The sequence below is a fragment of the Triticum urartu genome, chromosome 3A, assembly GCF_056163025.1.
Source record: "Triticum urartu cultivar PI428250 chromosome 3A, HENAU_Tu73, whole genome shotgun sequence".
NCBI classification, from domain to species: domain Eukaryota; kingdom Viridiplantae; phylum Streptophyta; class Magnoliopsida; order Poales; family Poaceae; genus Triticum; species Triticum urartu.
This window is the reverse complement of record NC_141875.1, coordinates 541,262,970-541,335,058: the sequence shown is the minus strand read 5'-3', so window position 1 is coordinate 541,335,058 and position 72,089 is coordinate 541,262,970. Positions and strand designations below refer to the sequence as shown.

The following is a 72,089-nucleotide window of genomic DNA, read 5'->3' as shown; positions in this document are numbered from 1 at the left end:
TCAGAGCCGGCTGGTACTGTGGAATGGAAGTGCCTCCAAAAATGTCAAACTTCATATTGGAAGAGCATATGGCAATGCAATTGGAAGTTACTGTGTCAAACCCATACATGACTTGTCAGCGCTGATCCCTTTTCAAAAATGGCATAGCTTGCAATGTTTGAATTTGGGTGTTGTAATCTTTGAATTTGAACCTTGCAATATTTATGGTATTTGTTATATTGAATCGTTTCTGTTCTCTTGTCTCAACGCAAACAGTTCATCCGGGTGAACCGCATGTCATACATCGCACACACCTTGATCTGGCTGACCGTTTCTTTTGTGCTGCCTCATCACAAATAGTTCATCCGAGTGAACTATATGATGTACATCGCACACACCTTGATCTGGCTGGCCGTTTCTTTTGTGTTGCCTAATCACGAACAGTTCATCTGAGTGAACCATATGTTGTACATCGCACACACCTTCATCTGGCTACCTGTGTCTTTTGTTCCTCCTCATTGAGAACGGTTAATTGAACTGAACCGTATGCCCTGAATCGCACACGCAACTAAAATCTGAACCGTGTTTGATGCATCCATCATCACAAACGTTTTGCGCCTGGTTTTTTACACCACCGTTCGCGATTATTGCATCGCACACAGTTTCGTCGAAGGGTCTCTGATCGTAGTGTCGCGTTAGTAGCATCCTGCAGTAGTGATAGGTAGCACATATTGTTTAGGAAATCTGCGAGCTCTGGCGTGACAGGTGGAGATATCTATGAGGGCCGAAGACAATATGAGATAATGGTGACCCATTGAACTTAGTGCATGGTTCTAGTTTAATGACCTTAATTGTGGAGATGACCACATTGTGACAATAGCAAAGCAGGACCATAGTATGGAATATAATCCCATGAGGAGGAGTTCTGTAACCCTAGGGCGATCCACATACTGAACAAGCAAATCAAATACTAAAATCATGATACAAGGTAAATGGTATTACTGTCGCACTGACATGTATACCATAATCCGAATTCTCTCCGTGCCTGATCTCTCCATTGCAGGAAAAACACTTTTACTTTGTGTCGGTGTCAAAACCGGCAGATCTCGGGTAGGGGGTCCCGAACTGTGCGTCTAAGGCAGATGGTAACAGGAGGCAGGGGACACGATGTTTACCCAGGTTCGGGCCCTCTTGATGGAGGTAATACCCTACGTCCTGCTTGATTGTTCTTGATGATATGAGTATTACAAGAGTTGATCTACCACGAGATCGTAGAGGCTAAACCCTAGAAGCTAGCCTATGGTATGATTGTCTGTTGTCCTATGGACTAAACCCTCCGGTTTATATAGACACCGGAGGGGGCTAGGGTTACACAGAGTCGGTTACAAGGGAGGAGATCTACATATCCGTATTGCCAAGCTTGCCTTCCACGCCAAGGGAAGTCCCATCCGGACATGGGACGAAGTCTTCAATCTTGTATCTTCATAGTCCAACAGTCCGGCTAAAGGATATAGTCCGACTATCCGGAGACCCCCTAATCCAGGACTCCCTCAGTAGCCCCTGAACCAGGCTTCAATGACGATGAGTCCGGCGCGCAGTTTTGTCTTCGGCATTGCAAGGCGGGTTCCTCCTCCGAATACTCCATGTAAGATTTTGAACACAAGGATAGTGTTCGGCTCTGCAAAACAAGTTCCACATACCACCGTAGAGAGAATAATATTTCCACAAATCTAATCTGCTGACACGTTTTGACAACATGACATCACGTCATGGCCCGGTCATTATTCGAACCATTTTTTTCAACCAGCACCACACATATCGCGAGGCGGTTTTCTTGACACATCTTGTCAAAGCAGAGATCGTGTCCCCCTTATTACGGGATTCTCATCAATACGGACGTGGGTAACCTAACCGCGCCATCAATTACGGCGCTTGGGGAATAAGCGATTTTACCAGGCAAGTGGGGAGGCGCATCGCCTCTTCCGCCCTAATAAAGGGATTAGGATTCACTCTTTTCACCCACGCCTTCTTCCTCCTTGCTTACCCATTCTCGCACACTCGAGCTCCAGCGCCCAAGTTTGTGTCTTTCTTCTCAAATCACTCCAAGCATGTTCGGAGCTGGAGGCAAGTGGATGGTCTCCTCTGTCACGGAGGAGAACATCACAAAGTTACGGGAAGCCGGATATCTGGCCGCGGATATTGTGCACCGGCTTCCAGATGCAGGGAAGATCATCCCTGCGCCCGAACCCCATGAGAGGGTAGTTTTTCCTACCCACTTCATCCGCGGACTGGGATTTCCTCTCCACCCGTTTGTCCGCGGGCTCATGTTCTACTACGGGCTGGATTTTCATGATCTGGCCCCCAATTTCATCCTCAAAATCTCGGTGTTTATCGTCGTGCGCGAGGCCTTCCTCCGCATTAGGCCCCATTTCGGCCCGTGGCTAAAGACCTTCAATGTCAAACCGAAGGTGGTGGTTGGCCAGCAAGCAGAGTGCGGAGGCGCCCTGGTGGGCAAAATGCCTAACGTCACCTGGCTCGAAGGCTCCTATGTGGAGACCATAAAGGGGTGGCAATCGGGGTGGTTCTACATCACCGAGCCGCGCGACACCAACTGGGTGGCGGCCCCCAAATTTCGATCCGGAATCCCCACGCGGCTCACTTCCTAGAAAGAGAAGGGCATGTCCTAGGGTTCTTCGGTAGAGCTGATCGGACTCCAGACCTGCATCAGGAACATGATGAGCAAGAAAATCAAGCTCGTCAACGTGGTCCGGGTCATGCTCTTCCACCGGATTATCCCGTGTCAACGACGGGCATTCAATTTGTGGGAGTTCGACCCGGCCAAGCACCAGACACTGCGAGCTCTACGACACGACGCACAAGGACATCTGGAGGGTGCTGTTCAAGGGCGCCAAGGTACCTCCTTCCCTCACCGAGGACCATGGACTCAGCGCAAAGCGCCATGCCAATCCGCTAAGTTTTTATATCTCACAGGGTATTTATTTGCCCCAGTTAAATCATGCGTGGGATCTAAGCTTCCATGTCATTAACAGGACTGGATAAAGACAGCGGAGCAGCTCGATTGCCCAGCCCCCCTGCCTGAAGATCCTGTAGATGCTCTCCTAATGGAGATTCTGGCTCCGACACCTTACGAGGTGCCGGGGAAAAAGACCAAGAAGAAGGCCACAGGGGGCCGAAAGGGTCTCCGGCACAAGGTTGTATCGGACTCATCGTCCGATGACTCCGACATGCACTCCTCCCACGAAAACAAGGAGGAGGAGGAGGAGGAGGAAAGTCCCCCCCCCCTAGCTGGGGGAGACAAGAAAAGGAAGGTCGACCCAACCGGGGAGGCCGAAGGGTCCAAGAAGGGAAGGACCCTCCTTCTGGACTGCTCCACGATGGCCGCCTACAGCAGCGACGAATGGTTATCGAGGGATAAGCCCCTGGCAAAGTCGTAAGTATCCGGACACCATAGTAATTCATGGTATGTTTTACTGCACTGTTTCTCATTACGCCGCATATGATTATGCAGTCCGTCCCGAGCTCATCTTGACATAGATTCGTCGGACGGTTCATTGGACTCGTCGGATATGAATAGTGATTCACTTCCGACCGCCTCCACCCCTTTCCCTACGGACAACGTCGAGGTGTTGTCTCGAAAGGCGCCAAGCCGAGGGGAGGTAGTCTTGGGGGCACCTCGAGGCGACCTTCCAGACCCTAGGCGCAAAGGGAGCAAGACTCCCACGGGCTCCAAGTTCGGCCCCCAGCCGAATACTGCCTCGGAACCTTCGGTCGTTCTGGACTCCGGCAGATGATCCCCCGTTAAGGGGGGCAAGCCGCCCGTGCCGGTGTCCTCTATCCATCCAGAGGCACCGGACAACTTGCTGGAAGCGCTTCACGGCACTTCCATCGACGAAGAGCACCGCACTATCATGAGTGCGGTGATCGAGAAAGTTTAGTCCGCCAAAAACGGATTGACCGAAGCTTGCGCCAGCCTCCTAATAGGCGTTGAGGTAAGCAATCAAAATATAAGAAAATATTACCACATAGACAGTAGCCCCTGATGCTCTGTTCGGCGTTCACGAAGAAAGGCCGAATAGAGGATCAAATGATGACTCAAGAGTCTAATTAGAATATATCTATGTGTATGTGCAGGCTTCACTGCTAGCCGCTGCCGCACGTACTGCAGAGGTCTCTGCACTGAAGCAAGACCTGGAGCGGTCTGAGAACGAGCTCGGCCTTACCAAGAGGCAGCTCAAGGAGAGCAAAGGTAAGCAATACCTTGTCTATATATTTAAAAAGAAGTTCAGGTGTAAAGTAATAGGATCATCATGAATTTGCCAGGGGCCACGACTGAGGTGGCGACCCTGAAGAAGGCGTTGTCCGAGGCCAAAGACAAAGCGGCCAAGGAGCGCCTTGAGCGGGAAAAGCAAGAAGCCCTGTAGGATCAAAAGTATGTCTAGAGGGGGGTGATTAGACTACTTGACCAAATAAAAACTTAACCTTTCCCCAATTTTAGTTCTTGGCAGATTTTAGCTATTTTAGGACAAGTCAAGCAATCATCACACAGTTCAAGCAAGCATGCAAAGAGTATATTAGCAGTGGAAAGTAAAGCATGCAACTTGCAAGAATGTAAAGGGAAGGGTTTGGAGAATTCAAACGCAATTGAAGACACGGATGTTTTTCCCGTGGTTCGGATAGGTGGTGCTATCCTACATCCACGTTGATGGAGACTTCAACCCACAAAGGGTAACGGTTGCGCGAGTCCACACAGGGCTCCACCCACAAAGGGTAATGGTTGCGAGAGTCCACACAGGGCTCCACCCACGAAGGGTCGACGAAGAAGCAACCACCCACAAAGGGTCCACGAAGAAGCAACCTTGTCTATCCCACCATGGCCATCGCCCACACAGGACTTGCCTCACTAGCGGTAGATCTTCACGAAGTAGGCGATCTCCTTGCCCTTACAAACTCCTTGGTTCAACTCCACAATCTTGTCAGAGGCTCCCAAGTGACACCTAGCCAATCTAGGAGACACCACTCTCCAAGAAGTAACAAATGGTGTGTAGGTAATGAACTCCTTGCTCTTGTGCTTCAAATGATAGTCTCCCCAACACTCAACTCTCTCTCATAGGATTTGGATTTGGTGGAAAGAAGATTTGAGTGGAAAGCAACTTGGGAAGGCTAGAGATCAAGATTCATATGGTAGGAATGGAATATCTTGGTCTCAACACATGAGTAGGTGGTTATCTCTCAGAACATATGAGTAGGAATTGTGTATGTGTTCTGATGGCTCTCTCTTCGAATGAAGAGGAGGTGGAGGGGTATATATAGCCTCCACACAAAATCCAACCGTTACAAGTTTTCCAATCTCGGTGGGACCGAATCAACAAACTCGGTCGGACCGAAAATGTAAACCTAGTGACCGTTAGAGATTTTCGGTGGGACTGACATGCAACTCGGTAGGACCGATATGGTTAGGGTTTGGGCATAACGTAATCTCAGTGAGACCGATTACACAAACTCGGTGAGACCGAATTTGGTAATTAGCTAACCAGAGAGTTGGTCAGGCAAACTCGGTGGGACCGATTTGCTCTTTCGGTGAGACCGAAAAGTTACAAAGGGGAAACACTGAATTTACATTGCAATCTCGGTGGGACCGATTCGCTCCTTCGGTGAGACCGAAAAGTCACGAAAGGGAAACAGAGAGTTTGCAATCCCATCTCGGTGAGACCGAGATCCCTATCGGTAGAACTGAATTGCTAGGGTTTGGCAGTGGCTAATGACAAGTGAAACTCGGTGGCGCCGGATAGGAAGAATCGGTAGGACCGAGTTTGGCTTAGGGTTTAGGTCATATGTGGATATGAGAAAGTAGTTGAGGGTTTTTGGAGCATATCACTAAGCACATGAAGCAAGAGGCTCATTATGCAACACCTCATCCCTCCTTGATAGTATTGGCTTTTCCTAAAGACTCAATGTGATCTTGGATCACTAAAATATAAAATGAAGAGTCTTGAGCTTTTGAGCTTGAGCCAATCCTTTTTCCTTAGCATTTTGAGGGTTCCACTTTCACATCCATGCCATGCCAATCATTGAGCTTTCCTGAAATAATCATCTCGGAATAGCATTAGCTCAATGAGCTATATGTTGTTATGAATTACCAAAACCACCTAGGGATAGTTGCACTTTCAATCTCCCCCTTTTTGGTAATTGATGACAACATATAGATCAAAGCTTCGACAAATGATAATAAGCATGAAATATGTCGTCGCTTTGAGAAGTATGTGATAAGTAAGAGCTCCCCCTTAAATTTGTGCATATTTAAAATTTGCTTTGGACTGCAAATGCACAAGGAGTTAGAGTCATGGGTTACTCTTCCATGTCACATACATCTTGGTGGAGCGCTTAAAATGATAAGAATGAAATACATGCACTCATCACCAAGAATAGTGAAAGATCACATAAGATAGATAAGATAATAGCATTAAGCAAGCATTAAGTGTAGCTTATGATCAAACACATGATCATCAATGTCTCACAAATAATGACGTAGTATCTCAAGCACTCAAAAGCAAACAAGTTTTTTGAAAAACCACCAAATAAAGCAAGAGAGAAAAGCAACACTCTCTCTCTCGAAGCCTATGATCTATACATTTTTCTCCCCCTTTGGCAAAAAGTTACCAAAAAGTTCCTAGAAAATGCATAGTACTAGATCGACGCTCAGGCTTGATCTTCTGGTGGTGGTGGTGGAGTCCGGATCACTCCAAGGACGAAGGCTTCTGTAGACGCTGAAGTAGACGCTGGAGTTGGAGCTGAAGTAGATGCTGGAGCTGGTGGAACTGAGGCTGTAGCTGGTGCTGAGGTGGTGGCTCTTGTGTCAGCAACTGGCACGGCAGACGACCTCGGACCTCGTGGCACTCTGGCAAAGGCATGACTGGTAGTCCTGCCTCTCCTCTCCTGCATATCATCTTGGAGCTGCTCCACTGCAGTCTGAATCTCCGTTACCTTGACATCCAAGTCATAGAACTTTTGTTCCATGATTCTCTCTAGGCTTGCCTGGTTTTGAGTTAGGGTGGCTAGTCCTTGCTCAATCCGCAGGGTGGATGCAATCAGGTAACCAAGCTGCTCTTGTTTGGTCTTCAAGAAATACTCAGATGCCTCCTCTTGAGTTGGCATCTTGGCAGCTTTCTCCTTCCTTGCCTTCTCCTTCTTTGCGTATGCTTGGGCAGATGATGGCTCGTTCTCAGTCATGACAACTTGATTGTCCTCAAAATCTGGACGGATGGGCAGGTGTTCCTTGTCCAATAAATATATGTCCGTGCCCATCTTGGAGTTAATGAGCTCCTGGATCTGAGGGGCATATCCGCAACTCCTCTTCTGATCTGCTGCAGTCCTTTTGATAGTTTCCACTATGAGGCTCATCACCTTGAACTTCTGAGGCACATCAAATACATGTAGCAAGTTGATAGCATGGCCTCTGATCATCTTGTGATCTCCAGACTTGGGCAATAAGGTGTGCCTCAAGATCCAATTGATAGTTGGCAGCCCTGACAGAAGGTAATGCACAGACCCAAATTTGAAGGTGTCAAGAGCTTCATTGGGAATTTCCTTGTACATATTGGACATAGAGTTATGGTCCATCTTCTTCTTGGCATATATGTCCAAGTCATCATCATGCTCCTCTAGGGCATTAATGATCTGTGCCCACTCAGCAACTGTGGATTGGTACCTTGTACCCTCAGACATCCATGTGATCCTCCCATCTGAATAAAAATGTGTTGTGGAGTAGAACTGCATTATAAGCTCCTCATTCCATTTTGTGAGCTTCTGCCCAACAAAGTCAGCTACTCCACAAGCTATGAAGCTGTCTTGCACTCCAGGATAGTGCTCCTCATTGTCCTTGATGTACTGCCAGTCAACCCATCTCATATCACAGACTATTGGCTTCTTATCAAGCAGCACTGTCTCATAGAAGTCCTGTTGTTCCTTAGTGTGGAACCTGTAGTCAACAGCAGTCCTCCTCCTTGAAGCATACGGGTCTGCTTCTCTCCACTTCCTCAGCCCTGAATCTCTCCTGAGCTTCATGTCCTTAGCCACAGGATGCGCATCGTTGTGGTCTGGGATCTTGGGCTTGAGCTTTCTCAGAACTTGCTCTTCATCCTCTTCTTCAGCAACAGTCTCAGGCACTAGGGCCTTGTTCTTCTCAGCTGCAGGAATGCTCCTTGTATTCCTCTTTGGTTTTGGCTTGGAGGCAGCTTTGGGCTTAGATGCAGTAGCCCCTGATCTTATGGCATCACCCATCAGCTTGGGTGCCTTGGGTGCTGGTGCAACTACCTCTTCTTACTCTTCCTCTTCCATGATGGAAGCCTTTCCTAGCACTCTGGCTACGGTCTTCTTGACCCTTTCCTTTCTTTTCTTTCCCTGAGCAACAACTGGCTCTTTAGGTGCAGGCTTCTCAGTTGAAGCTCTTGCCTTTGACATGGGCTGCCTGCCTGCTGGCCTTTTGATTTTCAGCCCTGGCTTTGTGCCTTGAGCTGGCTCAACTCTCTTTGATGTGGCCTCTTCCTCTGCCACATAATCTTCGTCATCAGAATCAGAAGTTCTCTTCTTCCTCTGTCTGGTGGCAGCTTTTGGCAAGTTGCTAGGGGTGCTCCTGCTGCCCTCATCTGAAGAGCTGGAGGGACTAGTGCCCTCACTCATGTGCACCTGCTGCTCTGACATGTTCTGGCTGTCACTTTGATCAGACATGCTGCAAGCTTTGACTGCTGACCCTGTGAACAATTTATAGATGAGGTAGAAAAGATGAGCATCACAAAATGCAGAGATTTTTGCAAACGAATGATCCAAAAGCTTAGTTTTAGTTTCCCACTGAAATCATCTCGGATCTACCGATTTTCAAACTCGGTGATACCGAAGCAGTTTTGGAACCTAAACTAGTGAACTCGGTAGGACCGAGTCACAGTTCGGTGGCACCGAGACTGCTAGGGTTTCACAGAGTTCCAAAATCGGTCACACCGATAAGTAATTCTCGGTAAGACCGAGTCTCACTTGTGCAATGGCATAAGCCAAATCGGTGGGACCGAGTTTTTCAACTCGGTGGGTCCGAGATGGTTTCGGCGGAAACCTAACCCTAAAATTTTCGAATCAAAGCTAATCTACGGGCGTATTGACTAGATAGGAGTGTTTCAATCGTGGCAAGAATCATGAAGAACACAATGTGCTAGGAATCGGACGGGGAATAGCACTGTGATCGAGTCCATACCCTAGTTCGGCGGAGACTCGCTACGGCGGCAACGGCGGGGCAATTCCCGTTGAGGGCGACGGAGACCAGCGACTGGAGGCGGCTGGCGGCGAGAAGACGATCCGGAGACCACGTTGGCAGAGCAGGCTATCGCGCGGGCGAAGGGGTTCGGAGAAATTTCCAAATGTTTGCCCGTGACTATATATAGCCCGACCCTATCGGTGTGACCGAGTGGAACAACTCGGTGGCACCGAGATTCATAACTGCAGGTAGTTACTGAAACTCGGTGTGACCGAAATGTTCAAATCGGTTGCACCGAGATCAAAAACCTAGATCAACTTAATGATCTCGGTAGGACCGAAAGTGGGGTATCGGTCAGACCAAGAATCATAAAGAGGTTTTGGAAGTTTAAGTCTATGACGAATCGGGGACTCCGAGCGCTCCTCACATAGAGTGGTTCGAATCTGACTTGATCAAATTTTGTGATGCAGCATGAATAGAGTTTGAGACGAGAAAAGCATAGATAGCTAGAGGAGGTACTTAGGCATTCTTGTCCATCCACTTGGCAAAAGAAAATAAAACCAAACAATCAAAACAACAAGTGGATGTCCTCGAATGAGTAAAATATGCAACCAGCATGCTCACACAATAAGATGGCAAATGAAATATGTGGCAAGGCATGCACAACCAATTCTAGCATCTATCAAGCAATTTGCGATGACAAGGTCATCTATATATGAGTATATTGACTTAGGAGTCAAGTGAGAGCACTTGATCATAGGTCATACTCATCGTTTAAGCTCAAGTGGGGTTACCACTTTTACATAAAGCATTGTTGTGTTCACATCTTTAGAGTTGCTTTAGCTCATGTCTTAGAGTAAAGCTCCCCCTAGATGTGATATCCCCCCTAAGAGGGATGAACTAACCTTGGGTTTTGTCGATGATGACTTCATGTAGATGTTGAAGATGTGGATGCTCAATGTTGATGTAGATCACTTGGAGCTATCCATTTGAGTGAATTGCACTTTCAATACCTACATGGGTTAGTCCCACAAGGAACAAACAAGGATATCCATAGACATAGAGTGATGCACACAAAAGATGATGTCCATGAAAACTTTTAGGTTACCTTGTCCCTTGTCTTACCAACAAGAGGGTTTGTGACTCCTTGAACTAGTGCAAGATGTGGAAGTTGATTGCACTTGTTCTTGCCAAAATGATAAGAGTGAAGTATGTTGGCGGAGTCACCCTCAAGAACTCTCTAGTTCTTCTTCTTTTGGATCCACATCATCTTGATGGGAATCCTTGGAGTTGTAGTCATACTTGATGAAGTGGAACTTGAAGTAGTCTTGGGAATCCACTTGACTAAGGTCTTAGGAGCTTCTTCAAATGCGTCAATTTCCTCTTGAAGCTTGTCCTTGCCTTTTTGCTTGTAGTCTTGTGGTGGAAGATCATCTTGAGCTTGTGTCCCCTTGAAAGAAGTATCATACTTCTCTTGTTGAGGAACAAACTTTGTCTTGGGGTATTTATCTTCTTCCCACTCAACTCCATTGGCATTGAACTTTCGTTCAAAACCAACACCTTGATTCTTCCGGTGCATTCCTTGCTTGCGCACAATTTCCTCGAATTGCTTACTCCCGGCAAGGCTTTTGTACACTCCTTTCTCTATAATTCCCTTCAATAAACTATTTTCTTGCTCAAGTGTAACTTGGCTAAGAGAATCATTAGTGGAATCAAGAGAACTACTAGAAGCAACAATATTGGATTTAGCATGATCATCGTTACTGCTAGAGGAAGAATCTTTCTTGTTCTTGTTACTAGACTTGACTTGAGGCATGTAAGTGGATAAGAGTAAACGCTTGGCAACGTAAGAAGAGCTTTTCTTGCGGAGATCATCATTGATTGCTTTTAAGAACTCATGCTCTTGCTCAAGATTGAGCTTTTCAAAGCGTAATTTCTCATGAGCTCTTAAAAGTTCTCGATGATCTTCGAAGATAGTTTCATGAGCTAACTTAAGAGTGTTTAGTTCTTTAGTTAGAGCCTCAATCTTCTCCTTATCATTGTCATTCATTTTATCTTGATTAGCATGTTTAATTGACGTTTCATCATAGTATTCATCACTAGAGTTGTCAACAAGCAAATCATCACCTAACAAGTCATCTTCATCACTATTGAAATCAACATACTCGGGGTGTGTTACCTTAGGACCTTTGGCCATGAAGCATCTTCCAATTCCTTCATTTGGTGAGTCAAATATGTCGTAGGAGTTGGTTGACACAAGTGCTAGACCGGCAACACCTTCATCTTGAGTATCTTCGGAGTCAGAGTGATAACTTCTCTCGGAGTGGCTGTCGGAGTCGGAGCCGGATACCCATTCACCAACATGAGCTTGATGTCTTCGTCTTGTGTAGCTCCTTGATGATTTTTCCTTTCTTTCCAAATCCTTGCTTCTCCGTGAGTATCTTCGTTCATAACGATCATATCTACTCCTCCTCTCTCTTGGTGGTGATTCTTTGCTTCTTCTTTTTGGAGAATCTTCTCTTCTCTTGTAGGGAGCCGTACACTCATTGGAATAGTGTCCGGGTCTTCCACAACTGTAGCAGTTTCGCTCTCGACTAGAAGATCTTTTGTCATTGTAGGACCTTGACTTGAAGCTTCTATCTTTGCTTCTACTCTTGTAGAACTTGTTGAAGTTCTTCACCATTAAGCTCAATTCTTCATTGAAGTCTTGTTTCTCACTTGATGATGTAGGGGCTTCACATGAGGCTTTATAGGCACCACTTGATTTGTTGTGAAGTTCCTCTTTATCCTTAAGTGACATCTCATGAGCAACAATTCTTCCAATCACCTCCATTGGCTTGAGATCTTTGTAATTGGGCATCATTTGGATCAATGTGCACACGGTATCATATTTTCCATCCAAGGCTCTTAGAATCTTCTTGATGATGAATCTGTCGGTCATCTCTTCACTTCCTAAGCCGGCAATCTCATTTGTGATGAGAGCAAGCCTAGAGTACATTTCAGCGACACCTTCACCATCCTTCATCTTGAACTTGTCAAGTTAGCTTTGAAGCACATCCAACTTGGATTGCTTGACGGAGTCGGTACCTTCGTGCATATCAATCAAAGTGTCCCAAATTTCCTTCGCATTCTCAAGACGGATGATTTTGTTGAATTCTTCCGGGCACAATCCGTTGAAGAGAATATCACAAGCTTGAGCATTGTATTGCAACATCTTCAACTCATCCGCGGTAGCTTCACGGTTTGGTTCTCTCCCATCAAAGAAGTCACCTTGCAAACCAACACACACAATAGCCCAAACGGCGGGGTTATGTCCAAGAATATGCATTTTCATTTTATGCTTCCAACTAGCAAAATTAGTACCATCAAAGTAGGGACCTCTACGGTGGTAATTTCCCTCGCTAGACGCCATACTCTCCTAGGTTGTGAAACCAAGGCTATGACCACCAAAGCTATGGAGATCAAAGCAAATGGAGACCAAAGCTCTGATACCACTTGTAGGATCGAAAGTATGTCTAGAGGGGGGTGATTAGACTACTTGACCAAATAAAAACTTAACCTTTTCCCAATTTTAGTTCTTGGCAGATTTTAGCTATTTTAGGACAAGTCAAGCAATCATGACACAGTTCAAGCAAGCATGCAAAGAGTATATTGGTAGCGGAAAGTAAAGCATGCAACTTGCAAGAATGTAAAGGAAAGGTTTGGAGAATTCAAACGCAATTGGAGACACAGATGTTTTTCCCGTGGTTCGGATAGGTGGTGCTATCCTACATCCACGTTGATGGAGACTTCAACCCACAAAGGGTAACAGTTGCGCGAGTCCACACAGGGCTCCACCCACAAAGGGTAACGGTTGCGAGAGTCCACACAGGGCTCCACCCACGAAGGGTCCACGAAGAAGCAACCACCCACAAAGGGTCCACGAAGAAGCAACCTTGTCTATCCCACCATGGCCATCGCCCACACAGGACTTGCCTCACTAGCAGTAGATCTTCACGAAGTAGGCGATCTCCTTGCCCTTACAAACTCCTTGGTTCAACTCCACAATCTTGTCGGAGGCTCCCAAGTGACACCTAGCCAATCTAGGAGACACCACTCTCCAAGAAGTAACAAATGGTGTGTAGGTAATGAACTCCTTGCTCTTGTGCTTCAAATGATAGTCTCCCCAACACTCAACTCTCTCTCATAGGATTTGGATTTGGTGGAAAGAAGATTTGAGTGGAAAGCAACTTGGGAAGGCTAGAGATCAAGATTCATATGGTAGGAATGGAATATCTTGGTCTCAACACATGAGTAGGTGGTTCTCTCTCAGAACATATGAGTAGGAATTGTGTATGTGTTCTGATGGCTCTCCCTTCGAATGGAGAGGAGGTGGAGGGGTATATATAGCCTCCACACAAAATCCAACCGTTACACAGTTTTCCAATCTCAGTGGGACCGAATCAACAAACTCGGTCGGACCGAAAATGTAAACCTAGTGACCGTTAGAGATTTTCGGTGGGACTGACATGCAACTCGGTAGGACCGATATGGTTAGGGTTTGGGCATAACGTAATCTCGGTGAGACCGATTACACAAACTCGGTGAGACCGAATTTGGTAATTAGCTAACCAGAGAGTTGGTCAGGCAAACTCGGTGGGACCGATTTGCTCTTTCGGTGAGACCGAAAAGTTACAAAGGGGAAACACTGAATTTACATTGCAATCTCGGTGGGACCGATTCGCTCCTTCGGTGAGACCGAAAAGTCACGAAAGGGAAACAGAGAGTTTGCAATCCCATCTTGGTGAGACCGAGATCCCTATCGGTAGAACCGAATTGCTAGGGTTTGGCAGTGGCTAATGACAAGTGAAACTCGGTGGCGCCGGATAGGAAGAATCGGTAGGACCGAGTTTGGCTTAGGGTTTAGGTCATATGTGGATATGAGAAAGTAGTTGAGGGTTTTTGGAGCATATCACTAAGCACATGAAGCAAGAGGCTCATTATGCAACACCTCATCCCTCCTTGATAGTATTGGCTTTTCCTAAAGACTCAATGTGATCTTGGATCACTAAAATATAAAATGAAGAGTCTTGAGCTTTTGAGCTTGAGCCAATCCTTTTTCCTTAGCATTTTGAGGGTTCCAATTTCACATCCATGCCATGCCAATCATTGAGCTTTCCTGAAATAATCATCTTGGAATAGCATTAGCTCAATGAGCTATATGTTGTTATGAATTACCAAAACCACCTAGGGATAGTTGCACTTTCAAGCCCGGGTAGGCGAGGTGCAGCAAGAGCTCGAGGCTCTCGCCAAAAAACATGAGTCCTTGGAGCTTAACTCTAAGATGCGAGAGTCCGAGCTTGCGAAGGCGCTCGAAAGCGCACGAAGCGCCAAGGCTGAAGCCCACAAGGCCCTCCAGGAGATGGATGCGGTGAAGAAGATAGCAGCGGGTAAGGCATTCATTATGCAAAGCAAGCATGTGAAGGAAACTTTCCTTTTACTTACCCGAGTTCGGAGCTCTCCAAGAGCGTTCGCAGATCTTCCCCACAGTGTGCTGGATGCCGTGGAGTTTTACCGAGCTGAGGAGGGGAGCTCTACAGAAAAGTTGTTCTGGTCTCAGTATACTGGGACCAAACACCCAATGCCCTTGAGAGACCAGCTGAAGCAATTGGTCGAGCTTCACAAGGCGGCCAAATAGGCCATGAAGGGTCTTATAGTCCGGATATGGCCTGGCGAGCCCCTGCCCGGCAGCTACTCCGGTCTGGTGAGGCGGCTTGTGGATGCCTGCCCATGGCTTGAAGTCATAAAGCAGTCCATCTGCATCAAGGGTGCGCGTCGGGCTTTTTCCCGGGCGAAGGTGCACTGGGCGAAGCTGGACGCCGTGAAGCTAGTGAAGGAGGGGCCGCTGGAGGGCAAGGAGCATCGCTGCCCAGAAATGTATTATGAAAGTGCCCTGAAGGGTTCCCGCCTTGTGGCGGATGAATGTGCCAGAGATGTAATTTTTGAATGAACATGCTCATGTGATCCTGTAATGTGAAACAAGTTCATTTGCGCTATGAAACGCTTTTTTAATTTAAAATATTACCTTCTGTGCGGCCATTTATAAAATCTGAGAGTTGGCCAGTCGTCGGCTTCTGCCCCCATGTAATTAGTACTGGGTGTTCGGGATAAACCTGAGCACTCTTTGTCCCAATTTTGGGTCCTTCGAGGGAGGTGTTCAGCACAACGAACCAGGCAATCGGACTATAAGGCTTTATCACTCTCACTTAGCCATAGAAGTCTACAATTTTAAATTTTGGCGAAGCCCCTAGTATTCGGAAGGCCGAATTAGGGGTGCTATACACGCCTATGTCGGGCAAGGCCGACTCCTCGCCCGAAGCGGAAAAAGTCTTTTAAGGACTTGAGACCTCTCGAACAGCGACCAGCTCCCGCCCTATCATGACAGTCAGTTTTCGGCTTTCTCTACTGAGGTGCTCGTCCGGAAGAACCAGGACACAATCGCAGTAGTTCTCCCAGCGCTACCTTAGCCGATATAGCGGAACGTAAGGTACCAAAGCATGGGAGCCAGGCAAACCAACTATTGACCCAAGACATGATTCAGAGCTGATGCATATAATGCTATAAGTTCGGGGTGCCGCACTGTCGAAAGTGTTCGGACTTCTCACACCATATTATGGGGTAAACGGAAGCCCCTGGCGTACTGACCGTACCATAATGTACGGGTGCAAGTTGTCGTAAATGAACATATAAGAAAAAAGGATGAATAATGCAATAATAGACTAATGCTATGCATTGTTATTTTAAATAATACGTCGAAGCGTACTGATACAAGTAGTGCAATAAACAGAAAATAGGACTATTTGACATGTCCTATCCAAGGGCAAGTTGCGTACGAATAGTAGAAAGCGGGTATATCGATTATTATTAGAGACCACCTGTGGGTTTCCGTGTACATCTTAGCTTCTTGCCTCCTTGGATGTTCCTTCCCGTAATGTGTCTGACAATTGTACTGCCGGAAAGGGCTTCCAAGGAGTTAGGTCCTGAAAGAGAAAAAATGATAAAGGTATACAGCCCCTGCTACCTCTTTTAGCATTGTTTTGGTTTTCCCCGAAGAGGAAGGGATGATGCAGCAAAGTAGCGTAAGTATTTCCCTCAGTTTTTGAGAACCAAGGTATCAATACAGTAGGAGGCTACGCGCGAGTCCCTCGCACCTGCACAAGACAAATAAATCCTCGCAACCAACGCAAATAGGGGTTGTCAATCCCTATAGGGCCACTTACGAGAGTGAGATCTGATAGATATGATAAGATAATATTTTTGGTATTTTTATGATAAAGATGCAAAGTAAAATAAAGGCAAAGTAAATAGCAAAGCAAATAACTAAGTAGTAGGAGATTGATATGATAAAGATAGACCCGGGGGCCATAGGTTTCACTAGTGGCTTCTCTCGAGAGCATAAGTATTCTACGGTGGGCGAACAAATTACTGTTGAGCAATTGACAGAATTGAGCATAGTTATGAGAATATCTAGGTATGATCATGTATATAGGCATCACGTTCGAGACAAGTAGACCGACTCATGCCTACATCTACTACTATTAGTCCACTCATCGACCGCTATCCAGCATGCATCTAGAGTATTAAGTAAAAACAGAGTAACGCCTTAAGCAAGATGACATGATGTAGAGGGATAGACTCATGCAATATGAAGAAAACCCCATCTTGTTATCCTCAATGGCAACAATACAATATGTGCCTTGCTTCCCTTACTGTCACCGGGAAAGGACACCGCAAGATTGAACCCAAAGCTAAGCACTTCTCCCATTGCAAGAAAGATCAATCTAGTAGGCCAATCCAAACTGATAATTCGAAGAGACTTGCAAAGATAACCAATCATACATAAAAGAATTCAGAGAAGATTCAAATATTATTCATACATAGACTTGATCATAAACCCACAATTCATCGGTCTCAACAAACACACCGCAAAAAGAAGATTACATCGAATAGATCTCCATAAGAGAGGGGTAGAACATTGTATTGACATCCAAAAAGAGAGAAGAAGCCATCTAGCTAATAACTATGGACCCGTAGGTCTGAGGTAAACTACTCACACTTCATCGGAGAGGCTATGGTGTTGATGTAGAAGCCCTCCGTGATCGATGCCCCCTCCGGCGGAGCTCCGGAACAGGCCCCAAGATGGGATCTCGTGGATACAGAAAGTTGCGGAGGTGGAATTAGGGTTTTGGCTCCGTATCTGATCGTTTGGGGGTACGTGGGTATATGTGGGAGGAAGAAGTACGTCGGTGGAGCAACAGGGGGCCCACGAGGGTGGGGGCGCGCCTGGTAGGGTAGGGCGCGCCCCCCTACCTCGTGGCCTCCTGTTACGTGCCTTGGCGTAGGGTCCAAGTCTCCTGAGTTGTATTCGATGAGAAAATCATGTTCCCGAAGGTTTCATTCCGTTTGGACTCCGTTTGATATTCCTTTTCTTTGAAACCCTAAAACAGGCAAAAAACAGCAATTTTGGGCTGGGCCTCCGGTTAATAGGTTAGTCCCAAAAATAATATAAAAGTGGATAATAAAGCCCAATAATGTCCAAAATAGTAGATAATATAGCATGGAGCAATCAAAAATTATAGATACGTTGGAGACGTATCAGCCCCTAGGGCGGTTAAGCCGCATTGCGGGATGTGCCCTGATCGTGCCCCCGCCTATACCCATGGTATTTTCAGTGCATAATTATGTACGCGCGGCACGGATTTTGTCGCTTGGCTGGGACTGAGACGGGGGGCCGAATTGCTAGGCGAGCTCTGAACGTGCCAGGCGATCCTGTTGCGGTTTACTCCGGACTCGTTTGACGGTGTCCGGGGGCTATATCGCCGAATTGGTGGTTTGCCTTAAAAGGCTACTTTGTGCTTCTGCTGCGAGGGCCGCAGTGTGCTCTTCCGTGCGGAGCGAGCGTTCTGTGTTTTCATTGACTGTTATGACCCCCCCTAGGTCCTGGCATCTTGAGCTTGAGGTATGCGTAATGCGGTACCGCATTGAATTTTGCAAATGCGGTTCGCCCGAGCAATGCGTGATAGCCGCTGCGGAACGGGACGATATCGAAGATTAACTCCTCGCTTCGGATGTTGTCCGGAGATCCGAAGACCACTTCCAGTGTGATTGAGCCCGTGCAATGGGCCTCTACACCTGGGATGACACCCTTAAAGGTGGTTTTGGTAGGTTTGATCCTTGAGGGATCTATACCCATTTTGCGCACTGTATCCTGATAGAGCAGGTTCAGGCTGCTGCCACCGTCCATAAAGACTCGAGTGAGGTGGAATCCGTCGATGATGGGCTCTAGGACCAGTGCGGCAGATCCGCCATGACGGATACTGGTGGGGTGGTCCCTGCGATCAAAGGTGATCGGACAAGCGGACCATGGGTTGAACTTTGGGGCGAAGGGCTCCATCGCATAGATGTCCCTTAGTGCACGCTTCTGTTCCCTCTTGGGAATGTGGGTTGCGTATATCATGTTCACCATCTTCACTTGGGGGGGAACCTGTTCTATACTCCCGTGTTCGGCGGCCGGGGCTCCTCCTCGTCATCACTATGCAGCCCCTTGTCCTTGTTTTCGGCGTTTAACTTGCCGGCCTGCTTGAACACCCAGCATTCTCTGTTGGTGTGATTGGCTGGCTTATCGGGGGTGTCGTGGATTTGACACGAGCGAACCAGTATGCGATCCAAACTGGACGGGCGCGGAGTACTTCTTTTGAATGGCTTTTTCCACTGACCGGATCTAGAGCCTCTGAATCCGGCATTGACTACCGTATCATCGGTGTTATCATCGTTGTTGTGGCGCTTTTGTCTGTTACGACGTGGTCTGCCGTTGGCATCTTTGGTATCCGGAGTACCCGGATTCCTTGATGTGTTGTTGCTGCGAGCCAGCCAGCTATCCTCACCCGCGCAAAAGCGGGTCATGAGCGTCATGAGGGCAGCCATAGACTTCGGCTTCTCCTGGCCGAGGTGCCGGGCAAGCCACTCGCCACGGATGTTATGCTTGAATGCCGCTAAGGCCTCTGCATCCGGACAGTCGACAATTTGGTTTCTTAAAGTTAGGAACCGTGTCCAGAATTGTCTGGCCGATTCCCCTGGCTGGTGAGTTATATGGCTCAAGTCATCAGCATCCGGTGGTCGCACATAAGTGCCCTGGAAGTTGTCGAGGAATGTGTCTTCCAAATCCTCCCAACTGCCGACGGAGTCTGTTGGCAAGCTATTCAGCCAATGCCAAGCTGGTCCTTTGAGTTTTAGTGGGAGGTACTTGATGGCATGTAGATCATCACCGCGAGCCATGTGGATGTGAAGGAGGAAATCCTCAATCCATACAACGGGATCTGTTGTACCATCATACGATTCGATATTTACAGATTTAAAACCCCCCGAGAATTCGTGATCCATAACTTCATCAGTGAAGCCTAGGGGGTGTGCGGCGCCTCTGTGCCGGGCTATATCCTGACGCAGTTCATATGAGTCTTGTCTGCTGTATTCGGCCCGGTCGGATTTACTTTTAGTGTATCCGGCGCGACGGTCATCGTCCTGCGTTGGCGCGCGCCCCCTTGACCCGTATATTGACCTTGCATGTTTTGCCCTGCTGTCCAATACGTCTCGCAGGTCCCGGGTGTTGCCCCGGGCCTTGGTATTTTTGATTGAGTGGCGGCGGGGTGCAGGCTGAACTTCAGGCTGAAACGCCTCTCTGGCTCGGCCACGCGGTCGCCGGTCAGCCGCATTGTACACTGGTGATGGAGGTTTCAATGCTTCCTCCTCGAGGTGAGGTAGCAACCTGCGCTTTGGGTAATTCTTGGAGGGGCGCTCTGTTGGAAATATGCCCTAGAGGCAATAATAAATTGGTTATTATTATATTTCCTTGTTCATGATAATCGTTTATTATCCATGCTAGAATTGTATTGATAGGAAACTCAGATACAAGTGTGGATACATAGACAACACCATGTCCCTAGTAAGCCTCTAGTTGACTAGCTCGTTGATCAATAGATGGTTACGGTTTCCTGACCATGGACATTGGATGTCGTTGATAACGGGATCACATCATTAGGAGAATGATGTGATGGACAAGACCCAATCCTAAGCCTAGCACAAAGATCGTGTAGTTCGTATGCTAAAGCTTTTCTAATGTCAAGTATCATTTCCTTAGACCATGAGATTGTGCAACTCCCGGATACCGTAGGAATGCTTTGGGTGTACCAAACGTCACAACATAACTGGGTGGCTATAAAGGTTCACTATAGGTATCTCCGAAAGTGTCTGTTGGGTTGGCACGAATCGAGACTGCGATTTGTCACTCCGTGTAAACGGAGAGGTATCTCTGGGCCCACTCGGTAGGACATCATCATAATGTGCACAATGTGACCAAGGAGTTGATCACGGGATGATGTGTTATGGAACGAGTAAAGAGATTTGCCAGTAACGAGATTGAACAAGTATCGGGATACCGACGATCGAATCTCGGGCAAGTATCGTACCGCTAGACAAAGGGAATTGTATACGGGATTGATTAAGTCCTTAACATCGTGGTTCATCCGATGAGATCATCATGGAACATGTGGGAGCCAACATGGGTATCCAGATCCCGCTGTTGGTTATTGACCGGAGAGTTGTCTCGGCCATGTCTGCATGACTCCCGAACCCGTAGGGTCTACACACTTAAGGTTCGATGACGCTAGGGTTATAGGGAAAGTATGTATGCGGTTACCGAATGTTGTTCGGAGTCCCGGATGAGATCCCGGACATCACGAGGAGTTTCGGAATGGTCCGGAGGTAAAGATTGATATATAGGAAGTATGGTTTTGGCCATCGGAATTGTTCCGGGCATCACCGGTAGTGTATCGGGACCACCGGAGGGGTCCGGGGGTCCACCAGGTGGGGCCACCAGCCCCGGAGGCCTACATGGGCCAATAATGGGAAGGGACCAGCCCCTAGGTGGGCTGGGGTGCCTCCCACCAAGGCCCAAGGCGCCTCCAAGAGGGGAAGAGGGCAAACCCTAGGGCAGATGGGCCCTAAGGCCCACCCTAGGTGCGCCTCCCCCTCTCCCCCTTGTGGCCGCCACCCTAGATGGGATCTAGGGCTGCCGCACCCCTTGGGGTGGGAACCCTAGGTGGGGGCACAGCCCTCCCTCTCCCCCTATATATAGTGGAGGCAAAGGGGCATCCCAACACGCGATTCAATCTCCCTGTTGGCGCAGCCCTACCCCTCTCCCTCCTCGTCTCTCGTAGTGCTTGGCGAAGCCCTGCTAGAGTCCCGCGCTCCTCCACCACCACCACGTCGTCGTGCTGCTGCTGGATGGAGTCTTCCCCAACCTCTCCTTCTCCCCTTGCTGGATCAAGGCGTAGGAGACGTCACTGGGCTGTACATGTGTTGAACGCGGAGGTGCCGTCCATTCGGCACTAGGATCATCGGTGATTTGGATCACGACGAGTACGACTCCATCAACCCCGTTCACTTGAACGCTTCCTCTTTGCGATCTACAAGGGTATGTAGATGCACTCTCCTTCCCTCGTTGCTAGATTACTCCATAGATTGATCTTGGTGATGCGTAGAAAATTTTGAATTTCTGCTACGTTCCCCAACAGTGGCATCATGAGCTAGGTCTATGCGTAGTTTCTATGCACGAGTAGAACACAAAGCAGTTGTGGGCGTCGATTTTGTCAATTTACTTGCCGTTACTAGTCTTATCTTGATTCGGCGGCATCGTGGGATGAAGCGGCCCGGACCGACCTTACACGTACTCTTACGTGAGACTGGTTCCACCGACTGACATGCACTAGTTGCATAAGGTGGCTAGCGGGTGTCTGTCTCTCCCACTTTAGTTGGATCGGATTCGATGAAAAGGGTCCTTATGAAGGGTAAATAGAAATTGGCATATCACGTTGTGGTTTTCGCGTAGGTAAGAAACGTTCTTGCTAGAAACCTATAGCAGCCACGTAAAAACTTGCAACAACAATTAGAGGGCGTCTAACTTGTTTTTGCAGCATATGCCTTGTGATGTGATATGGCCAAAAGGATGTGATGAATGATATATGTGATGTATGAGATTGATCATGTTCTTGTAATAGGAATCACGACTTGCATGTCGATGAGTATGACAACCGGCAGGAGCCATAGGAGTTGTCTTAATTTATTTATGACCTGCGTGTCAACATAAACGTCATGTAATTACTTTACTTTATTGCTAAAGCGTTAGCCATAGTAGTAGAAGTAATAGATGATGAGACAACTTCAAGAAGACACGATGATGGAGATCATGGTGTCATGCCAGTGACAACGATGATCATGGAGCCCCGAAGATGGAGATCAAAAGGAGCAAAATGATATTGGCCATATCATGTCACTATTTGATTGCATGTGATGTTTATCATGTTTTACATCTTATTTGCTTAGAACGACGGTAGCTTAAATAAGATGATCCCTCGTAATAATTTCAAGAAAGTGTTCCCCCTAACTGTGCACCGTTGCGAAGGTTCGTTGTTTCGAAGCACCACGTGATGATCGGGTGTGATAGATTCTAACGTTCGAATACAACAGGTGTAAGCCAGATTTACACACGCAATACACTTAAGTTAACTTGACGAGCCTAGCATGTACAGACATGGCCTCGGAACGCGGAAGACTGAAAGGTCGAGCATGAGTCGTATAGAAGATACGATCAACATGAAGATGTTCACCGATGTTGACTAGTCCGTCTCACGTGATGATCGGACACGGCCTAGTTGACTCGGATCATGTTTCACTTAGATGACTAGAGGGATGTCTATCTGAGTGGGAGTTCATTAAATAATTTGATTAGATGAACTCAATTATCATGAACATAGTCTAAATTGTCTTTGCAAATATGTTGTAGATAAATAGCTCACGTTGTAGCTCCCTGTTTCAATACGTTCCTAGAGAAAGATTAAGTTGAAAGATATTGTAAGCAATGATGCGGACTAGGTCCGTAGTCCAAGGAGTGTCCTCACTACTACACAGAAGGCTTACGTCTTTGATGCACCGCTCGATGTGCAAACCCCTACAACGTCATCTGTGGATGTTGTGAACACCTGACAGACACATCCTGATGACTACTTGATAGTTTAGTGCACCATACTTTACGGCTTAGAATCGGGATTCCAATGACGTTTTGAACGCCATAGAACATATGAGATGTTCCAAGAGCTGAAATTGGGATTTCAGGCTCATGCCCGTGTTGAGAGGTGTGAGACCTCTGACAAGTTCTTTTGCCAACAAGATGGAGGAGAATAGCTCAGCTAGTGAGCATGTGCTCAGAATGTCTGGGTGCTACAATCACTTAAATCAAGTGGGAGTTAAACTTCCAGATAAGATAGTGATTGACAGAGTTCTCTAGCCACTATCACTAAGCTACTAGATCTTCGTGATGAACTATGACATGCGAGGGATGGAGTTGATCCCGGAGCTGTTCGCGGTGCTTAAGACCGCAAAAGGTAGAAATCAAAGAAGGAGCATCAAGTGTTGATGGTTTAACAAGACCACTGGTTTCAAGAAGGGCAAGGGCTAGAAGGGAAACTTCATGGATGGCAAACCAGTTGCCGCTCCAGTGAAGGAACCCAAGGTTGAACCCAAACTCGAGACTAAGTGCTTCTATTGTAAGGGGAACGGTCACTTGTAGCGGAATTACCCCAAATGCATGGTAGATAAGAAGGCTGGAAACTTCAACAAAGTATATACGTGTTATTAATGTGTACCTCGCTAGTACTCCTGGTAGCACCTGGGTATTGGATACCGGTTCAGTTGCTATTACTGGTGACTTGAAGCAAAAGCTACGGACTAAACGGAGACTGGCTAAGGGCGAGGTGACGATGTGTGTTGGAAGTGTTTCCAAAGTTGATGAGATCACCATCGCACGCTCCATCTGCCTTCGGGATTAGTATTGAACCTAGATAAATGTTATCAGGTGTCTACGTTGAGCATGAATATGATTAGATCATGTTCATTGCAATACGATCATTCATTTAAGTTAGAGAATAATGGTTATTCCGTTTACATGAATGATACCTTTCATGGTCATGCACCCTATGTGAATGGTTCGTTGAATCTCGGTCGTGGTAATACACATGTTCACGCCAAAAGATGTAGAGTTAATAATGATAGTACCACTTTCTCGTGGCACTGCCGCTTAGGTCATATTGGCGTAAGATGCATGAAGAAACTCCATGTCGATGGATGTTTGGATTCACTTGATTTTGAATCGCTTGACACATGCAAGCCATGACTCATGGGCAGGATGACTAAGACCCTGCTTTCAGGTACAATGAAACGGGCAAGTGACTTGTTGGAAATCATACATGCTGATGCATGTGATCCAATGAGAATTGAAGCGTGCGGTGGATATCGCTATTTTCTCATCTTCACTGACGATTTGAGTAGATATAGGTATATTTACTTAATGAAGCACAAGTCTGAAACGTTTGAAAAGTTCAAGCGATTTCAGAGTGAAGTTAAGAATCATCATAACAAGAAGATCAAATTCCTATGATCTGATCAATGAGAATATCTGAGTTATGAGTTTGGCAAACACTTAAGACATTGTGGAATTGTTTCACAGTTGAAGCCACCTGGAACACCACTGGGTTATGGTGTGTCCGGTCGTCGTAATCGAACCTTATGAGATATGGTGCGATCTATGATGTCTCTTATCAATCTACCATTTTCATTTTGAGGTTATGCGTTAGAGACAGCTGCATTCACTTTAGATAGGACACCATCTAAGTCCGTTGAGACGGCGTCGTATGAACATTGGTTTGGCAATAAACCAAAGTTGTCGTTTCTTAATGTTTGGGGCTGCGATGCTTAAGGCTTCAGCCGGAGAAGCTCGAACCCAAAGCGGACAAACACATCTTCATAGGATACCCAAAGGTGACAGTAGGGTATACCTTCTATCTCAGATCCGAGGGCAAATTGTTTGTCGCTAAGAACGGGTCCTTTCTCGAGAAGGAGTTTCTCTCAAAAGAATTGAGTGGGAGGAAGATAGAACTTGATGAGGTTGTCGAACCTTTACTTCAACCAGAGAGTGATGCAACACAGAAAGATGTTTTCTGTGGCGCCTACATCTGTTGAATAGGAAGTTAATGATAGTGATCATGAAGCTTCGGATCAAGTTGCTATCGAACCTCGTAGGTCGACAAGGATATGTACTACTCCTAAGTGGTACGGTAATCCTGTCTTAGATATCATGTTGTTAGACAACAATGAACCTACGAGCTATGGAGAAGCGATGGTGGGCCCGTATTCCTACAAATGGTTAGAAGCCATGAAATCCGAGATAGGATCCATATATCAGAATAAAGTATGGACTTTGGTGGACTTGCCCGATGATCGGCAAGCCATTGAGATAAATGGATCTTTAAGAAGAAGACGTACATGGGCGGTAATGTTACCATCTATGAAGCTCGACTTGTGGGAAAGAGTCTTTTCACAAGTTCAAGGAGTTGACTACGATGAGAATTTCTCACCCGTAGCGATGCTTAAGTCCGTCGGAATCATGATAGCATTAGCTGTATTTTTCGTTTATGAAATCTTGCAGATGGATGTCAAAACAAGTTTTCTTACCAGTTTTCATAAGAAAAGTTGTATGTGATACAATCAAAGTTTTGTCGATCCCAAGGATGCTAAAAGGTATGCTGGCTCCAGCAATCCTTCTATGGACTAGAGCAAGCATCTCGGAATCGGAATATATGTTTTGATGGAGTGACCAAAGCTTTTAGGTTTATACAATGTTTGTTAGAAACTTGTATTTACAAGAAAGTGAGTGGGAGCACTACAACATTTCTGATAAGTATATGTGGATGACATATTGTTGATCCGAAATAATGTAGAATTTCTGGAAAGCATAAACGGTTGTTTGAAGAGTGATTTTCAAAGGAAGACCTAGATAAAACTGCTTACATATTGGGCATCAAGATCTATAGAGATAGATCAAGACGCCTGATGATACTTTCAAAGAACGCACACCTTGACATGTTTTTGAAGGAGTTCAAAATAGATCAGTCAAAGAAGGGGTTCTTACCTGAGTTGTAAGGTGTGAAGTTGAGTAAGACTCAAAGCTTGACCACGGCATAAGAAAGAGAAAGGACGAAGGTCGTCCCCTATGCTTTTGTCATACGCTCTATACGGTATGCCATGCTGAAGTACCGCACCTGATGTGTGCCTTGCCACATGTCTGGCAGGAGGGTACAAAGGTGATCTAGGAGTAGATCACCAGATAGCGGTCAAAATTATCCTTAGAGGAATAAGGAAATGTTTCTCGGTTATGGAGGTGATAAAGAGTTCGACGTAAAGAGTTACGTCGATGCAAGCTTAACACCTATCCGGATAGCTCTGAGTAGAGATACCGGATACGTATAATGGAGCAACAATTTGGAATAGCTCCAAGTGGAACGTGGCAGCAGCATCTACGATATAAAGTTTTGCGAAATACACAGGGATCTGAATATGGCAAGAACCATTGACTACAACCTCTCTCACAAGCATAACATGATCAAACCCAGAACTCTTTGAGTGCTTATCACATAGTGATGTGAACTAGATCATTGAGTCTAGTAGACTCTTGGATGTTGGTCACATGGCGATGTGACCTGTGAGTGTTAATCACATGGTGATGTGAACTAGATTATTGACTCTAGTGCAAGTGGGAGACTGTTGGAAATATGCCCTAGAGGCAATAATAAATTGGTTATTATTATATTTCCTTGTTCATGATAATCGTTTATTATCCATGCTAGAATTGTATTGATAGGAAACTCAGATACATGTGTGGATACATAGACAACACCATGTCCCTAGTAAGCCTCTAGTTGACTAGCTCGTTGATCAATAGATGGTTACGGTTTCCTGACCATGGACATTGGATGTCGTTGATAACGGGATCACATCATTAGGAGAATGATGTGATGGACAAGACCCAATCCTAAGCCTAGCACAAAGATCGTGTAGTTCGTATGCTAAAGCTTTTCTAATGTCAAGTATCATTTCCTTAGACCATGAGATTGTGCAACTCCCGGATACCGTAGGAATGCTTTGGGTGTACCAAACGTCACAACGTAACTGGGTGGCTATAAAGGTTCACTACAGGTATCTCCGAAAGTGTCTGTTGGGTTGGCACGAATCGAGACTGGGATTTGTCACTCCGTGTAAACGGAGAGGTATCTCTAGGCCCACTCGGTAGGACATCATCATAATGTGCACAATGTGACCAAGGAGTTGATCACGGGATGATGTGTTACGGAACGAGTAAAGAGATTTGCCAGTAACGAGATTGAACAAGGTATCGGGATACCGACGATCGAATCTCGGGCAAGTATCGTACCGCTAGACAAAGGGAATTGTATCCGGGGTTGATTAAGTCCTTGACATCGTGGTTCATCCGATGAGATCATCGTGGAACATGTGGGAGCCAACATGGGTATCCAGATCCCGCTGTTGGTTATTGACCGGAGAGTTGTCTCGGCCATGTCTGCATGACTCCCGAACCCGTAGGGTCTACACACTTAAGGTTCGATGACGCTAGGGTTATAGGGAAAGTATGTATGCGGTTACTGAATGTTGTTCGGAGTCCCGGATGAGATCCCGGACGTCATGAGGAGTTCCGGAATGGTCCGGAGGTAAAGATTGATATATAGGAAGTATGGTTTTGGCCACCGGAATTGTTCCGGGCATCACCGGTAGTGTATCGGGACCACCGGAGGGGTCCGGGGGTCCACCAGGTGGGGCCACCAGCCCCGGAGGCCTACATGGGCCAATAATGGGAAGGGACCAGCCCCTAGGTGGGCTGGGGCGCCTCCCACCAAGGCCCAAGGAGCCTCCAAGAGGGGAAGAGGGCAAACCCTAGGGCAGATGGGCCCTAAGGCCCACCCTAGGTGCGCCTCCCCCTCTCCCCCTTGTGGCCGCCACCCTAGATGGGATCTAGGGCTGCCACACCCCTTGGGGTGGGAACCCTAGGTGGGGGCGCAACCCTCCCTCTCCCCCTATATATAGTGGAGGCAAAGGGGCAGCCCAACACGCGATTCAATCTCCCTGTTGGCGCAGCCCTACCCCTCTCCCTCCTCGTCTCTCGTAGTGCTTGGCGAAGCCCTGCTGGAGTCCCGCGCTCCTCCACCACCACCACGTCGTCGTGCTGCTGCTGGATGGAGTCTTCCCCAACCTCTCCTTCTCCCCTTGCTGGATCAAGGCGTAGGAGACGTCACCGGGCTGTACGTGTGTTGAACGCGGAGGTGCCGTCCGTTCGGCACTAGGATCATCGGTGATTTGGATCATGACGAGTACGACTCCATCAACCCCATTCACTTGAACGCTTCCTCTTTGCGATATACAAGGGTATGTAGATGCACTCTCCTTCCCTCGTTGCTAGATTACTCCATAGATTGATCTTGGTGATGCGTAGAAAATTTTGAATTTCTGCTACGTTTCCCAACACGCTCGAGTTCATATTCCTCGGCCGCAAGGACTTCGGTCCATCTATCTGCTAGCAAGTCTTGATCAGCTTGAAGCTGTTGTTGCTTTTTCTTCAGGCTATTTGCTGTGGCCATAAGTCGGCGCTTGAAGTGCTCCTGCTCGACAGGATCCTCAGGCATGATAAATTCTTCGTCGCCGAGGCTCACCTCATCTTCGGAGAGAGGCATGTACTTGTCCTCCTCCGATTTTTCGCCTGCTTCCTGCTCTAGAGGGCTAGCTTGTTCACCCTCCCGCTCTACATCATGCTGGAGGGGATTATGGTTATCTTCGGCACTATCCAGAGTGTTGTTGTCTCTTGTGCCGATATCACTACTTTTGCTGTGGCGGGACTTAGAGCGGCGCTGCTAACGTCGGCGCTTGGGTTGCTTCTTGGAGGGGTCATCCTCCGCTGTCTCGTCGCCATTGCCTTCTTTGGGGGTGTCCACCATGTATATATCATATGATGAGGTGGCAGTCCAGCGCCCTGTGGGCGGTGGTTCCTATTCGTCTCCCGCATCGTCGTCCGTACCGTCGATGTCTTCGGAGTCGAAGTCGAGCATGTCGGTTAAATCGTCGACAGTGGCTATTAAGTGGGTGGTGGGTGGGAAACGAATTTCTTCGTTGTCTGCATCCCATTCTAGCCGGACATAGTTCGGCCAAGGTTCTCCTGACAAGGAGAGAGACCTTAATGAATTTAGTAAATCGCCGAAAGGCGAGTGGTGAAAGATATCCGCGGAGGTGAACTCCATGATCGACGCCCAGTCGGATTCGATAGACACGGATGCAGGCGGCTCGGAGTCCGTAGCCGGAGACGAATCCGGTGGTTCGGCGACACGGCTCTCGTAAGGGGTGAAGTCAGTATCCGGCTCCATCGCCACTGAGAGTGCGGCCTCTGTGGCGGGGTCTATCCCTCCGTCCTCGGATGGCGCAGTTTGCTCCAGATTGAAGGCCGGAGTAGTTGTAGGTGTGATCTCCCGAACACTATCCGACGCAGAGCTAAATCATGCTCGTCGTGATCATGTGGCGCACCTGACATGGGCTCGAATCCGTCGAAGATCAAGTCTCCGTGGATGTCGGCAGTGTAGTTTATGTTTCCGAACCTGAACTGATGGCCAGGGGCGTAGCTCTCGATCTGCTCCAGATGGCCAAACGAATTGGCCCGCAGTGCGAAGCCGCCGAATACGAAGATCTGTCCGGGGAGGAAAACCTCACCTTGGACCGCATCGTTACGGTTGATCGAAGGGGCCATCGAGCCTTATGGTGATGGCACAGTGGAACTCTCAATGAAAGCACCAATGTCGGTGTCAAAACCGGCGGATCTCGGGTAGGGGGTCCCGAACTGTGCGTCTAAGGCGGATGGTAACAGGAGGCAGGGGACACGATGTTTACCCAGGTTTGGGCCCTCTTGATGGAGGTAATACCCTACGTCCTGCTTGATTGTTCTTGATGATATGAGTATTACAAGAGTTGATCTACCACGAGATCGTAGAGGCTAAACCCTAGAAGCTAGCCTATGGTATGATTGTCTATTGTCCTACGGACTAAACCCTCCGGTTTATATATCCGTATTGCCAAGCTTGCCTTCCACGCCAAGGAAAATCCCATCCGGACACGGGACGAAGTCTTCAATCTTGTATCTTCATAGTCCAACAGTCCGGCTAAAGGATATAGTCCGACTGTCCGGAGACCCCCTAATCCAGGACTCCCTCACTTTGAGTTTTATTTATGTTCTTTACTTCCAAGCTTCTATTATTCTCGCTGCCACAAACTTATCATATTCATTGTTCTGGTTCATTTGCCTCTTGGGACATTAAGAACTCCTACAAAAATCACAAGTAGTTACTTCACATAAGACCCGCGACAACTTGTGTGTGACGAAAACGTTACTTATAAATACTCTCCTCCGCTCTTCGTTGGGACGATTGCTATTTAGGATACTTGCACGAAGGTGCTACGCTACCTTGTGTGTCTTGCAGGCCATCAAGTCACCCGACGTACCTCGCGAAGGTTCGATGGACACGGGCCTCGCCTACCCGGCTTCTCCTCGCTGTGGAGCCTGACCGGCCAGGGTTTTTTTCGGAACACTTGACCACTCTTTGGAGGCCAAGAGTGTGTTATGTGCGAGTGTGGCTTGCACATGCTCTATGATCGCGCTCTTCCTCTGGATTGCCTAATCAGCTTGGTTGGTTCCCATTTGCTAGGATCTGTCCGGGCAAGTGTCGAGTGCACACCTAACAATGACTCTTGTAGATGCTCTGGTCGAGTCGGCCGGTTTTGACTTCCCAACGTCATTCCAGGGGAGCCTCATACAGGCAAGGACAATGGCATACCACTCAATCATGCACTAAAAAGCGTCTGTGTGTGGGCCATTAGTTTCAGCGCTCTCTTCGTACTATTGTGCCTACCCAATTGCACTCTGGCCCGACGTTTCAGGTTTGGGATGCAATTGCCTGAGGTCGTCACCTGCCTAGTATGGGCATGTAGGGGCTTCGCCCACCCGGACTCGTCGTCGTGGGGCCTAGCCTGATGGCGTGTTTTGGAATACTAGTATGTTTTGTTTTCCTATATATATACCTAACAATAAAGGGGCTATAACTTTTGGCGGTACGTCAACCAAATTGCCCTCAAAGTTGTAAAATATTGCCCACTGATGCTACATATAAGTGATAAAAAACGTTTCACACAAGGGAATTCCCGGCTGGGCCGGCCCATGCAGTAGGAACCATCTATATTGCGCTCTGCACGCTGAGAAAAGACACATTGCGCCTATTTGGGCCGACCCATGTCGGGGCGGCCTGTTTTTAAATTTCATTTTTTATTATTTGTTTTCCTTTTCTATCTTCTTTTTTCTACTTTAAATAATGTGTGACTTAAAAAAAGTTCCGAAAATTTTAAAAAAATGTGAATTTCGAAACAAAATGTTTAATAGTTCATAATTTTTTGTGGATTGATAAAATTTTCGCTATTTTAAAAAATGTTCGCATATTCAAAAATTGTTCGTAATTTTGAAAACAAATGTTTGATAAATAAAAAAAGTTCATGATTTTTTTAAAAAGTTTGTGTATTAAAAAATGTTACTGAAATTGAAAATAATTTTTCCAATTAAAAAATGTTCATGAATTGAAAAATATCCTAAATTTTTTAAAACTGTTCGTGACTTACAAAATAGTTTATTGATTCATAAAATGTTTGCAGATTCAAAAAATGATCATGCTTCAAAAAATATTCGTGAATTTCAAAATTTGTTCCATCAGTTTCCAAAAAAAATGTTCACCTATTCAAGAAAATGTTTAAAAAATGTTCACAATTCTAAAAAAATGTTTTCAAATAGTACAAAATATTCATGAATTCCAATTTTTTCATGATTTTAGAAAATGTTCATGAGTTTAAAAAAATGTTCATGATTTTCAAAAATTGTTCATGATTTCACGAAAATGAGAGTGACAGCGTATCTCGATGATGCAACAAAATGTGGTCATGGCTATTGAGGATTATGATTTATTTATTTTTTCATTGCAACACACCGGCCGTTTTGCTAGTATTTCAAAAGGGACTCATGGAATATTTAGTATTTTCTGTGCAATCAAATAAATCAAAGTACTACATAGTCCTTGTGTACATGACATTGCAGTTTTCTACTACTACGTTTTTTTAGGCAATTATACTACTACGTTTCAAAATAAGTGTAGCGGACATGCCATTTATTTTGAAACAGAGGAGTATGTTATTTTTCCTACTGTACATTCTTATAAGGCTTCATAATTTTTCGAATAAAAAGGACACACACAAACATACCAGCATCTCTCCCTGTTTACTTTTTCGTTCCAACGAATCATCGTCATCATAACAAAGCAGCTCTGGACACACGGACCGAAAATTCTGGGTGGGGAAGATTCTGAGATCCCACTCTCTTTCCACGCGCACGGCGATTCCCGATCCCACCCTCTTTTTACACTCATTGAGATTCCCCTTATCCTATCCTCGCGAGTCCGTAATAAGTACTCCCTCCGTAGTTCATTCAACAACCCCGTGTTATCTCCCGCTTATCGCCATCCCCGTCACCTACAGGCGATGCTGCCCTACCACGACGCGGACAGCTCCGACCCCGGCACACGCCACATCCGCCGGCTGGACGGCGCGCAGCCGTCGGATCGCCACCATCGCCTTCGTCCCCGCGATTCCTCCTTTCCCGTAATAAGCCCGCAGACGTAACGCGGGTGGGGGGGACCGATGGAGGAAGCCCAGGGAGTCGTGTGTCGCAGGCGCCCTCTACGTGGCGCGGCCTCCGCCTCGCGTTCCGGCGCTCCACCGCCGCATGCGGCGCGGACAGCACAAACAAAGCATCTCCACCCGCACTCCCCACCGCGGCGATGGCGATGCTGCCCTCCTAGACCGCTCCCAAATTCTCCAACCAGAGCCAGGCTAGCTAGGACGCCATAGCCGCCGGCGCCGCTGACCGGATAGATAGGTGCCCTGGCCTCCATTCGCCGCCGCCGCCCGCCGATAAATCCCTCCTCCTCTTCCACCCCCTCCTACTCCTGCGTACGTGGTGGTGGCGCGCTCTTTTCCGAGGGCCGACCGTGGCCGTGGGGAGCAATGCTGTGACACGAGATGGTACTGCCTCGCCGCTCCCAGAGGTCGGCTGTTGCATCAGCGATCACTCTCCTGTACTTACTTGTTTTGTTTATTTATTTATATGCTCGCTTTTCTCGGCCGATGCTGTCTATGTTGTTTATATTTTTATTCTGCTTCCGGCGTTAAGCCTTTTGGTTTTCTAGTAAGAACGACATTAGTAGCATCACACAAGTCGGTGTTGGTTTGTACTTTTTCATCTAAATTGGGTAAGTAGTTGTGTTGCCTTGCGTCATGATCCATTCATTTGGCTTCCTAGCCAATACCCAAGGCGAACAGGCAAATATGGGAGGGAATATTTGCAAAAAAAAAAAAATATTTGGGACGAAATCTATTTATTATTTTGGAAAAAAAAAAGAGAACAACAGGAAGATAGATTCTTTTGCAGCTGTAAGTTTGTTTCTAGTTCATGAGCTATAGCATAGTTTGTTTCTGCATCTAGAGTTGTTCTACTTCTTTCAAACATCCTCTTACCTTATAGTCTGCTGAAAGGCATCTGGTGGACATTCAGGTGCAGGTGTAAATGCAATCGAAATATCTGGCATGAGCCCTCTGTCTGAGCTGGTGTGGTCTCCGGATGATGGTCTCAGCATTAAAATCGCAGCCTCCAGCCTAAGCACAAGAAAAGCCTCTCTTCGCTGGAATGCGGATACTTTGAACATAGTGATATCTTCGCCTCAGCAGAGTGGCGGCAAGAGTGGTGATAACGTAGATGCCACCCTAAGGGATGCAGGAGAAATGCCGTCGCAACCTCGAACTCGAAGTGACAGTTCAGTGAGAGTATCCGCGGCTAGTCCAAATAGAACACGAAACCTTGATGCGCAACAATCTACTTCTATAAGACCACAGGAACAAGATTCAAGTAAGTTTAAAATACACCAATCTAATTTGGTGAGTTCGAGTGGTTTAGACACGTTGACGCTTGGCTTTGGCTTAGAGATCTGCATTTAGCAACAACTGCTTAGCTTGCCAGAAGAGTCCAAACTGTACAAACATAACCGGCAGAATTTATTTATTTATTCAAATCTTTCAAACATAATTATTCCCTAATTTGTTAGCGAGATTTGTTACTAATCATATGTTCTTAGATTTTCGCACTTTATTTCGTCTACCATGTCTCTAATAGCCGGGTAGTCGGCACTTATGAATTGTCATAATCCAAATGAAAAACAAACCCAAAGAATTTTCCATATTTATCATCCTGTTCTCAGGACGGGTGATTATCTTACCTTATTTAATGATTAAATTCTTGTAGAATGCTCTGGAGGGATCAGTGAGATGAGTGAGGGGGAAGAATTGTCTGACAGCTGCTGTGCAGATAAGTTGAATAAAGAGGAAGCGGATATTTGCCCCACAAGATGCTCCAACGATGCTTCGCACAGTAATATATCATTTTTAGTACAACTAATTTAAAACACACTTATATCTTTTGTTCTTAAAGTTAAAATTTTAGCACGACATTTTACAGGTCTGGCTTCAAAAAAAGGCAGCCTGCAAAGTATTTCGGAAAAACAGGTCTACTGTGCAACCGCTGTCCATAATGAGAGATCTTGGGCAGATAATACCTGGCAAGCTCGATTAGTAAAAGCAATTAGTCAGAGGGACTATGTTTTGCCAAACAATGCAGTGAATGCACAGTCACCTTCATCCTTTGGGAGTTTCAGTAATACAAAAAAGGTCCCAGGCAAGTTGGCAGGTTTTCTAGATAACCAAAGCGATAAGCACCAAGATCTGGTTATGCAGGACAACTGTAATGGTAATCAGGAAGATCGGGTTATGCAGGAAAACTGTAATGGTGATCACCAAGACCAGGTTATGCAGGAGCACCATAAGGATGGGCCTATTCTTGTCAAATGTCAGTCAGCCTCCGGTGTTAACCCTGTTTCAAAATGTGATTCGGCATCCGGTGTTAATTCTGTTGCAAGATATGAGTCAACACCAGATGTTAATCCTGCAAGGCTTGAGAAGGGCAAAGAAAAGGTAATGCACGACCAGAGCAATTATGTCAGCAACACAAAAGAGGGTGATGATAGCAATGAGAGTATGGAGAGTTGTCCTAGGATGAAAGCTCCAAAGAGAGAGTATGCTCAATACTCAACAGCGGAGATGTCTTCTCGGAATAAAAGATATAGAAGGGAATACAATGAAAGTTATTGCTCAGGATTGTTGAACAGAAATGGCAGCTCTTTCTTTAACTGGATGTCTTCTCTGACTAATGGATCAACTGTGTTTGATAAAACTACCAATCAGAAGTTGTCAGAGACTACTGGACATGAACTTGCAGGACATTCTCTGCCACTAGAAAATAACAGTAGCAATCGTCTGCAGTCTGTTGGCTTCAATTCTCCTTTTCAATCTCTTTATAGTCATAACGTTATGATAACTTCAAGAGATACCCCTCATCAATCAGAAATCAATCACACCGAGCGTGAAGCCGACAGGCTATCACTGACTTTGAATGGTAGCAATTCTATGCTTGACAAGGAAATTAGCACAGGCAGAGAAACTCTTGATGTGGCTGTTGAGACTTTAGCTGCTGACAACCTTCAAATGGAGTCACCTGGTGGTAAATGGAATTTTAGAGATCAAAGTGGAGTTTTCCCTTTGAGAGCCGGAAGAAACTTGAAGATGCCTAACTCCAGTAAGTCATGTTCTAAAACTCTTGAAGAAAAACAAAATGAGTGCCATGCGAGCCCTTTGAATGCTGCAATGGGAAATAAAGGTGGAATCACAGAAAGCTTGTGGGTAAGTCGGCTTTTACCAAAAACATCAATGAAATTGACGGATGCAACTCCATGCAATGTATATAGTGATTTTTGTGCTGTCAATCCAAAGGGTGCAGGTGATAAGCTGTATCCTTCATCTCAACAGAATGTTAATGTGGAGAAGGAATTCAACAGTTCACAATACTTCACTAGCACAGGAAGTGACAATGAGACAACAAGTAGCAAATGCCCGGTGATTCCTCCAGAGGAACATAAGCAGTCTGAAACAATGGCTTCCATTCTTGCAAAGAGATTGGATGCGCTTAGACATGCGAAGACCTCTGCAATTAGGTTGGCTATCTCCAGTGGAATAACTAAAGACCATAATCACAGAAAGAGTCCTTTTTTTATTAATTACAGCAGCCATGATGGACTAGAGACAGGACAAGGAACTCAAAAATCTTCGAGTGGTGGTGGAAGGCTAGTTTTGTGGTCTGGTGACAAAGGAAAGGAACAATTATATCCTCTCAGTGATGAGGAATTAAGAGGAAACATGTTGGCAAGAGGTGAACACCAGCAATGTGGAGGGAGCATGACTGGAAAGGCTGTAGCTCCTCATGATAATTTAGAAGCAAACACATCTGCTGAATATGTTGATAGAAGAGGAGTACAAATAAAGGAAGTGGGTTCAAATTCCATGGAGAGTCTGCCACATAACAAGCAAATTGTACCTTATAATATTATTACAAGTGACATTGATCAATCAAGTGTTGTTTTTGGAGCCTTGCAGAGGCTTCGTTTGTCTCGATCAGACATCATAAGGTACCCTACTGGATTTTCGCGATCACCTTTGAATTCCTTTCAACATTTTCTCTTTCTGCCTTCTATCTATGGTGCATGATTGCATTCAGGGATGCCATAGTGTTTTCTCTACATAAGAAAAGGGCACATGTTTTTTTTTGCGGGTATGAAAAAAAAGGGCACATGTTAATGGAGATTCCATTGGACAATTATATAGCTTATAGCTTTCTGTGGGTTTGGTGCTCGTTTTTATTTCTGGAACATGGAAGTTCATAGATTTTACTTTACCATAGAAATTACTGGGAGAACTCATTTTAGGTAAGGAGCACATATTAAATGGTTCCTTGTACAAACATCCTATGCTATATATGTCCTGTACGACCAACTGTGCCTACTTTGTGTATGCTAAAGTACTATTACCATACATCTCTTAATATTATTCATATATTTTCTGCTTAAAGTTTACTATGTTGACTCTAATTTGATACTAGTTCGTATACTCTATCAGTGGGTTCTAGAGTGCCCGTTCATCATATTGATGTACAGAAGGATATCTCTCAGTATTGTTGATTGTGAAGTTGTGCTTAAATTGAGGAAGATACTGGGAACTGAAGAGTTGATGTTTGTTTCTTTATTTACATTGGTGATCCTTGACAGATGGTTGGCGTCACCAATAATGCACACTACTTTGGATGGCTTTTTCTTGCGTCTACGTTTCGGTAAATGGGAGGAAGCATTGGGTGGCACAGGATACCATGTCGCTCGGATAAATGGTAAATGACAATTATGTCTACTTTGTTTCTCCTCCCTGATATTCGAAAAATAATGTCTAACTTGGTGATTGGTTACATAAAATGCTCAGGTTGTAGATTGATTCTTTTTTTCTTCAATTTCTTTAATGAACCTAAAAAAGGGCGTGAAGTAACAATGTAATATGAACTTCTCTTACAGGAGCACTGGATAGAAATCGCCTCTCTGTAATGATCAGGAATTCAACTTGCCAAGTAGATTCTCGCTTTGTATCCAACCATGGCTTCCATGAGGTAATGTATAAAAGGCAGTAATCTTATCAATGTTGTGAAGTAGAACAATGTCATGTTTTGATTTCTCTTGCTGACCGAAGTTTAAGTTGTATGGCCGTCACTGCACAGCATAATAACCTCATTAAAAATATCAAGTCAAGCTTTATAAAATCAGTTTGTAGTCAGTTCACGGTAGTGAACAGATTAATAGAAATGCTTAGTGGGCTGTTGTCTTGTCCATGTGATTGCAAAGGGAGATATGTAATCTCGCTTCAATGGTTTTGGTCCTGTCAGTCAGCACGAGCAATCTATGTAGATGACAGAATTTTATTGTATTTTCTAGGATGAGCTCAAGGCGTGGTGGTCTGCTGCCATGAAGGGTGGCTGGAAACTACCGTCGGACGAAGAACTTAGCAAGAAGCTAAGAGAAAGAGAGCTACTTCATTTCGGAAATGGAACAGGTCAGCCCGACAACACCTGATGGCAGTACCCGAAACATGGAAGATTTCCGTCTTTACCACCCGTTTCATCCGGAAACGCCAGCGATGCAAGCATGAGTATTGGTGTTGGCTTGTCTGGTTAAGTTTTGTGCTGACACTGCTATACTCACGAGGCTTGGTGTAGTGATGATAGACCCACCATCCTTGGTATATTGAGAGATTGAGGTTGTACTAATACGCGATTCTATTTTACGATGGGATTGGCTATTGTGTGAGAATCCTATCTGTAAATAGGAGGCTGCTGCCAGGATAGTACAAAATGTGCAATTGTTGACTATACTTAGAATAAGATGGATGTTCATTGCTTGCGGGATTCTTTTCGTGAGGCATGTTAATTGTATGTACTAAACACTCGGTTCGGATCCTGTGAGTGGTGAGTTGATCACCCAGCATTTCTTTAGGGAAAGATTGCAATTGTATAAAACATCATTTGGGTCATTACAATCATATAGCACCAGCAGTGCCAAATCCAGTGGTAGTTGACCCAGATAGACTGCCCCCCTTACCACTGATCTGGGGGTTTGCTTGGCTAATTCATGAGCAAACATGTTGCCATCTCTACCTATCTTCAGGATAACAATATTCTCCCTAATCACCATGTAATGCTCTCTCCATGCTGCTAAAGGAATCACAGGAGCCATAATGTTTGACATAACAGCAGAACGATCAGATTCAGCTATGATCTTTTCATTACCCATATCAAGAGCAGTCTTCAGCTCAATGGCCATGCACAAGCTTCAGCCTCCTCAACACTAGCACAGGCAGGGAGCTCTGATAAATCTTCCCATGTTATCTCCTATAATGTATCCAACACTAGCTTCACATGTTTTTTTTTTTTTGAGGAATCGCCGGGGGCGGCGGGGAGGATCCCCACAGCTTCACCTGTATTGGCCACAAATGCAGCATCTGTGTTAACTTTCAACCATCCATCAGGCGGTTTAGTCCATCTAGACTTTTCCAACTTGACCTGGTCCGGATTTGTTCAACACTGACATTTCGCACTTCAGGGGAGCAGTAGCATCAACCGGCTTCTTTCCCTTCTCATCAAGAGTGAGACACTCACCTTCAGGAGCCATGAGGGCATCTACAATAGTTGATAAAATTTTTCGATAAAGGGCGCTTTTATTATCTTAAAATGTAGCATCAAAGTGATACAAATTATTAAGAGTATCACTCGGCCTCTGCATAATTAGGATGCACACAGCCAAACACCAGTAGTCTGATAAACAGAAAGATAAAAGACCGACAATTCGGCAACAGTAGAGTTCATAGACCGATACTATGCCTATGTTGAAAGAGATGGTGGACCGAGCCGGAGATTATGCTGCCATTCATGTTGGGTAAAAACCTTTGTAGGCACCTCCTCCAACAGCGTACACACCGTCTTGAATAGCGGTTGGTACTCTGCTCGTTGTAGCGTACATCACGTACGAAGCAAGTGCGTACAACGAAAAATAACCTGCAAAGGAGAAACAGTTGTGTCATTAAAACAACATCATTTCTACATAGCCAAAGCGACCATAGAAAGGCATACGCTCCATCCTTATTAGCGTTTTGTACCCATTTGAAATACCGTCCAGCCAATGACCAAAAATATTGGCAACACTTGTGGGCGGATAAAGATTTAACGCTATTTGGATGGCTGACCACGTAGAACGCGCAAACTTACAATGAAAAAAGAGGTGTTTAATTGTCTCGCCATGAGTACAAAATCAACACTTCTTACTTCCCGACCAGTTGCGTCGTGCGAGGTTGTGTTTTGTTAGCACAACTCCCCTACGGAGATACCACATGAATATTTTGACTTTAAGTGGTACCTTTGCTTTCCAATTTTTTTTGTTATTACTCACTGATACCTCAGAATGCGTGAGTGCACGATACATAGAGTCTACTATGAAAGACCCCGATGTAGTAAGGTTCCAACGAAACACATCACGACCTTGTGTCAGGACTCAGGATAATCGAATCCAGATGGGACGATAGATTATTCCATGACATAAGTCGGGTGCCAATCAAATCCCGCCTGAACAAAATATTTGGCGGGGATGAGCTGAGCACTTGCACAATAGTATTATTCTTATCGCGTGCAATGTTGTATAAGGCTGGGTATTGTTCTCGGAGGCTAGCATTGACTAGCCATATGTCTTCCCAAAAACAAATCTCCGACCCGTCCTTTATCACGAAAGACCCAAAGCGAAAGAGATGTTTCTTTGCCGCCATTAGACCGGCCCAAAAGTGTGAGTCTCACCAAGTTTTCAATATACCCGAGACACTGCCTTTTGGCCTATATATTTATTGCGCAGCATGGTTTGCCAAACACCATCCTCAGTAAGAAGTTTGAACAACCATTTACTAAGTAGGGCCTCATTCTTGACCTGCAGGTCATGAATACCGAGGCCGCCCTGGTCTTTCGGCCTACAAACCACACTTCATTTGGCCAGCCTATATTTTTTTCTTTTCACCATCTCCTTGCCAAAAGAACCTGGACCTAAAATAGTCCAGTCTTTGTAAGACCCCTTTTGGGAGCTGGAAGAACGAAAGCATATAGAGAACCATATTTGTGAGGACAGAGTTTATTAAAACCAATCGTCCTCCAACCGAGAGCAACTTGCCTTTCCAGCTGCTCAAGTGTTTCTCTAGCCGCTTCTCTACATGCTTCCACTCCGCAATGGTGAGTCGCTGATAATGAATTGGTATTCGCAAATATTTAATTGGGAATTGTCCATGTGCACAACCAAAAAGGCCAGCACAGCCGCTGCCTCAACGGCTTCTCCAAAGCAGAACAATTCACTTTTATGGAAGTTAATCTTAAGACCCGATGAGAGAGTCCTGGATTAGGGGGTATCCGGACAGCCGGATTATATCCTTTGCCCGGACTGTTGGACTATGAAGATACAAGATTGAAGATTTCGTCCCGTGTCCGGATGGGACTCTCCTTGGCATGGAAGGCAAGCTCGGCAATACGGATATGTAGATCTCCTTCCTTGTAACCGACTCTGTGTAACCCTAGCCCCCTCCGATGTCTATATAAACTGGAGGGTTTAGTCCGTAGGACCAAGAACAGACAATCATACCATAGGCTAGCTTCTAGGGTTTAGCCTCTTCGATCTCGTGGTAGATCAACTCTTGTACTACTCATATTATCAAGAACAATCAAGCAGGACGTAGGGTATTACCTCCATCAAGAGGGCCCGAACCTGGGTAAACATCGTGTCACCCGCCTCCTGTTACCATCCGCCTAGACGCACAGTTCGGGACCCCCTACTCGAGATCCGCCGGTTTTGACACCGACATTGGTGCTTTCATTGAGAGTCCTGGCCGAACTATGTCCGGCAGGATTGGGATGCGGATGACGAAGAAATTCGCCGCCCACCCACCACCCACTTAGTAGCCACTGTTGACGATTTGAGCGACACGCTCGACTTCGACTCCGAAGACATCGACGGTATGGACGACGATGCAGGAGACGAACAGGAACCACTACCCACAGGGCACTGGACAGCCACCTCATCATATGATATATACATGATGGACACACCCAAAGAAGGCAATGGCGACGGGACAACGGAGGATGACCCCTCCAAGAAGCAACCCAAGCGCCGACGACAGCGGCGACGCACTAAGTCTCGCCAAAGCAAAAGCGGTGATACCGGCACATGAGATAATAGCACTTCGGATAGTGCCGAAGATGACGACAATCCCCTCCAGCAAGATTTAGAGCAGAAGGATGGAGAAGCCAGCCCTCCCAAGAGAGCGGCAGATGGAGAGACGGAGGATGATAATTACATGCCTCCCTCCGAAGACGAGGCAAGCCTCGACGATGACGAATTTGTCGTGCCTGAGGACCCCGTCGAGCAAGAGCGCTTCAAGCGCCGGCTTATAGCCACGGCAAATAGCCTTAAGAAAAAGCAACAGCAGCTTCAAGCTAATCAAGATTTGCTAGCTGACAGATGGACTGAAGTCCTTGCGGCCAAGGAATATGAACTCGAACGCCCCTCCAAGAGTTACCCAAAGCGCAGGTGGCTACCCCGACTGGAGGAGGAAGCATTAAAACCTACATCTCCAGCGTATGACGCGGCTGATCGGCCACCTCGTGGCCGTGACAGAGAGACATTTCAGCCAAAAGCTCAACCCGCACCCCGACGCCACTCAAATAAAAATGTCAAGGCACGGGGAAACACGCTAGACCTGTGAGACGTATTGGAGGACAAAGCAAAACACACAAGATCGATCTACGGATCACGAGGGTGCTCCACTACGCGAGACAATAACCGTCACGCCGGATACAGTAAAAGTAAATCCGGCCGGGCCGAACACAGCGGACAAGACTCATTTGAGTTGCGTCGCGACATAGCCCAGTACAGAGGCGCCGCACACCCCCTATGCTTCACAGACGAAGTAATGGATCACCAAATCCAAGAGGGTTTCAAACCCGTAAATATCGAATCATACGACGGTACAACAGATCCTGCGGTATGGATCGAGGACTTCCTCCTGCACATCCACATGGCCCGCGGTGACAATCTACACGCCATCAAATACCTCCCACTCAAGCTCAAAGGACTAGCTCGGCATTGGCTCAATAGCCTGCCAGCAGAATCCATTGGCTGTTGGGAAGATCTGGAAGCCGCATTCCTCGACAACTTCCAGGGCACTTATGTGCGACCACCAGATGCCGATGACTTGAGCCACATAATTCAGCAGCCAGAGGAATCGGCCAGGCAATTCTGGACACGGTTCCTGACAAAGAAAAATCAAATCGTCGACTGTCCGGATGCAGAGGCCCTAGCAGCTTTTAAGCACAACATCCGCGACGAGTGGCTCGCCCGGCACCTTGGCCAGGAAAAGCCGAAATCTATGGTAGCCCTCACGACACTCATGACCCGCTTTTGCGTGGGAGAGGACAGCTGGCTGGCTCGCAGCAATAATATATCAAAGAACCATGGTACTTCGGATACCAAGGATAGCAATGGCAGGTCACGTCGCAACAAACACAAGAGCCGCATCAACAGCGACAATACCGAGGATACGACAGTCAATGCCGGATTCAGAGGCTCTAAACCCGGTCAGCGGAAAAAGCCATTCAAAAGAAGCACTCCGGGCCCGGTCCAGTTTGGACCGTATACTCGATCGCTTGTGTCAAATACACGGCACCCCCCACAAGCCAGCCAACCACACCAACAGGGAATGTTGGGTGTTCAAGCAGGCCGGCAAGTTAAATGCCGAAAACAAAGATAAGGGGTTATATAGCGATGACGAGGAGGAGCCCCGGCCGCCGAACACCGGAGGACAAAAGAGGTTCCCCCCACAAGTGCGGACGGTGAACATGATATACGCAACCCACATCCCCAAGAGGGAGCGGAAGCGTGCGCTAAGGGACCTATATGCGTTGGAGCCAGTCGCCCCAAAGTTCAACCCATGGTCCTCCTGTCCGATCACCTTCGATCGCAGGGACCACCCCACTAGTATCCATCATGGAGGATTCGCCGCACTGGTCCTAGACCCAATCATCGACGGATTTCACCTCACTCGAGTCCCTATGGGCGGCGGCAGCAGCCTGAACCTGCTTTATCAGGACACAGTGCGCAAAATGGGTATAGACCCCTCAAGGATCAAACCCACAAAAACGACCTTCAAAGGCGTCATACCAGGTGTAGAGGCCCATTGCTCAGGCTCAGTCACACTGGAAGTGGTCTTCGGATCCCCGGATAACTTCCGAAGCGAGGAGTTAATATTCGATTTAGTCCCGTTCCGCAGTGGCTATCATGCACTGCTCGGGTGAACCGCATTTGCGAGATTCAATGCGGTACCGCATTATGCATACCTCAAGCTCAAGATGCCAGGACCTCGGGGGGTCATCACAGTCAATGGAAAAACAGAACGCTCTCTCCGCACAGAGGAGCACACTGCGGCCCTCGCAGCAGAAGCACAAAGCAGCCTCTTCAGGCAATCCACCAGTTTGGTGATTAAACACCCGGACACCGTCAAGCACGCCCAGAGTAATCTGCAACGAGACCGCCTGGCACGTTCCGAGCTCGCATAGCAATGCGGCCCCCACCCCAGTACCAGCCAAACGGTGAAATCCGTGCCACGCGTACATAATTACGCATTGAAAATACCATGGGCATAGGTGGGGGGGCACGACTATGGCACGCCCCAAAACGCGGCTCAACCGCACTAGGGGCTTCCCGCTTTGTTATTTTTTCTCTCTTTCATGACTTTACTCTCTGGAAACCCCGTCCGGCAGTACGATTGCCGGACACACGATACAACAACCAAGGAGGCAGAAAGCTACGTCGTACCATGGAACTCCCAGGTGGTCTCTGATAACGAGTGAAATACCTGCTTTAAATACCATTCCTCAGCTTGCCCTTGGAGGGGACATGTCAAATAGTCCTACTTTTTGCTTATCGCACTACTTGTATCATTCTGCTTCGACGCACCTTTTTGAATAAACAATGCATAGCACTAGACTATTACCGCATTCTCTATTCTTTTATATATATATGTTCATTCATGACATTCAGCACCCGTACACTCTGGTACGGCCAATACGCCAGGGGCTTAAGCGTACCCCATAATACGGCGTGAGAAGTCTGAACACTTTCGACAGTGCGGCACCCCGAACTTATAGCATTATATGCATCAGCTCCGAATCATGTCTTGGTCAATAGTTGGGTTTGCCCGGCTCCCATGTTTTGGTACCTTACGTTCCGCTATATCGGCTAAGGTAGCACTGGGAGAACTACTGCGATTGTGCCCCGGTTCATCTGGGCAAGCACCTCAGTAGAGAAAGCTAAAACTGACTGTCATGATAAGGTGAGAGCTGGTCGCTGTTCGAGAGGTCTCGAGTCCCTAAAGACTTATGCCGCTTAGGGTGAGGAGTCGGCTTTGTCCGGCTTAGGCGTGTATAGCGCCCCGAATTCGGCCTTCCGAATACTAGGGGCTTTGCCAAAATTTAAAATTGTAGACTTCTATGGCTAAGTGAGAGTGATAAAGCATTATAGTCCGATTGCCTTGTTCGTTGCGCTGAGCACCTCCCTCGAAGGACCCAACAATGGGAAAAAGAGTGCTCAGATTTATCCCGAACACCCCAGCACTCGTGGCATGGGGGCAGAAGCCGACGACTGGACATCTCTCAGATTTGATAAACAGCCGCACAGAAGGTAATATTTTAAATTCAAACAAGTGTTGCATAGAGCACATGAACAAGTTTTCATAATACAGGATCACACGAGCAAGTTCATTCAAAAATTACATCCTTCACACACTCGTCCGCCACAAGACGGGCATCCTTCAGGACACCCTCATAATACATTTCAGGGTGGCGATGCTCCTTGCCCTGCGGCGGCCCCTCCTTCACCAGCTTCTCGGCGTCCATCTTGGCCCAGTGCACCTTCGCACGGGCAAAAGCCCGGCGTGCACCTTCGATGCAGACGGACCGCTTTATGACTTCCAGCCATGGGCAGGCATCCACAAGCCGCCTCACCAGGCCGAAGTAGCTGTTGGGAAGGGAGTCGCCAGGCCACATCCGGATTATAAGGCCCCTCATGGCCTGTTCGGCCGCCTTCTGCAGCTCGACCAGTTGCTTTAGCTGGTCGCTCACATGCATCGGGTGTTCGGTCCCAGTATACTGAGACCAGAACAACTTCTCCGTCGAGTTTCCCTCTTCAGCCTGGTAGTACTTTGCGGCATCCGACACGCTGCGGGGCAAATCTGCGAATGCTCCTGGAGAGCTCTGGACTCGGGTAAGTAACAAGTAATTTACTTTCACATGCTTGCTTTGCATAATGAATGCCTTACCCGCCACTATCTTCCTCATCACCTCAATTTCCTGGAGGGCCTTTTGGGCTTCAGCCTTGGCATGCTTTGTGCTCTCGAGGGCCGCGGGAAGCTCGGACTCTCGCGTCTTCGAGTCAAACTCCAAAGTCTCGTGCTTCTTCACGAGAGCCTGGAGCTCTTGCTGCACCTCGCCCACCCGTGCCTCTTGTTTCTCCCGCTCGGTGTGCTCCTCGGCCGCTTTGTTTTCGGCCTCGGACAACGCTCGCTTCAGGGTCGCCACTTCGGTCATGGCCCCTGGCACCTCCATGATGATCCTATCATTTTGCAACCACATCTTATATATATATAGACAAGGTATTACTTACCTTTGTTCTCCTCGAGCTGCCTCTTGGCAAGGCCGAGTTCTTTCTCGGACCGCTCGAGGTTCTGCTTCAGTGCGGCGACCTCCGCAGTCAGTGCAGCAGAGTTCAGCAGCGAAGCCTGCATACGCATATAGACATATTTGTATTAGACTCCTGCAGATATTATCTGATCCTCTATTTGGCTTTTCTTTGTGAACACCAAATAGAGCATCAGGGGCTACTGTCTATGCGGTAATATTTTCCTATATTTTAAATACTTACCTCAAAGCCTGTTAGAAGGCTGGCACAGACTTCAGTCAGTCCGCTCTTGGCGGACTAAACCTTCTTGATCACCGCACTCATAATAGTGCGGTGCTCTTCGTCGATGGAAGCGTCACGAAGCGCTCCCAGCAGGTTGTCCGGTGCCTCTAGATAGACAGAGGTCACCGGCACGGGCGGCTTGCCCCTCTTGGTAGGGGGGCGCCTGCCGGAGTCCGGAACCACTGGAGGTTCCAGCGCGGTGTTCGGCTGAGGGCCGAACTTGGAGCCCTTGGGAGTCTTGCTCCCTTTGCACTTGGAGTCCGGAAGGTCGCCTTGAGGTGCCTCCAGGACTACCTCCCCTTGGTTCGGTGCCCCTTGAGACAATACCTCGACATTGTCCGTAGGGCGAGGAGAGGAGGCGGTTGGAAGTGACAAGCTATTCATATCCGACGAGTCCAAGGAACCGTCCGACGAGGATACGTCGATGCGGGCTCGGGGCGGATTGCATGATCATATTCGACGTTAGGAGAAGCAGTGCAATAAAAGTATGCTATGAGTTACTCTGGTATCAGAATACTTACGACTTCGCCAGGGGCTTGACCCCGAGTAACCACTCGTCTTCGCTGTCGGCGACGGTGGTGGAACAGTCTGGAAGGAGAGTCCTTCCCTTCTTGGACCCTCCGGCCTCCCCGGTTGGGGCGTCCTTCCTTTTCCTGTCTCCCCGGGCTGGAGGGGAGAACCGTCATCTTCCTCCTCCTCGTTTTCACGGGAGGAGTGCGTCTCGGGGTTATCGGATGATGAGTCCGATACCACCTGGCGCCGGGAACTCTTTCGGGTTCCCGTGGCCTTCTTCTTGATCTTCTTCTCCGGCACCTCATAAGGAGCCGGAGTCCGCATCTCTGTTAGGAGAGCGTCTGCAGGGTCTTCGGGCAGAGGGGCCGGACAGTCAATCTGCTCCGATATCTCCACCCACTCCTATCAAAGGCATGGGAGCTCAGACCCCGCACATGGTTAAATTATGGAAAATAAATACCCTACGAGCTGTACAGAACTTACCGGATTCGCAGGGCGCGTCGCGCTTAGCCCGCGGTCCTCGGTAAGGGGAGGGGGGACCTCGGCGCCCTTGAACAACACCTTCTAGACGTCCTTATGCGTCGTGTCGAAGAGCTCGCGTAGAGTCTGGTGCTGGGCCGTGTCGAACTCCCATAAGTTGAAAGCCCATCGTTGACACGGGAGGATCTGGCGGAAGAGCATGACCTGGACTATGTTGACAAGCTTGAGTTTCTTGCCCGTCATGTTCCGGATACACTTCTGGAGTCCGTCCAGCTCCACCGATGAGCCCCAGGACAGGCCTTTCTCCTTCCAGGAAGTGAGTCACGTGGGGATTCCGGATCAAAACTCGGGGGCCGCCACCCAGTTGGTGTCGCGCGGCTCGGTGATGTAGAACCACCCCGATTGCCACCCCTTTATGGTCTCCACGTAGGAGCCCTCAAACCATGTAACGTTGGGCATTTTTCCCACCATGGCTCCACCGCATTCCGTTTGCTGGCCGCCTACTACCTTCGGTTTGAAATTGAAGGTCTTCAGCCACAGGCCGAAGTGGGGCCGGACGCGGAGGAAAGCCTCGCACACGACGATGAACGCCGAGATGTTGAGGATGAAATTTAGAGCTAGATCATGGAAGTCCAGCCCATAATAGAACATAAGGCCGCAGACGAATGGATGGAGGGGAAACCCCAGTCCGTGGACGAAGTGGGTGAGGAAAACCACCCTTTCGTAAGGTTCCGGGGTAGGGATGATCTGCCCCGCGGCTGGCAGCCGGTGCGCAATATCCGCGGCTAAGTATCCGGCCCCGCGTAGCTTTTTGATGTCTCCCTCCGTAACGGAGGAGACCATCCACTTGCCTCCCGCTCCGGACATGTTTGGAGAGGGTTGAGGAGAAGGATGTGGACTTGGGCGCTGGAGCTCGAGTGCGCGAGAATGGATGAGCAAGGAGGAAGAAGGCGTGGGAAGAAAAAGGTGAACCCTTACCCCTTTATAAGGGCGGACGAAACTATGCGCCCCCACTAGCCTGGTAAAACTCGCTTATCCCCCAAGCACCGTAATTGATGGCGCGGTTGGGTTACCCATGTCCGTATTGATGGGAATCCCGTAATAAGGAGACACAATCTCTGCTTCGACAAGACGTGCCAAGGAAACCGCCTCGCGAAACACGCTGAGGTTGGTTGTGAAAAACGATTCGAATGGTGACCTGGCTGTGGTGTGATGTCACACTGCGGAATGCATCGGCAGATTAGATTTGTGAAAATATTATTCTCTCTACGGTTGTATGTGGAACTTGTTTTGCAGAGCTGGACATGATCCTCGTGTTAAAAATCTTCTATGAAGTATTCGGAGGAGGAACCCACCTTGCAATGCCGAAGACAATCTGCGCGCTGGACTCATCATCATTGAAGCCTGGTTCAGGGGCTACTGAGGGAGTCCTGGATTAGGGGGTATCCAGACAGCCGGATTATATCCTTTGGCCGGACTGTTGGACTATGAAGATACAAGATTGAAGACTTTGTCCCGTGTCCGGATGGGACTCTCCTTGGCGTGGAAGGCAAGCATGGCAATACGGATATGTAGATCTCCTTCCTTGTAACCGACTCTGTGTAACCCTAGCCCCCTCCGGTGTCTATATAAACCGGAGGGTTTAGTCCGTAGGACCAAGAACAGACAATCATACCATAGGCTAGCTTCTAGGGTTTAGCCTCTTCGATCTCGTGGTAGATCAACTCTTGTACTACTCATAATATCAAGAACAATCAAGCAGGACGTAGGGTATTACCTCCATCAAGAGGGCCCGAACCTAGGTAAACATCGTGTCACCCGCCTCCTGTTACCATCCGCCTAGACACACAGTTCGGAACCCCCTACCCGAGATCCGCCGGTTTTGACACCGACACCCGACATTTTCTCAAACGCTGACAACAGAAGTTTCAGGTTTCTAGCCTTGTCTAGGTCATGTTTCATAAAGAGAATTATGTCCGTCCTGCTTGGCGCGCTCAATCAGAATAGCCAACATGTCAGCCACAATGTTAAATAACATTGGGGATATGGCATCACCCGGTCGTAGTCATTTTTTTGTCTGAAAGTAATGGCCGACATCATCATTGACTTTGATGGCCACACTACCTCCAATTACAAAATTTTGGATCCACTTGCACCATTTATCGAAGAAGCCTTTCATCCTTAGGGCCTGTTGGAGGAAAGACCATTTGACCTTGTCATAGGCTTTTTCAAAGTCTATTTTGAATACTACTCCACTCATGTTTTTCCATGCATCTCATGGACGGTCTCATGCAGGATTACTACGCCATCGCATATGTTCCTTCCTTGCATGAAAGTTGTTTGAGATGGCCGAACAACATGGTCAGCTACCGAGTTTAATCTATTCGTCGCCACTTTGGTGAAAATCTTGAAGCTGACATTAAGGAGGCATATGAGTCTGAAATGTTGAATCCGTTTGGCCTCCTTAATCTTTGTCAACAAGATAATCTCGCCAAAATTAAGTCTGAATAGGTCAAGTCGGTCGGCATGAAAACAATTGAACAACTCCAAAATGTCAGACTTGATGATATCCTAGAAATTCTGATAGAATTCTACGGGGAAACCATCAGGGCCTGGAGCTTTGTTATGTTCCATTTGGAACACCGCAGCTCGCACCTCCTCTTCTGAGAATGGCGCCGTCAGGATATCATTTTCTTCTACCGTGACATGTGGAATATCATCTGTTCGGGTCTCATCAAGGGTGAAATTCCCTTCAGTCGGCGCTCTAAAAAGAGATTTGTAGTATTTGGTGATATACTTTTTGAGATCCTCTTGACCTTCGATCCTCCCCTCATCTTGTTGGAGACTGTAAATACATTTCTTCCTATGCTGCCCATTGGCGACCAATTGGAAGTATCTTGTATTACTATCACCCATAAAAATGAAATCAGCTTTGGATCTCTGGTAGTATTTGATCTCCTCTTCTCGCAGTAGACGGGAAACCATCTCATTAGATTGATTTTTCAATTCAATCTCTTGCTGAGATAATGTGCGCGTCTCTGCAATTTTGTCGAGGTCATCAATGATGGTACAGAGCCTTTGTTTTTCTTTTTTATAAATTCCGTTGGTGTGTTTTGCCCATCCAGAGAGGTGTCGCCTCATGGCTCTTATTTTTAAAGATCCATCGTTGAATAGGTGTAGGACCAACAGCGGGCCTCGCCCAAACATTCTTGATCATGTCTACGAATCTGTCCCTATGCAGCCAGCCTCTCCCAAACAGTCTGGGTGCCTGGGTTCGTAGAGTTAGAATCCGGAATGATGGGTGCATGATCTGATAAGGCCTCGATACGCTCTAGGTCTCGCACGGTTACCAGAGGAAATGTTAGTTCCCATTTGGTATCCATTAGTACCATATCGAGCTTCTCGTATGTCGGCACAGATCGGTTGTTCGCCCAAGTGAACTGACGCCCCGACATACTGGCCTCCCGAAGATCCAAACTGTCTATCACATCATTGAATAGGAAAGGCCAATGAGTGTCGAAACGGTCATTATTTTTCTCTTCCTGGTACCTCAGAATGTTAAAGTCCCCTCAAATAAGCATTGGGTACAGATTATTCTTAGCCAGGTTAACCAATTCCCGATGGAAAGCAGATTTATGTTCATCTTGGGCAGCCCCATAGACAGCGACAAGAGTCCATGTAAAATTGTCAGCTCTATTCTGCGGGTGAAATTTTATATGAAATTCACCGATCGGAAAAGCCAACAAGTCCATGGTTGTTGTCATTATCCCAAGAAGGATTCCTCCAGATCTTCCATGAGCTGGTAGACTATGCCATGTGTAGTCGAAACCACCTGATAGGTGATCGAGGACATGCGGGCGGAAGTCGCACTTGCCAGCCTCAGAAATTGCCACAAAATCCAAACCGTTTTCCCGGACACAATCACTGACGTGTTTATGTTTAGCCAAGTTTGAGAGACCTTTGTTATTCCAAAACATGCCTCTCATGTGGAAACTCGGGTTTGTGTTGAACTCTTCGCCTTCTTGGGCGGTTTTTGTTTCTTTTTGGAGGAGTGCGATTTAGATTTCCGCAAAGACGCCATGAAGTCACAAAACATGGACCCAGGTCTTGCATCATCCAATCCAACCTCCGTAACCTCAACAACAAAGTGGGATATAAGCGGACCATCATATTTGGCATCCGCTTCATAGTGGTTGATAAGATAGTCTTATCTTAAGTCTTGCATGTAATTTAGAGATGACAAAAAGACGTCCACAATGGGTCATATCTCAGCCTTATCTTCAATAACTAGTTATTCCTAAAAACATGGTGAGACATATTGTGCTAAGAGATCATCTCTTGTCTTGTCTTATTTAAGAGAAGACAAGCCTTTTCTTATGAGTTCTCTCTCCTCCACCTCATTATTTATCCTACGTGACACTCCTAAGATAGCACCATTGTACATGTCCTAATGTAGTTTTCAAGGAATCTAACAGAATCCGTAATGGAGTGTTTTCCTTGGTCGTGGACCACATCATTTCGTAGGAACCAAGCACGCTGGAAGACAAGAGGACCAAGCCACACAACTTCAGTTTGATTCTGGCGAGGAGGATCGGGAGATAGTCAGTCCCTGTGTATTTGAAAACCCCTTCCTCCAGCTTGTACGCACTTCGGACAAAGAAGTACTGGCACGATTCGTAGTAACAAGCCGGCACATCCTCCATCTTCACCAAGTGGTCTCGTGTGTTGGATCGGGTGGTTGTTCTACTGTGCATGCCTTTTGAGTGACAATGAGTGGATTTTTTCAGAATCGAAGAACTAGGATAAAGAAAGGGCAGCCCAGTGCACGTAGCTCCTGATTGCGCAGGTTCTGAGAAAAGATCCGGTCACTTTGGTTCTATAGTCTTTCCCTGCATTTTCTGTAAGAGGTTGTTTTCAGGACAAGAACTTATCACAAGGCAACAACTTATCGCTGCGCCAAGGATCGAAGACCCAAAATAGAACAAAAAATAAATCCTTATACCACACTAAGCTCAGTTAGAGGCGTCCTAATTTTTCACACATTTATGTATGTGTTCGTTGTATTTGTGTCAAAAAAATCATGAATTCGCAAAGCTTGCGCGTTTTTCATTTATAGAAGAGTAGAACAAGGTACGAGGTCTCTATCACTAGACCAATTCGAAGTGCCGCGAGAGAGGAAGGAGGGGGTGGATTACGAAGTACCACATCTGAAGGGAAGACTAGAGCCCACCACATGCAGTGCGCAGGGCGTCCGACCTCCTTATCTTGTTTTGTCGTTAAAGATGCTCGGGTTCGAGGGATCGAGCCCAGCAGCGTCTGCGATGTGTCGCGATTACTTTGTCTTCTGTAGACACTAGGGGCACGACAGTGCACCCGGTGGGCCTTCGACCAACTCGTTGAGTCGGGTGGAGGGTCTAGTGATGGTTGTAGCTGCATGAATATAGTCGCGGTGAGGCAGAGCCTTCTATCTGCCAAGCATCAACATGATGCTCCCGAGTCTAGATGAGGCATGGAGCCTGTTTGGGCGAAGTGAAGCCCCCGAGCCCGGAAGCAGCGAGGTTGGAGCCCTCGCGCTCGGATACGACGAGGCTGGAGTACCTGCAAGGTCCAGAAAACAAGGCAAATTTGGGTTTGCATTTTGTTAAACACTGGAAGACCAAGTGGGCTTTCACATGCATAGTTAATGCAAAAACTTTTATAAGTAGTACAACTTATGAAGTTACTTCACTCTGGTGCAAATAATAAGCAATGGAGGGAAACCGAGGATGCCGGCTAAATCTGTGATGCAACCCTCGGGCGGTGCCTATGAGGAGATCGGTATTGATTCAACCTCAAAGTTAATCATGAGAGATCTAACGTTGATACTACCCCTGGGTTTTGATAGCGAAAGGGTAGTTTTAGATATGGTTTGTTACGTTGATGCTGCTCCCGGTAGTTTATTCAGGGGAGGTCGGTAAATGACGATACAACCCCTGAGTCCAGACATTATGGGGAGAAACCTCAATGCATCCTCTTAGCTGACTATAGGGAGGTCCACTTTGCCTGATGCAGCCCCCGAGTGTGGCAAAAGAGAGTTCAGTTAATTACTTCCCCTCAGTCCTCTAAGTCTACCCCGAGAGGTTCCTTCTATTTTATGAAGCCCATGGGTCCGACCTCAGAGAGATCTCCTTTGTGGACCATACTAACATTATGCTTAGGCACCGGTATTAGACACACACTAGTGGGGAATCCTGACTCCTTGGGAACGCCTTAGTCCTATCGATTTCAACAACTTTAATTCACGTCTCTTGCTACTTTATTTTATTTTAGTAATTTACTTCACCCACTACACCTCTTTCACCCATATTACTATTGCTTTGGATTTCCTTTAACTTCAGTCACTACTATTTGAGCCCTACAAGAGACAAAAGGCCGATTCCTGTGCTCCTTGTGCAATCAATATTCTTACTTCAAAAAAGCTGCAACTAAACCATGTGCACTTGCAGGCCATCAGTCGCCCTGACATGTGGACCACGTCTGTCATAAATGAAGGAAATATGCCCTAGAGACAATAATAAAGTTGTTATTTATATTTCCTTATATCATGATAAATGTTTGTTATTCATGCTAGAATTGTATTAATCGAAAACTTAGTACATGTACGAATACATAGACAAAATAGAGTGTCCCTAGTATGCCTCTACTTGACTAGCTCGTTAAATGGTTATGCTCCCTGACCATAGACATGTGTTGTCATTTGATGAACGGGATCACATCATTAGAGAATGATGTGATGGACAAGACCCATCCGTTAGCTTAGCATAAATGATCGTTTAGTTTTATTGCTATTGCTTTCATCATGACTTATACATGTTCCTCTGACTATGAGATTATGCAACTCTCGAATACCGGAGGAACACATTGTGTGCTATCAAACGTCACAACGTAACTGGGTGATTATAAAGATGCTCTACAGGTGTCTCCGATGGTGTTTGTTGAGTTGGCATAGATCGAGATTAGGATTTGTCACTTCGTGTATCGGAAAGGTATCTCTAGGCCCTCTCGGTAATGCACATCACTATAAGCCTTGCAAGCAATGTAACTAATGAGTTAGTTACGGGATGATGCATTACATAACGAGTAAAGAGACTTGCTGGTAACGAGATTGAACTAGGTACGATGATACCGACGATCGAATCTCGAGCAAGTAACATACTGATGACAAAGGGAACAACGTATGTTGTTATGCGGTTTGACCGATAAAGATCTTCGTAGAATATGTGGGAGCCAATATGAGCATCCAGGTTCCGCTATTGGTTATTGACCGGAGATGAGTCTCGGTCATGTCTACATAGTTCTCGAACCCGTAGGGTCCGCACGCTTAACGTTCAATGATGATCGGTATTATGAGTTTATGTTTTTATGTACCGAGGGTTGTTCGGAGTCCCGGATGTGATCACGGACATGGCGAGGAGTCTCGAAATGGTCGAGATATAAAGATTGATATATTAGATGACTATATTCGGACACCGGATGAGTTCCGAGGGTCACCGGATATATATCGGGGTGCCGAAAGGGTTATCGGAACCACCAGAGAAGTAATGGGCCTTATTGGGCCTAGGGGAGAGAGAAGGGCTGGCCGCACCCCCCCCCCTCCATGGGCCTAGTCCAAATCAGACTAGGGGGAGGGGCGGCGCCCCCTCCTTCCTTCTCTTCCCCCTCCTTCCTTCTTCTCCTAGTAGGACTAGGAAAGGGGGGAGTCCTACTCCTACTAGGAGGAGGATTCCTCCCCCCTTGGCGTGCCCATGAGGGCCGGCCGACCTCCCCATCCCTCCTTTATATAGGTGGGGAGGGGGGCACCCTAGAGATCATCAAAGTTGATTGTTTAGCCGTGTGCGGTGCCCCCCTCCACAGAATTCCACCTCGGTCATATCGTTGTAGTGCTTAGGCGAAGCCCTGCATCGGTAACTTCATCATCACCGTCATCACGCCGTCATGCTGACGAAACTCTCCCTCGGCCTCAACTAGATCAAGAGTATGAGGGACGTCACCGAGCTGAACGTGTGCAGATCGCGGAGGTGCCGTGCGTTCGGTACTTGATCGGTTGGATCGTGAAGACGTTCGACTATATCAACCGCGTTTCATAACGCTTCCGCTTTCGGTCTATGAGGGTACGTAGACATACTCTCCCCCTCTCGTTGTTATACATCTCCTAGATAGATCTTGCGTGATCATAGGAATTTTTTTGAAATACTGCGTTCCCCAACAATAAACATGTTTAAAATTGTCAAAATGGTCATCACTTTCACTTGGTAGTTTTTGGCCACAAAATTATAAAAAAGTTTTAGGTTTTGCCACTCCCAACAAAGTGGTAGTTCTATGGGACATAAGCCCCAGTTGTGTTTTTTTAAATACCCATTCCTTCATGATGGACTAGTTGAGGCAGGGGCTCCAAAGTGCATGGTGAGCGAGTGTTGTGTCAGCGACCAGCCAAATCATGAGCGGGAAGAAAATGAAATTTCAAGCAGGCGGCCGATTCGCAAGCTTCGACTCCAGCTCGGCTTGCGGGCCCGGAATGGGCCTTGGGCCCGGTGCGTGTATAAAGCTCCTCCTACCACCTCTTGTGTGAGGCGGACAGCTGGCAACAACTAGGAAATACTTGGACAGAAAGTAGCTCACCTCTCTCCCCCTCGATCGCCTCCCCGAGTTGTAATTTGAACTCCATTTCATGGCGATTTAGATGGAGAGCTAACAATCTGGTATCAGAGTCAACATCGCCATGCCTTCCTGAGGGGCTTCTTAGGGGGATGGGATGTTAGGGCTGTTGTAGGCCGGTGAGGCTGGCTCGAGTTTAGTCCCACCTTACTTACGGGAGAAGGCTACAACCATCTTATAAGGGAGAGATTCCTTCCTCCTTTCAGTTCGGGCTTTTGGGATGGAGTGGGCTCTCCGCTGAATGCTGGCCCGTGTGGGCATAAACATCCAAAACATGGACAGGGTGTGGGCTAGGCCGAGTTGGGCGCTATCATCTGGTATGAGAGCTAGCTCTGGTGATTCCGATGATCTCGCCACTTGGGAGGATATGGAAGCCACCAAGCAAAAAATTCTGAGGGGTCCAGCTTGGGGACAAGCCGTTTCAAAAGAAGGGGGATTGTCGTTGACCAGGCAGATCATGAGCGGGAAGAAAATGACATTTCAAACAGGCCTCCCATTCGCAAGCCCCGACTCTCGGAATGGGCCTAGGGCCCGGTGCGTGTATAAAGCTCCTCCTATCCCCTCCTGCGCGAGGTGGACGGCAGGCAACGGCTAGGAAATACTTGGACAAAAAGTAGCTCACCTCTCTTCCCTTGGATTCCCTCCTCTGGTTGTAATTTGAATTCCATTTCATGGCGATTTAGATCGAGAGCTAACATGCTGCCGACCAAACCCATAGGGCGACCGCACATGGGCCGGCCCGCGACGCCAATTCCGTTTACCGACCTCTCCCATTTGGTTTTCCAGTGATTTTTTTTGGGGGGGGGGGGGGGGGGAGGGTTTCTCTATTTGCTCCAGGTTTTTTTCATAGAAACATGAACATTTTTTCTAAAGTTAAACAATTTGCAGAAAAAATAGGCCTATAAGTTTTGTAGTCTATAAATCCTATAGAATTAAATAGCATGGTGTGGCATGTAGAGACTTTTGATGGTACGACGTTGAACAGGGACCACCCTTCGCTCTTATTACATCCACGCCGTGCCCGGCGCATGCATGCGTTGGTCTCCACCTCCGCACACCTTGGATCTCATCTCATCTCCCCCAGCTCCCTCCATCGAGTTGGACGCGGTGCAGTTCTTGGCGATAGGCATGGACAGGTGCTCTGCATTGTTATTGTCCTCTTCGATCGCCGCGGCCGCCTGAGGAGCCGGCGCGGACGGGGTAGAAGATGAAGGGGAACGTCGCGGCGGCGGTGCCTCGGCTGGTGGCTCACCGGGAGGTCGAGATGTTCTCGCACTACGTCGGTACGATTCGCGGCCATAGGTTTTACTTTTTTCTCCCCCCCAGGTCAATGTAACTTGCGTTCTCGAAGCCGAGCCCATTCGTCGCCCATTTCCTTCGGGCTAGGAGTAATTCAGGCCTTCAATGAATGGGCAACTCTGCAGAATGAATCGAATTGTGGGTTCTGATTTCATGGTCGATCAGGCCAGGTCTGCATTTGCACGACCAGGAGACAAACAGAGTCTATTCGATCACGAGAAATTGATGATACCACGGATTTCATTTGATACACGAATGACGAATCTTGCATTTCAGCATTTTTCTCTGTGGGTTACACTGAATTTTCCTGCTAATCGACCTATTTTCCTCGCAAGTTTTCGTACATGTATTTCAATGCAAAATCTTTACTGTTTCCGCTGAACATGTTTCCCCTGCATCATTGTTTTATGCTGACCGTTGCCGCATGCACTGTTCATCGATTCCGAGTAACATAAGCAATGGCCCATTCATCAGCACTTATCTGAATCTGTTTTTCAGCTAATCAAATCGGGATCGAGGATCCGAACCAGTGCCCCCACCTTTGTACAATGGCCTACGAGTACCTGAAGAAGAGCGAGGGCTACGAGCAGAATCTGCTCGCCTTCTTTCACAACAACATGGACCCGGACGCCCTGCTCGTGAAGCTGATCGAGGAGCTGGACAGATGCATACTCGGCTACTTCTCCTTCCACTGGAAATGGGCAACCCACGTGATCACGCAGGTATACGGCAAATGGGGCAGATTAAAGCGGAGGAAAATTTTGCACACTGACCAACTGACCTCTCGTTCGTAAAAATATGTCTCTCTGTATCACTTGCTTAATTAGGTTCTGACAGCAGAGCAACCTAAACGCAAGCTCAGGAGCTTGGTGTTTGAGGCCACCAGGTAATTAATCAACTGTCCACCTTTCATATATGTGATGATTCATTGATCCGGCCGGCACAAAATGCGCAAGAGAACAAGTTAGTCGTACAGATTCTCGATGGAATCTGGTTTTTGGTTGTTCATGATTGGGCAACGTACGTCCAGGAAGATGAGGTTCGAGAGGGTGACGAGAGAGCTGAAGGTGACGAGGCTCTTCTCGACTCTGATGGAGGAGCTCAAGGTGGTCGGGATAAGCTGCCACGAGAACCAGCCGCGCTACCCCCCGGCGGAGGTGATGGTCCCGGCGGCGCAAGGCGACCGCAGCCCGGTGCTGCTCCTGATGGGCGGCGGCATGGGCGCCGGCAAGAGCACCGTGATCAAAGAGATCGTGAAGGAGTGAGTCTCCTCGATCGAGTCGCCGGCAAGAGCGTGCAGTGAGCACCGTGTGTGCTGTGCTCGAATCAATGCGAATTAACGCGTGCTTGCAGGATGTTCTGGTCGGGCGCGGCGGCGAACGCGGTGGTGGTGGAGGCCGACGCGTTCAAGGAGTCGGACGTCATCTACCAGGCCATCAACTCCCGCGGCCACCACAACGACATGCTGCAGACCGCCGAGCTGGTAATCAATCAATGGAGCACTGGTTTTCTTGCGCGTTGCAGCAGTACAAATGCGTGCGTGCATGATGATGCAGGTGCACCAGTCGTCGACGGACGCGGCGGCGTCGGTGCTGGTGACGGCGCTGAACGAGGGGCGGGACGTGATCATGGACGGCACGCTGTCGTGGGAGCCGTTCGTGCTGCAGACCGTGGCCATGGCGCGGGAGGTGCACCAGCAGCGGTACCGCATGGGGGCCGGGTACAAGGTGGCCGCCGACGGGACCACCACCGAGCAGTACTGGGAGGCCGTGGAGGACGAGGAGGGCATCGGGCCCAACTGCAGAATGAAGCCCTACCGCATCGAGCTCGTCGGTGTGATCTGCGACGCCTACCTCGCCGTCATCAGAGGGATCAGGTAACTAGCTAAGATCAACTCTAGCCGATCGATCCTTTAATAATAAAGAAGTATCGGCCAAGTAAAACTTAGTGGAGTGTTTTTATTCCACACTATTTTTTGCCGGATCTAGCCGATCTTCTAAACTTAGTGAATACTAAGTACAAAAAAATATCAAATGCATTTTACTTTCGGTCACTGAAACAAATTTCATTGCTTCTTTATTTCATTAAACGATAGTTTAATATACCGGAGTACATAATTCATCGATTTTTCGCTAAGAGAATTGAACTAAAAAAACAAGAACTACAATTAGACATTTTAATAGAAATTTAACTTTCATAGTTGCTCCCATTAGTTGAATTAATATTTACTTTATGTCTTTATTTTGAACACTGTTGATGCTCTCAATTGGTTTCTCGAGTTTGCACACTTTTTTCTTCTTCGGTTCCGACGAATTCGACATTGCGTTACCTCTAGTCTCATCTCTAGTTTCTACTCTAGTAAGGAATGCATGAACATCTATTAAATTTCTTGCTATTAATAGATCGATGTAATCTTGTTTTGGATACCAAAAATTGTCATTCTATCCACAATTTTGAACAAACAATGAGGTACAAATTGCAACTAATCCGATGAACAACCGGATAAACAAGCACTCACCCCATCTCTTTTGCACTTGAAAAACACCCATCCGGGATGTTCTAGCATGGTCGAAACTCCGCGCATCACCTGCCGCGGGTAGTCGTTGCACTTGATGATCGGGCAACGGGGAGCCGACGAGTTGTTGGGCCAGTGCCGAGCCCGACCAACGTTGGGTGTGTCTTTGCCGGCGGTTCGCCGACGAGTGAGATTCGAGCGGTTAGAGGAGATCATACTTACATGCGGCGTAGAGTCTTTGTTGGGGGCTGTGCGGTTTGGTAACCAGCCAATCCATCGTCGCCGGCGGCCGGATGCATCAAATCTAACGGCGGTGGCGACATCCACCGATTCCTGCGCCGCCCACGGCGAGGGAGACTCGAATCCGAGTGGTCGAGGACCGCAACGGGGCCTACGGAGCGTCAGCGGTGACGGGTGGTGGCCGGTGGAGGTGGGAAGGATGACGTTGGCATAGATGTGGCGCGAGAGTGGGATGGGTGAGGCTACGGTAGAGAGCAGATTTTTTTGCTTGAGCTGTGGACGGCCGACTCAATACAAGAGTCCACTAGAAGGCCGAGTAAGAATTTTACTTCACCATTCAGTTTAGGAGATCGGCTAGGTGCGGTTGGCTAGAGTTTCTAAGCACCCATGCACAATGACACGATTCGTTTGTACGGCGGTGATGTACATGCACGCAGGCGAGCCATCATATGCGGGAGGGCGGTGCGGGTGACCTCGCAGCTGAGGTCCCACAAGCGGTTCGCCTCCGCCTTCCGGAGGTACTGCGAGCTCGTCGACAACGCCAGGCTCTACAGCACCAACGCCGTCGGCGGCCCAAAGGTATCTTTTTTCCTCGTGCACCGATCGACGGACGTCTTCTCCGTGTTGTGATGCGTGGATCCATGGATGCAACAGCTGATAGCGTGGAAGGACGGGGGCAGCAGGCTGCTGGTGGACGTGGAGGACATCCAGCTGCTGGACCGGGTGAGCAGGATCAACGAGGAGGCCAATTGCGTCCACGAGCTGTACCAGAACGGGCACCCCACGGGCGGCGCGGGGTCGTCGGTGTGGGAGGACCTGGTGACGTCGCCGGAGAGGGCGTCCATCCAGCGGGAGCTCAAGGCGGCGATCCTCGAGAGCGAGGCCTGCTTCCCGTCCCCGTAGGCCGTAGCCACGCGCGCTGCTGGCCGCACTTCTTTCTTCTCAGTTTTCCAATAGGAGAATAGGCTTCTGGGTTCTGGTCTCTGCACTGCATCCAATCAATGCAATGCACGCACCCATTCCGTACGTACTGTTTGGTCATCATATATTTTTCTCCGAGAGTTTTGTTTTGGTAAACTTTGTGAGCTAGTTGTAAACTTGTAATTAGGTTGGTTAATCCCTTGTCAGGCAAATTATTATGGAATAAGAGATGGATCAAATGCGCAACATGCATGTTGGTTAGTTTCATCCGGGCTAATTCAATTTCAAGAAAATCGTTCCGTGTGAATATTTGGGGTGTGTTTGGTAGCTGTTCCCATCCTAACATAGTTGTTCCCCTTTGAGACATGCTAAGTCTAGACATGCTAGGCATATGAATGTGCAGTTGTTTGATAGTGATGTATTTATCGAGACATGCTGTCTTGAGACTGTATTTGGTAGCCCGGATCTGAGGTAGGTTGCACATTCATGTCCAATCAATACAATGCACGCAGTCATTCCGTACGTACTATTTGGTCATCATATATTTTTTTTCAAGAGTTTTGTTTTGGTAAACTTTGTGAACTAGTTGTAAACTTGTAATTAGGTTGGTTAATCCCTTGTCAGGCAAATTATTATGGAATAAGAGATGGGTCACATGCGCGCAACATGTTGGTACTTTTACTTTCAGCCGTGTTGATTCATTTTCGAGAAAATCGTTTTCTGTGGACTGTGGTGCGTTGAGAGACACCTAAATTTTGTAAACCGCCGCGCCAAATTTGAGGTGAAGCGGCGTTCAATGCATTTTCTAAAAAAGTTAACGTTTTGTTCCGTGCATTTTGTGACCAACACTTAAAGTGGTGGTTTTTGCTAAAGACAATATAATTGTGGTGGTGTTATGGATTTAACTCGAATATTCGGGTTAAACCCTGTTAATTCATGTTGGTTTCAGTCATCATAATACTCTGATGACACATGAATTTGAGCTAAATTGGGACAGTTCAAACTTCTGTCAGGTTTTGCTTGTTGGGTTTCTCAGTCAAATTCAAGGCGGCGTTCTACTCACTTGGCCGAATTCAAAACTGAGATAACCGTCGTTGGACCATATGATTCCCTTTTTTAGTACATCGATCAACTCATCAGTTCTCCACCACTTGCAACTTCACATGTAAGTTTTCACTTACGTCTCGCTGGACCCTGCAAGCAGCCGGATTTGATTTCCTTGAGCTCTACCAAGGCATTATTTATATATTTATTTATTTTGCGGGAAGGCATTTGTTATTCGTATGTCCACCTCAAACGAAGATACCTACACCGCTACACGCACGACATAGACGGAGTTTAGCAAGTAGTAGTAGTAGTAGTATAATTGATGAATTTTGCATGATATACTGAATCAAATCATGTTGACTATTCTGACTGAAGAAGCAGTCAACTTGCGACTATATTATACAGTACTCCGTTGACTAATTCAGGCTCTCGTTTATGTCGTTGGCCGTACTGAGGCACTGATAGTACAGAGCAATTCATAATTCGAAAGAATTCAAGTCGAATTGCCTTTTCCAGCGCACGCACCGTGGGCTCCACCCTGACGTCCATGCAGATGACGCTGTGACAGGAGCACGACCGGATTGCCGTCACCCGCAGCTCCTGCGTGGCCTTGAGCCGCCCGAACCACGCCAGCCATAGAAGGACACCCGCCCTCGCCGCGCACATTGACCACCATGCCGCCGCCGCCATGAGACGATGACAAACCGGCCGCCCCGGACCCAGAGCGCTAAAATAAAAACTAAAACCATGTCCAAAATGATTTTTTCTAATGAATTAATGACGCTGGTATTACCCTTTCAAAAGAAATAAAATGATTTTGTTAAAAAGACTTGCACACTGATTTGCTTTGAAATTGCACATTTTGTAATATGCAAAGAATAAACATAGCATATTATAATTTTCACACTCTGATATAATTTACACATATATTATATTGTACTTACAACTATACATTCACAATCACCTAACATCAACGAAAGAACCAACGGTCAAGAAGTCAACAACAACAACAACAACAACAACGACAACAACAACAAAGCCTTTAGTCCCAAACAAGTTGGGGTAGGCTAGAGGTGAAACCCATAAGATCTCGCAACCAACTCATGGCTCTGGCACATGGATAGCAAGCTTCCACGCACCCCTGTCCATAGCTAGCTCTTTGGTGATAACCAACGGTCAAGAAGTCGACTTATTTAAATTCAAAAAGCAAACAACTTACATATAGCTAAAGTGTTTGGTTACTGATGCCCTAAGTTGGGACGGTTTAAACTTCTGTCAAGTTTTGGTTGGATTTCTCGGTCAAATTCAAGTGGATATTCTAGCCATTTGGCCGAATTCAAAACCAAAATAGCTGGTTGTTTGGAAATTCCAAAGATCCGAGTGGCGCTTTAATCTCCCACTAGAAGCGGATGCGCGCTTTGCCACACCGCTGGCTAGTGGCTCATCAGGATTGGGCCAGGCCCCAGGCCACCTCGAGTCACTTTGGAGCGCGGTAGCAATGTAGCTAGCTACAACGATTGCTACAGTCATAGGAATTGGGCCTCACGCCCAAGCTAGGCTACCTAGGGTATGTCTTCGTCGTTGTTCTGAGTGTCTCTCTTGTAATTGCTCTCGCGTTGCTATGTTTTTCAAGGGAGAGATCGTCCTAAGGTTGCCTTAGTGTTCCTTATATTGGAGGAACACGAGCCAACCACATATGCAAGAACAAAGGTAGAAAGAACCAAAAAGACTCCAACCAACCAATATAGAGAAACAAAAACAATAGAGAAGAGCTGCACAGAGGTTGCGGACCCTCCTCTCCCTCCCGTGTCACCCCCGCGCGGTGGCCGAGAGGAAACCCTAGCCTGCCGCCGCCAGCGCCCCCGACCCTCCCCCCTCCCCCCCTCCCTGCCGCCGCCACGGGGCTCGGTCGAGCAAAGCCCGCCCGGAGCCAGCGGCGGCGGGGAAATCTCGATCCCTCGCAGGTGGGAGCCAGCACGTGGCTGCTTCCACCGGCCTGGGCGAAGCACTGGCGACGGGCGGCGCGGCGTGGCGGCGCTCTGTATTGCGTGAAAGTTGAAAAGGTTTGAGAACGTCAAAAGTATGAAACAATTGCTTGGCTTGTCATCGGGGTTGTGCATGATTTGAATATTTTGTGTGGTGAAGATGGAGCATAGCCAGACCATATGATTTTGTAGGGATAACTTTCTTTGGCCATGTTATTTTGAAAAGACATGATTGCTTTATTAGTATGCTTGAAGTATTATTGTCTTAATGTCAAATGACAGACTATTGCTTTGAATCACTCGTGTCTTAATATTCATGCCATGATTAGATTACATGATCAAGATTATGCTAGGTAGCATTCCACATCAAAAATTATCTTTTTATCATTTACCTACTCGAGGACGAGCAGGAATTAAGCTTGGGGATGCTGATACGTCTCCGTCGTATCTATAATTTTTTATTGTTCCATGTCAATATTATACAACTTTCATATACTTTTGGCAACTTTTTATACTATTTTTGGGACTAACATATTGATCCAGTGCCCAGCGTCAGTTCCTGTTTGTTGCATGTTTTTTGTTTCGCAGAAAATCCATATCAAATGGAGTCCAAACAGGATAAAAACTGACGGAGATTTTTTTGGAATATATGTGATTTTTGGGAAGAAGAATCAACGCGAGACGATGCCCGAGGGGGGCACGAGGCAGGGGGCGCGCCCCAGGGGGTCAGGCGCGCCCTGGGCCCTTGCGGCCACCCCGTAAGGCAGTTGGTGCCCTTCTTTCGCCGCAAGAAAGCTAATATCCGGATACAAATCATGATAAAATTTCAGCCCAATCGAAGTTACGGATCTCCGGGAATTTAAGAAACGGTGAAAGGCCAGAATCTGGAACGCAGAAACAGAGAGAGACAGAGAGACAGATCCAATCTCGGAGGGGCTCCGCCGCCATGGAGGCCACGGACCAGAGGGCAAACCCTTCTCCCATCTAGGGAGAAGGCCAAGGAAGAAGAAGAAGAAGAAGAAGGGGGGACCTCTCCCTCTCTCTCCCGGTGGCACCGGAACACCGCCTGGGCCATCATCGTGTGACGGCGATCTACACAAACACCTCCGTCATCTTCACCAACATCTTCATCACCTTCCCCCATCTATCTACAGCGGTCCACTCTTCCACAACCCGCTGTACCCTCTACTTGAACATGGTGCTTTATGCTTCATATTATCATCCAATGATGTGTTGCCATCCTATGATGTCTGAGTAGATTTTCGTTGTCCTATCGGTAATTGGTGAATTGCTATGATTGGTTTAATTTGCTTGTGGTTATGTTGCTGTCCTTTGGTGCAAATCGTATGAACGCGCGCGTGGATCACTGAAGGAAATATGCCCTAGAGGCAATAATAAAGTTATTATTTATTTCCTTATATCATGATAAATGTTTATTATTCATGCTAGAATTGTATTAACCAGAAACTTAGTACATGTGTGAGTACATAGACAAAAGAGTGTCACTAGTTTGCCTCTACTTGATTAGCTCGTTGAATTAAAGACGGTTAAGTTTCCTAGCCATATACATGAGTTGTCATTTGATTAATGGGATCACATCATTAGAGAATGATGTGATTGACTTGACCCATTCCGTTAGCTTAGCACGATGATCGTTTAGTTTGTTGCTACTGCTTTCTTCATGACTTATACATGTTCCTCTGACTATGAGATTATGCAACTCCCGAATACCGGAGGAACACTTTGTGTGCTACCAAACGTCACAACGTAACTGGGTGATCATAAAGGTGCTCTACAGGTGTCTCTGATGGTACTTGTTGAGTTGACATAGATCAAGATTAGGATTTGTCACTCTGATTGTCGGAGAGGTGTCTCTGGGCCCTCTTGGTAATGCACATCACTATAAGCCTTGCAAGCAATGTGACTAATGAGTTAGTTGCAGAATGATGCATTACGGAACGTGTAAAGAGACTTGCCGGTAACGAGATTGAACTAGGTATTGAGATACCAACGATCGAATCTCGGGCAAGTAACATACCGATGACAAAGGGAACAACGTATATCGTTATGCGGTTTGAACGATAAAGATCTTCGTAGAGCCAATATGAGCATCTAGGTTCCGCTATTGGTTATTGACCGGAGATGAGTCTCGGTCATGTCTACATAGTTCTCGAACCCGTAGGGTCCGCACGCTTAACGTTCGGTGATGATCGGTATTATGAGTGTATGTGTTTTGATGTACCGAAGGTTGTTCGGGGTCTCGGATGAGATCAGGGACATGACGAGGTGTCTCGAAATGGTCGAGACGTAAAGATCGATATATTGGAAGGCTATATTCGGACATCGGAAAGGCTCTGAGTGGTTCGGGTATTTATCGGAGTACCGGAGAGTTACGGGAATTCGCCGAGGAGTATATGGGCCGTATTGGGCTTTAGGGGAAAGAAAGAGGGGAGGCTGCCCCCCCCCAAGACCTAGTCCGAATTGGACTAGGGGGAGGGGCGGCGCCCCCTCCTTCCTTCTCTTCTCTTTTCCCTTTCCTTCTCTCCTACTCCTACTACACGGAAGGGGGGAATCCTACTCCCGGTGGGACTAGGACTCCCCAGGGCCCGCCATAGTAGAGGGCCGGCCCTCCCCCTCCTCCACTCCTTTATATACGGGGGAGGGGCACCCCATGGACACACAAGTTGATTGTTCCAAGCTGTGTGCGGTGCCCCCCTCCACCATAATCCACCTCGATCATATCGTAGCGGTGCTTAGGCGAAGCCCTGCGTCGGTAGCAACATCATCACCGTCATCACGCCGTCGTGCTGACGGAACTCTCCTGTGACGCTCTGCTGGATCAGAGTTCGTGGGACGTCATCGAGCTGAACGTGTGCTGAACTTGGAGGTGTTGTGCGTTCGGTACTTGGATCGGTCGGATCGTGAAGACGTTCGACTACATCAACCGCGTTCTTATAACGCTTCCGCTTACAGTCTATGAGGGTATGTGGACGATACTCTTCCCTCTCGTTGCTATGCATCACCATGATCTTGCGTGTCCTTAGGAATTTTTTTGAAATTATTGCGTTCCCCAACAGTGGCATCCGAGCCAGGTTTATGCGTAGATGTTATATGCACGAGTAGAACACAGAGGAGTTGTGGGCGTGGGTATATACATATTGCTTGCCGTCACTAGTTGATTCTTGATTCAGCGTCACTATTGGATGAAGCGGCTCAGACCGACATTATGCGTACGCTTACGCGAGACTGGTTCTACCGACGTGCTTCGCACACAGGTGGCTAGTGGGTGTCTGTTTCTCCAGCTTTAGTTGAATCGGATTCAATGAACAGGGTTCTTTCTGAAGATCAAAAAGCAATCACTATACCGCGTTCTGGTTTTTGATGCGTAGGTAAGAACAGTTCTTGCTCAGCCCGTAGCAGCCACGTAAAACTTGCAACAACAAAGTAGAGGACGTCTAACTTGTTTTTCAGGGCATGTTGTGATGTGATATGGTCAAGACGTGATGAGATATAAATTGTTGTATGAGATGATCATGTTTTGTTAAAGTTATCGACAACTGGCAGAAGCCTTATGGTTGTCTCTTTATTGCATAAGATGCAAGTGCCATGTAATTGATTTACTTTATCACTATGCGATAGCAATAGTTGCAAAAGCAATAGTTGGCGAGACGACCATGTGATGACCCACGAGTAAAGGGGATCTATCGTAGTCCTTTCGATAAGTAAGAGTGTCGAACCCAACGAGGAGCAGAAGGAAATGATAAGCGGTTTCCAGCAAGGTATTCTCTGCAAGTACTGAAATAAGTGGTAACAGATAGTTTTGTGATAGGATAATTTGTAACGAGCAACAAGTAAAAAAAGTAAATAAAGTGCAGCAAGGTGGCCCAATCCTTTTTGTAGCAAAGGACAAGCCTGGACAAACTCTTATATAAAGAAAAGCGCTCCCGAGGACACATGGGAATATCGTCAAGCTAGTTTTCATCACGTTCATAAGATTCGCATTCGGTACTTTGATAATCTGATATGTGGGTGGACCGGTGCTTGGGTACTGTCCTTACTTGGACAAGCATCCCACTTATGATTAACCTCTATTGCAAGCATCCGCAACTACAACAAAAGTATTAAGGTAAACCTAACCATAACATGAAACATATGGATCCAAATCAGCCCCTTATGAAGCAACACATAAACTAGGGTTTAAGCTTCTGTCACTGTAGCAACCCATCATCTACTTATTACTTCCCAATGCCTTCCTCTAGGCCCAAATAATGGTGAAGTGTCATGTAGTCGACGTTCACATAACACCACTGGAGGAGAGACAACATACATCTCATCAAAATATCAAGCGAATACCAAATTCACATGACTACTAATAGCAAGACTTCTCCCATGTCCTCAGGAACAAACGTAACTACTCACAAAGCATAAACATGTTCATAATCAGAGGGGTATTAATATGCATATATGATCTAAACATATGATCTTCCACCAATTAAACCAACTAGCATCAACTACAAGGAGTAATTAACACTACTAGCAACCTACTAGTACCAATCCCGGACTTGGAGACAAGAATTGGATACAAGAGATGAACTAGGGTTTTGAGAGGAGATGGTGCTAATGAAGATGTTGATGGAGATTGCCCTCTCCCGATGAGAGGAGCGTTGGTGATGACGATGGCGATGATTTCCCCCTCCCGGAGGGAAGTTTCCCCGGCAGAACAGCTCCGGCAGAACCCTAGATTGGTTCCGCCAAGGTTCCGCCTCGTGGCGGCGGAGTTTCGTCCGAGAAGATGGCTTCTTATTTTTTTTCCATCGAAAGACTTCATATAGCAGAAGATGGCCACCGGAGGGCCACCAGGGGGCCCACGAGGTAGGGGGGTAGGGCGCGCCCCCACCCTCGTGGGCAGGGTGTGGCCCCCCTGGTGAACTTTTTCCGCTGAGTATTTTTTATATATTCTGAAAATGTCTTCCATGAAGTTTCAGGACTTTTGGAGTTGTGCAGAATAGGTCTCTAATATTTACTCCTTTTCCAGCCCAGAATCCCAGCTGCCGGCATTCTCCCTCTTTATGGAAGCCTTGTAAAATAAGAGAGAATAGGCATAAGTATTATGACATAGTGTGTAATAACAGCCCATAATGCAATGAATATCAATATAAAAGCATGATGCAAAATGGACGTATCACCATGTGATGACACATTGATGGAGATCAAGATGATGGAGATCATGGTGTCCGATAGAGATCATGACGGTACTTTGGAGATGGAGATCAAAGGCGCAAGATGATCATGGCCATATCATGTCACATATTTTGATTGCATGTGATGTTTATCCTTTATGCATCTTATTTTTCTTAGTTCGGTGGTAGCATTATAAGATGATCTCTCACTAAATTTCAAGGTATAAGTGTTCTCCCTGAGTATGCACCGTTGCGACAGTTCTTCGTGCCGAGACACCACGTGATGATCGGGTGTGATAAGCTCTACGTTCACATACAATGGGTGCAAGCCAGTTTTGCACATGCGGAATACTCGGGTTGAACTTGACGAGCCTAGCATATGCAGATATGACCTCGAAACACTGGAGACCGAAAGGTCGAGCGTGAATCATATAGTAGATATGATCAACATAGTGATGTTCACCATTGAAAACTACTCCATCTCACGTGATGATCGGACATGGTTTATTTAATTTGGATCACGTGATCATTTAGATGACTAGAGGGATGTCTATCTAAGTGTGAGTTCTTAAGTAGTATGATTAATTGAACTTTAATTTATCATGAACTTAGTCCTGATAGTATTTGCATATCTATGTTGTAGATCAATAGCTCGCGATGTAGCTCCCCGTTTATTTTGATATGTTCCTAGAGAAAAACTAAGTTGAAAGATGTTAGTAGCAATGATGCGGATTGGATCCGTGATCTGAGGATTATCCTCATTGCTGCACAGAAGAATTATGTGCTTGATGCACCGCTAGGTGATAGACCGGTTGCAGGAGCAGATGCAGGCGTTATGCACGTTTGGCGGGCTCGATATGATGACTACTTGATAGTTTAGTGCACCATGCTTTACAGCTTAGAGTCGGGGCTTCAAAGATGTTTTAAACGCCACGGAGCATATGAGATGTTCCAAGAGTTGAAATTAGTATTTCAGACTCATGCCCATGTCGAAAGGTATGAGACCTTTGACAAGCACTTTGCCTACAAGATGGAGGAGAATAGCTCAGCTAGTGAGCATGTGCTCAGAATGTCTGAGTACTACAATCACTTGAATCAAGTGGGAGTTAATATTCCAGATAAGATAGTGATTGACAGAGTTCTCTTGTCACTATCACCAAGTTACTGGAACTTCGTGATGAACTATAATATGCAAGGGATAACGGAAACGATTCCCAAGCTCTTCGTGATGCTGAAATCTACGAAGGTAGAAATCAAAAAAAGCATCAAGTGTTGATGGTTGACAAGACCACTAGTTTCAAGAAAAGGGCAAAGGGAAGAAGGGGAACTTCAAGAAGAACGGCAAGCAAGTTGCTGATCAAGTGAAGAAGCCAAGTCTAGACCTAAGCCTGAGACTAAGTGCTTCTACTACAAAGGGACTGGTCACTGGAAGCAGAACTGCCCCAAGTATTTGGCGGATAAGAAGGATGGCAAAGTGAACAAAGGTATATTTCATATACATGTTATTGATGTGTACTTTACTAGTGTTTATAGCAACCCCTCACTATTTGATACTAGTTCAGTTGCTAAGATTAGTAACTCGAAACGGGAGTTGCAGCATGAACAGAGACTGGTTAAGGGTGAAGTGACGATGTGTGTTGGAAGTGGTTCCAAGATTGATATTATCATCATCGCACACTCCCTATACTTTCGGGATTAGTGTTGAACCTAAATAAATGTTATTTGGTGTTTGCGTTGAGCAGGAATATGATTTGATCATGTTTATTGCAATACGTTTATTCATTTAAAGTCAGAGAATAATTGTTGTTCTGTTTACATGAATAAAACCTTCAATGGTCATACACCCAAGGTGAATGGTGTAACGCCCTCGATGCGGCTATATCTCGCACGTGTCGAAGCAGGACTTAGAGGCATAACCGCATTGAAAGCAATGTCGCAAGTGGGGTAATCTTCACACAACCCATGTAATACATAACGGAAAGAGATACATAGTTGGCTTACAATCGCCACTTCACACAATACATAAATAAAGCATTACATCATCCAGATACACTCAAGGTCCGACTACGGAACCAAAATGAAAGAAGACTACCCTAAATGCTACACAGATCCCCGATCGACCCCAACTGGGCTCCACTACTGATCAACTAGAACGAAACAACACAAAGGACAAGATCTTCATCGAGCTCCTCCTTGAGCTTGGTTGCGTCACCTGCTCGGTAACATCGGCACCTACAAACTGGTTTTGGAAGTAAACTGTGAGTCACGGGGACTCAACAATCTCACACCCTCGCGATCAAGACTATGTAAGCTCATAGGTAAGGTAAAAGGCATGAGGTGGAGCTGCAGCAAGCGACTAGCATATATGGTGGCTAACATACGCAAATGAGAGCG

At 47.0% G+C, this 72,089-nt stretch overlaps 2 protein-coding genes across 7 annotated transcripts; both read left to right on the top strand.

Annotated features, from left to right (window-relative positions):
• Positions 1-32,943: 32,943 nt before the first annotated feature.
• On the top strand, positions 32,944-38,685 carry TZP (zinc knuckle (CCHC-type) family protein). 6 transcript variants are annotated; one of them, XM_048708774.2, is made up of 8 exons: positions 32,944-33,331; positions 33,842-34,211; positions 34,605-34,730; positions 34,818-36,094; positions 36,185-36,876; positions 37,513-37,628; positions 37,807-37,898; positions 38,221-38,685. In XM_048708774.2, exons 1-8 carry the CDS (start codon positions 33,329-33,331, stop codon positions 38,356-38,358), a joined length of 2,814 nt encoding a protein of 937 aa, XP_048564731.1. In that variant the 5' UTR covers positions 32,944-33,328; the 3' UTR covers positions 38,359-38,685. The 6 variants fall into 6 exon arrangements, with proteins under 6 accessions (XP_048564731.1, XP_048564727.1, XP_048564730.1 ...); XM_048708770.2 differs by having other exon boundaries at positions 34,818-36,876; XM_048708773.2 differs by having other exon boundaries at positions 32,945-33,331; positions 33,861-34,211; positions 34,818-36,876.
• Positions 38,686-57,517: 18,832 nt separating this feature from the next.
• On the top strand, positions 57,518-61,783 carry LOC125528773 (calmodulin calcium-dependent NAD kinase-like). The gene is made up of 8 exons (XM_048693210.2): positions 57,518-57,791; positions 58,306-58,529; positions 58,635-58,693; positions 58,838-59,068; positions 59,161-59,290; positions 59,364-59,683; positions 61,000-61,141; positions 61,217-61,783. The coding sequence occupies exons 1-8, from the start codon at positions 57,716-57,718 to the stop codon at positions 61,463-61,465; spliced, it is 1,431 nt and encodes a 476-aa protein (XP_048549167.1). The 5' UTR covers positions 57,518-57,715; the 3' UTR covers positions 61,466-61,783.
• Positions 61,784-72,089: the final 10,306 nt, after the last annotated feature.

What these genes read in the sequence shown, in the direction of transcription:
- TZP (XM_048708770.2), top strand. An exon ending in CTCCAACGATGCTTCGCACA is followed by an intron (nt 34,731 to 34,817) that starts GTAATATATCAT and finishes GACATTTTACAG; the next exon opens with GTCTGGCTTCAAAAAAAGGC. An exon ending in CCAACCATGGCTTCCATGAG is followed by an intron (nt 37,899 to 38,220) that starts GTAATGTATAAA and finishes TGTATTTTCTAG; the next exon opens with GATGAGCTCAAGGCGTGGTG.
- LOC125528773 (XM_048693210.2), top strand. Translation starts at nt 57,716, where the DNA reads ATGAAGGGGAACGTCGCGGCGGCGGTGCCTCGGCTGGTGGCTCACCGG. An exon ending in CAACCCACGTGATCACGCAG is followed by an intron (nt 58,530 to 58,634) that starts GTATACGGCAAA and finishes TTGCTTAATTAG; the next exon opens with GTTCTGACAGCAGAGCAACC. An exon ending in TTGGTGTTTGAGGCCACCAG is followed by an intron (nt 58,694 to 58,837) that starts GTAATTAATCAA and finishes ACGTACGTCCAG; the next exon opens with GAAGATGAGGTTCGAGAGGG.